General features: G+C 44.4%; 2 protein-coding genes across 2 annotated transcripts in view; one reads left to right on the top strand and one right to left on the bottom strand.

Moving 5' to 3' along the window:
* The window catches only part of Med17 (mediator complex subunit 17), a 26,221-nt gene extending 15,494 nt beyond the window's left edge, over positions 1 to 10,727 (top strand). The window contains exons 9-12 of the mRNA XM_069989505.1: positions 794 to 931; positions 6,041 to 6,158; positions 6,929 to 7,088; positions 10,393 to 10,727. Of these exons, the coding sequence (XP_069845606.1) occupies positions 794 to 931; positions 6,041 to 6,158; positions 6,929 to 7,088; positions 10,393 to 10,604 (628 nt within the window). The 3' untranslated portion in view covers positions 10,605 to 10,727. The remainder of the gene's footprint in view (positions 1 to 793; positions 932 to 6,040; positions 6,159 to 6,928; positions 7,089 to 10,392) is intronic.
* Positions 10,728 to 20,255: 9,528 nt separating this feature from the next.
* Vstm5 (V-set and transmembrane domain containing 5) lies at positions 20,256 to 44,919 on the bottom strand. The gene is made up of 4 exons (XM_069989562.1): positions 44,823 to 44,919; positions 24,612 to 24,938; positions 24,358 to 24,498; positions 20,256 to 23,123 (listed from the first exon to the last, which is right to left on the bottom strand). The coding sequence occupies exons 1-4, from the start codon at positions 44,917 to 44,919 to the stop codon at positions 23,080 to 23,082; spliced, it is 609 nt and encodes a 202-aa protein (XP_069845663.1). The 3' UTR covers positions 20,256 to 23,079.
* Between the last annotated feature and the right edge of the window lie 26,500 nt (positions 44,920 to 71,419).

Genomic DNA, 71,419 nt, shown 5'->3' with positions numbered 1-71,419 from the left:
TACCACTGGATCCATAGCACCACTTCTGGTTTTCTGGTGGTTAATTGGAGATAAGAGTCTCACAGATTTTCCTGCCCAGACTGGCTTTGAACTGCAATCCTCAGATGTCAGCCTCCTGAGTAGGATTACAGGTGTGAGCTACCAGCACCCAGCTTTCCCTGAACCTTTTTTCTCAAAGCTAGTGCTGTACCACTTGAGCTGTAGCCCCACTTCTGGCTTTTTAAAAAAATTTAATTTTATTGTTATTATTAAGGTATTGTACATATGGGTTTTTACCATTTCATAAGTCAGGTAATGAGTACATTTCTTTTTGGGAAATGTCATCCCTTTGCTCTTTCCCTGTTTTCCCTCTTTTGTCCCTGCCCATAAGTTACATAGCTATATCCACATAGTGTATACTGAATAGCATGATTGCATTTATTTACCCTTCCTCCTTCCCTTTCTGGGTCCCTGCTTTGAGAAAGAGAAAAAAAAAAATCTAGAGCAAAAATAACCACCACCAACAGCAACCACTTCTGGCTTTTTGATGGTTAATTGGAGGTAAGAGCCTCACAGACTTTACTGAAATCACTGGCTTTAAACCTTGATCCTCAGAGCCCAGTCTCCTAGTTGTAGACATGAGCCACAGGCCCCCCCGCTCAGCTATTTCTTTAAAATCTTCACTTTTCAAATGTTGGGATTATAAGAAAACAGTAACTTGATTTGCAAATTTTCATATACTTGATGAGTGATTCAAACCCTGTCATGGGATATGGTGACTTTTTATAAACATTTAACTTCTTTTCTTTTAAAGAACAGCTGTAACCATTGACAGCTTGTCAAGCCGCATTGAGGATCCCCAGATACAGGCTCACTGGTCCAATATCAACGATGTTTACGAATCCAGTGTGAAGGTGTTGATCACATCACAGGGCTATGAACAAATATGCAAGTAAGTATCACAAATTGAAGTTAGGAATTTTATTGAGTTGCTTGGTTTTTGTTGTTATTGTTGTTGTTTGTTGGACATGGGGCCTGAACTCTGGGCCTTGACACTGTCCCTCAGCTCTTCAGCTCAAGGCTAGTGTTCTACCACTTGAGCCACAGTGCTACTTCATGCTTTTTCTGCTTATGTGGTGCTGAGGAATTGAACCCAGGGCCTCATGCATGCAAGGCAAGCACTCTACCACTGAGCCACCTTCCCAGCCCTTGAGTTGTTATTCATGGGTGTTTGCTAGAGAATTCCTTTATGTTTTTGGTTTGCTAGAGTGATACACATTTCAGTCAATTATCTAACTGTTAGGTGTTAGCAAGACCAAGGAGTCAGGATGTCTAGAATAGTCTATTAGGTAAATTAGGTCCACACATTTGTGTTACAGGGAGCATTGAGCATAAGGCCCTGCCTCCATATATATATATATATATATATATATATATATATATATATATATATATATATGGAGCTACTTCAAATTTTGCCTAGAAGTGTGCAAGTAGCACGCTGGAAATAAGGGTGGTCATTTATGTTACAGCATGTGCTCTGCATGTTGCAACTACAATGACCAAATTTTGTAGCTCTTTATTTACCTTGTGTTGGTGCAGCATCTAGTGTAGTTCATGATTATGCGTTTTTGTTGTTTTGGTTTTGGGGCTTGAACTCAGGGCCTGGGCACCTCTGTCCCTGACCTCTTTTGCTCAAGGCTAGTGCCCTACTACTTTGAGCCACAGTGCCAGTTTCCAGTTTTGAGTGGTTAGTTGGAGACAAGAGTCTCGTGGGGATTTTTCTGCCTGGGCTGACTTTGAATCACGATTCTCAGCCTCCTGAATAGCTAGGATTTCAGGCCTGAGTCACCAGTGCCTGGCTTCGATTATACCTATTAAACCAGGCTGATATCAGTGGGTCTGTGAAGTAGCAACATAATTTGTCCCACTGTTCTCAGAGATGCTTGATTTATACTCACAAGCCAGAAGTTAGTAAAATTGTCTCAGAGCCATGAAAAGATATTGAGGCTTCCCTTTGAGCCTCTAGCCAATAAGTAATTGACAAGATACAGCCAAGTCTCCTCCCTGAGTTAGTGTGTCTGTTTTCCAAGTGGCAGCTGTTATATTTCAGACCTATCTAGTATGTGAACAAACACTTTGAGACACAAAATCATCACCCTTTGAAGCAGGAACAGAATGTGCATTTATAATGCTATTTTCAGTGTGGCAGTTTAACTTTACTATTTGCTAATGAAAAGTGGTGCATAAGTGTAGGATCATACATGAACACACGGTGAAACTTTTGAATCTTCTAGGGAAGGAAGTGGAGTGAAACTAAATCATAGCTTTCTTCTCTATCTAATGAAGTAAGGCTATTGGGTGATTTGGCAGTGGGATGGGAGAAATGGGTGTTGAATATAGATGAAACAAATTCCAAGTGAGTTTTTAACCTGTTAAGACTAGGTAAAAGAATCACAAACTATAGTTGTATGGTCATATACTTTTGTGTTTAAAATTTTCCATAACCGGAGAACAAATGAGCATAAAAGATATTTACTAGCATTCAACAGTTTATGTCTAGACTCAACACCAAAACAACTAGGATTCTGGTTATAGTATCCAGTGTATGTAAGTTCTGTGAAGAAAGTTTAGTAATGATATAGCCTTGACAGAATTAGTAGAAGAGAGCTGAGAACAGTATTTCCTTCCTATAATCCCAGCATTTGGGAAGCTAAGACAGGAGGATTTCAAGCTTGAGGCCAGCCCAGACTACATAGCAAAATTCTCTCACCAAAACCAAAAAAAGAAAAAGCAATAAAATGGAAAAAAGAATCAGAGGAGAGAAAGGAGATAGAGGGAAAAACTGAATGCCTTTTTCCTCTTTTTTTTTTTGGGGGGGGGGTTCCGATCATGGGGCCTGAACTCTGGGCCTGGGCGCTGTCCCTCAGCCCTTCAGCTCATGGCTAGCGCTCTACCACTTGAGCCACAGCGCCACTTCCGGCTTTTTTCTTTTTGCTTAATGTGGTGCTGAGGAATCGAACCCAAGGCCTCATGCATGCAAGGCAAGCGCTCTACCTCTAAGCCACCTTCCCAGCCCTGTTTTTTCCTCATTTTTTTATAGCTTGGATCATCTTACTCCCTTTAGAAGCAGTTCTCAGAATTCAAGAGCAATCAAGAGAGAGTGAGTGAGTGTGTGTGTGCGCGTGCATGTGTGCGTGCATGTGCACGTGCATGTGCACGCGCGCACGCACAGTTCTGCCTGGAAGTCCTGACCTGGGTGCTAGCTCAAGACTTAACACTCTTACCACTTGAGTTACAAACATCTTTACTTCCAGCTAGGGTTTGTGTGTGTGCCCATATTTGGGCCTGAACTCAGCATTTACACTGTCACTTTTTTCCTCATAGCTGGTATTATAACACTTGAGCCCCGGCCGGGCGCTGGTGGCTCACGCCTGTAATCCTAGCTACTCAGGAGGCTGAGATCTGAGGATCGCGGTTCAAAGCCAGCCCGGGCAGGAGCGACCGTGAAACTCCTATCTCCAATAAACCACCAGAAAACCGGAAGTGGCGCTGTAGCTCAAGTGGTAGGGCACTCGCCTTGAGCTGAAGAGCTGAGGGACAGCGCCCAGGCCCAGAGTTCAAGCCCCACGACCGACCAAAAAAAAAAAAAAAAAAAAAAAAAACACTTGAGCCCCAACTTTACTTCTGGCTTTTGGTAGTTAATTGGACGTAAGAGTCTCACATACTTTTCTGCCTGTATGGCTTTGAACCACAATCCTCAGATCTCAGCCTTCTGAGTAGCTAGGATTACAGGTGTGAGACACCAGTGCCTGACAAGCTAAAAAAAAATTTCTTTTTGGTTGGTCATAGGGTTTGAACTCTGGGCTGGGGTGCTGTCCCTCAGCTCTTCAGCTCAAGGCAAGCACTGTACTGCTTGAGCCACAGCACCACTCCAGTTTTCTAGTGGTTAATTGGAGATAAGAGTCTTACAGACTTTCCTGCCCAGGCTCTCTTTGAACCGGGATCCTCACATCTCAGCCTCCTGAGTAGCTAGGATTTTAGGGTGAGCCACCAGTGCCTGGCCAAGTTAAAATTTTTTAATCTTTCTAGTAAAGTCTGGGTAACTAAGCAAACGTGTGTGCACACGCGCACGCACACACACACACACACACACACACCCTCCTAACTTACACACACACACACACACACACACACACCCTCCTAACTTGCACCTGCACACACACACACACACACACACACACACACACACACACACACACACACACACACACACACACACACACACACACACACACACACACACACACACACACACACACACACACACACACACACACACACACCCTCCTAACTTGCACCTGACTTCCTTTACAAAGCATGTGCTTTTTTTGAAAAAATTGAACTCTTTCATACAATTTTTAGTTCTCCTATGTTGTATAATACTGTAATTATCTAGTTTAAGAATATTTCCATTACCCTCAAAAGAAAATGCACATTAGCAGTCATCAGTTTGTGGTGTTTTGTTTCCCTTGTTGAGATGGGCTCACTCGGTAGTGAGACCAAGCTGGCCTTGAAATCACAATTCTCTAGCCTCTGCTTCCCAAGGGCTGGGGTCATAGGCTTGTATGTGCCTTCACACCTGGCTGTAAAGTCTTACCGTCTTTCATTATAGGCATTGAGACTTCTCTTCTACTGGTGAACATTTTCATTGTGTATCAGCAAATATTTATGTCTAAGTGTATGTATAGAAGAAAATTTTGTTTGTTTGTTTTTTGTCAGTCATGGGTCTTGAACTCTGGGTTTGGGCGCTGTCCCTGCGCTCTCAGCTCAAGGTGAGCGCTCTACCACTTGAGCCATAGTGCCACTTCTGGTTTTCTGGTGGTTTATTGGAGATAAGAGTCTCACAGATTTTTCTGCCCAGTCTGGCTTTGAACTGCTATCCTCAGATCTCAGCCTCCTCAGTAGCTAGGATTACAGGCGTGAGCGTGAGCCACCGGCGCCCAGATTAGAAGAAAGTTTTTATAAATATTATTGCCAGGTTAAAAGATAAGGACATGGGGCTGGGAAGGTAGCTTAGCGGTAGAGTGCATGCCTTGCAAGCATGAGGCCCTGGGTTCGATTCCTCAGCACCACATAAACAGAAAAAGCCGGAAGTGGTGCTGTGGCTCCAGTGGTAGAGCGCTAGCCTTGAGCAGAAGAGCTGAGGGACAGCGCCCAGGCCCAGAGTTCAGGCCCCATGACTGGCAAAAAAAAAAAAAAAAAAAAGATAAGGACATTTACTAGGGCATAAACTCAGGGCCTGGGCACTCTCCCTTAATTTTTCACTCAAGGCTGGTACTCTACTACTTCAGCCACACCTCCACTTTGGGCTTTTGGGTGGTTAATTGGAGATAGTCTCACATATTTTTCTGCCCAGGCTGGCTTTGAACTACCATCCTCAGATCTCAGCCTCCTGAGTAGCTAGGATTATAGGCATGAGCATTGGTGTCTGGCAGAACTTTTCAATTTCTGTTAAATACCAAATTTGTTCTTCATAATGATTGTAATGAGTATGCCTCTCCTAGTAATGAGAATTTCTATTCCTTCATAGCTTCAATATTTTTATAGTTCATTTATTTTTGTGTATTTTCCTTTAAAGCTTTCTCAAATATACTTTCTTTGAAAAACTTTAATTGGTTAAAATTGCAATTTTATGCTGGGTGCCAGTGGCTCACACCTGTAATCCTAGCTACTCAGGATCTGAGGATCATGATTTGAAGCCAGCCTGGACAGGAAAGTCCATGAGACTCCAATTAACCAACAGAAAATTAGAAGTAGCATTGTGGCTCAAAGTGGTAGAGCTCTAACTTTGAGCGAAAAACCTCAGGGAAGTGCCTAGACCCTGAGTTTAAGCCCCACAACCAAAAAAATGATGTAGGCAATTGTTAAAATAATTTACTCCTGGCCTTGCACTGGTGGCTCATGCCTAAGATGATGTTGAAATCTTTACCTTTCTCTGTAATACTAAGATTGTGTTGCTATGCATTGCGTAAGGTAATTTTGACTTCTGTGTCTGGAGGTCCATTCAACTGCAATTGAACGTGGGAGTTGAGCAGATCCGAGTTGTGCACAGAGATGGAAGAGTGATCACACTGTCTCATCAGGAGCAGGAGCTACAGGATTTTCTTCTGTCTCAGGTAACAGCTGCACACAGTCTTTAACCTTTTCTTCTCATAACTGCTTAAAAAAACTAGTTAAAATATACTGAACCATTAAAATATAGTGAGCTATATAAGGAGAAAAGCACTGGGTTTTTGTTTGCCATTTTAATTTCTACTGCATTTTGCAGGCTGCTGCATAATTGAAAGTGTCAGCTATTTTAGATTTGTTTACACTTGCTTTGGTTTTATCTCAGCCATGAGACAAGGGTCTTGGCTGTGTAGCCCAAGTTAGCCTTGAACTTAGACTTTTTATTTAAGTTTCAGGGCCAGCCTCTTTCTGCCAGGATTGAGCCATTTAGATGATGTCACAGGGCAAATGCCAAAGGAATAACTACTCAAGCCTTGATGTGCCTTGTCATCCTACTACCTCCCATAGGAGGCATACTTAATGCATGACCTGAAACCACAGAGCTTAGGAAACAGTTACCATGGCTAACAGTTCAGCCTCAGCCCATGGGGAAGAGCCCAGCCTTGAAGGGCAAATGGAAGACATTGAGCCTATTTGCTGCTTCTAGTGTGCTCCATACCTGGTGGTCCCAGGGGTAGACTCTGCGTGTCATGTTCAGGTCATGTGGCTCTGCTAGAGCTGCCCAGTGGCTGTAAAGCGAGAGAATCAGCTGTCAGCTTTTGAGTGTAGATGAGGCCCAGCTCCCTCATACACAGAATACTGCTAGACATCGATAGTCCCAACAAGCACTTACAGTGGCCACGTTGGGTCACTGCAGTGTTTGCTTTTCCATTTGCAGATGTCCCAGCACCAGGTGCATGCAGTTCAGCAGCTGGCAAAGGTCATGGGCTGGCAGGTCCTGAGCTTCAGCAACCACGTGGGCCTGGGGCCAGTGGAGAGCATTGGCAATGCCTCCGCCATCACTGTGGCCTCCCCCAGCGGGGACTACGCCATCTCAGGTATTGTCTGTTGCTGTGTGTGCGTGTGCTGGCTCTGGGGCTTGACCTCAGGCTTGAGTGCTTTCTCTGAGCTTTTTTGTTCAAGGCTAGGGCTCTACCACTTGAGCCACAGCCCAAGTGGCATTTTGTTGATTAATTGGAGATGAGAGTCTTCTGGACTTTGTCCTCCCAGGCTGGCTTCAAACCGCAATTCTTGGATCTCAGCCTCCTGAGAAGCTGGGATTACAGGCGTGAGCCACTGGTACTCGCCCGTCTGCCACTTTTAGGAAGGGCTTTTGAGAGTGACTCAACATTTAGCTGTTGTATTAAGTATGTGTAAACTGGATTTATCTCTTCAGTGAATTAACCTATATTTCCATTGTTGCTTATCTGACTATACCTGTTATTTAGAGCAAGGCATCATTACTTTTCTTTCTAGTACTTAAAAAAATGTTTAGCTTAAGGCTTTAGATCCATGGTAGAGCACTTGCCTAGATCCCAAGAAACAAAGAGAAAAAAAGAACACTTCAGTTCATGTTCCATCCTAGCAAATCTCTGAAGAGCTGACATTGATTGTCACATCTACTTCCTAAATCTTTAATGGATGAAGTATTTTTATTTTATTTTTTATTTTTATTTTTTGTGTACCGGGGCTTGAATTTAGGGCCTAGGTGCTGTCCCTTAGCTTTTTCTCCAGATGTTGATGCTCTACCACTTTAGCCACATCTCCATCCATTCTGACTTTTTGGTGGGAAATCTCACAAACTTCTGCCTAGGATGGCTTAGAATTGGAATCCTGTGATCTCAGCTTACCTTTACAGAAGACTGGCTTATGTATTTTTATTTTTTATTTTTTGTCGGTCGTGGGGCTTGAACTCTGGGCCTGGGCGTTGTCCCTCAGCTCTTCAACTCAAGGCGAGCGCTCTACCACTTGAGCTACAGCGCCACTTCCTGGCTTATGTATTTTTAAAAAGCTTCAGCTTGCTGGGCACCAGTGGCTCAGGCCCATAATCCTACCTACTCAGGAGGCTTAAGATCCTAGGATCACAGGTTTGAAGCCAGCCTGACTAGACAGATCCAAGATTGTGTGTGTGTGTGTGTGTGTGTGTGTGTGTGTGTACTTTTTAATTTCGGTGTTTTTTGTTTGTTTGTTTGTTTGTTTGGGCCAGTCCTGGGGATTGAACTCAGGGCCTGGGCACTGTCCCTGAGCTTCTTTTGCTCACACTAATTCTCCACCACTTGAGCCATAGTGCTACTTCTGCATTTTTGTTTATGTGGTACTGAGGAATCAAACCCAGGGCTTCAAGCATGCCTGGCAAGCACTCTACCACTAAAGCCACATTCCCAGCTTCAAAATATTCCTAGCTTCATTTAACCAGCAAAAGCCAGAAGTGGAGGTGTAGCTCAAGTGGTAGAGTGCGAGTCTTGAGCAGAAAAGGCTAAGGAAAAGTAGGGCCCTAAATTCAAATACCAGTACCAGCAATTAGTCAATAAACTAAAATGAAGTAAATAAGCAGCTGTAAACTTGAAAAGGACAGTATCTGGCCCTAAAGGCCCCAAAAGCAGTAGTAATAGGATAGAGCAGAGAACATTTTATTGAGCACCTACTTTGAGTACTTTTCTTTTTTACTATATTGAGGTTTGAATTTGGATCCCATGCTTGTTCACTTGATTCATTCCTCTAGCTATACCTTAGTTTTGCTCTAGATGTTTTTCAGATCTTTCTCCTTTTTCATCAAGCCAACCTTAGGTTATGGGTATCTGGGTATCTATGCATTACCACACTGGTTAAAATAGGGCTCTTGTAACTTTTTACCCAGCTGGCCTCAAACCCCAGTCTTTCTGATTTCTGCCTGTCAGTAGCTGGGATTATAGGAGTTGTCTCCCCCAGTGAGCATGTGTTTCAGTAGTAACTTACAAATACATTATCTAGATTAAATTACTTTTTAAAACGTTTATTTTATTTTTTTGCCAGTCCTGGGGCTTGAGCTCAGAGCCTGAGCACTGTCCCTGAGCTTCTTTAACTCAACGCTAGCACTCTACCACTTGAGCCACAAGCACCACTCTGACTTTTTCTATTTAGGTGGTACTGAGAAATTGAGCCCAGCCAGGGCTTCATGCATGCTAGACAAGCACTCTACCACTAAGCCACATTCCTAGTCCCAGAACGTTTAAATATGAACTTCTTTTCTGCGATCTTCTCTAATACTTTTAATTTGAAAGATTGGATAGTTAAAAAATATTTCCCCATAGGAACCCAGCTTGAGACTGCAAGTTTGACTCTTTATTGCTAGGAATTTCTCTTTTTTTGATCATAGGGATTGAACTCAGGGCCTCAAAATTGCCAAGCATACATTCCACTGCATCCTCTGTTCCCTGTTGCTAGGGATTTTTATTGTGCTGAGCCATATTTATACCCTGAAGTTCTGCCTTGGGAAGTGGAGATTGAGAGGATTTTGGTTTGAGACCAGCCCTGGCAAAAACTTACTGAGACTATTATCTAACAAGGTAGATGTGATGTTTTATATCTGTAATCCCAATTGCTTTCAAGGTATAGGGGGATCAAAGTCCCAAGTCCTGGGTACAAGACCTTGTCCAAAATATAGCTAAAGCAAAAACCAGCTGAAGGTGTAGTTCAATTGATAAGAATGCTTGAGGCCCTGGGGTTCAAATTCTAAAGCCACTGCTGGGCCCAGTGGTTCATGCCTGTAATGCTATCTATTCATGACTCAGCTTGAGTAGCAAAGGCTCTGTCTGATCTGGAGACTTTGGCTGGCTGGAGTCTGGAGTCAGAGTCTAGAAACTGATCTCCCAGCTAACCACTAAGAAAGCCAGAAGTGGAGCTGTGGTTCAAGTGTTAGAATGCTAGCTTTGAGCAGAAAGCTTAAAGGACAACACCCCAGCCCTCAGTTCAAGTCCCAGGACCAACACCAAAAAAGAAAAAAGATTGCATTTGGAACTGAAAAACACTTAAGTTGTTCAACAGTTAGGTGTTTTTTTTTTTTTTTGTTTGTTTTGTTTTTTTTTTTTGTCGATCATGGGGCTTGAATTCTACCAGCACTCTACCTCTTGAGCCACAGCGATACTTCTGGTTTTCTAGTTGTTTATTGGAGATAAGAGTCTCATGGACTTTCCTGCCTGGGTTGGCTTTGAACCGTGATCCTCAGATCTCAGCCTCCTGAGTAGCTAGGATTACAGGTATGAGCCACCGGCGCCCGGCAACAGTTAGTTTTTGTATTCACAGCACATGACATTGTTGGATTTATTCCCCTTGCTATTTTCTGAATGCAGAATGCGTTACTGGTATTTGGGTTTTCCTCCCTAGTTCGAAATGGGCCTGAGAGTGGCAGCAAAGTCCTGGTGCAGTTTCCCCGGATCCAGTGCAAAGATCTTCCCAAAAGCGATGTGCTGCAGGACAGCAAGTGGAGCCATCTCCGCGGGCCCTTCAGAGAAGTTCAGTGGAACAAAATGGAAGGTCGAAATTTTGTTTATAAAATGGAGCTGCTCATGTCTGCACTCAGCCCTTGCCTGCTCTGATTCTTCCAGAGAGTGGACTCTAGACGTTTCGAGGACAATTATAAGCACAAGGAAGAAAGACCTTCTAAAGGAGTTTCTTCTTAAAGCAATGTAATAAACATTTATCTGTCAGTTTGAAACCTTTCACTTTGTAAGTGACAAGTACTTTAAAATGTGGTACAGTTGTAGATAAACAGTATGGGAAAATATATTTTTATGCAGTTAAACTGAAAATTATTTAAAATTTGCTTTAAAATAGCCTTTCTTTGATGGTAATGTCAGTTAAAGTGTGTGGTTAAAAATCTCAAGTCAGGGGCTGGGAAGGTGGCTCAGTGGTAGAGCACTTGCCTGCATGCAGGAGGCCCTGGGTTCAATTCCTCAGCACCACATAAGCAAAAAGAAAAAAAAGCCGGAAGTGGCGCTGTGGCTCAAGTGATAGAGTGCTAGCCTTGAGCTGAAGAGCTGAGGGACAGCGCCCAGGCCCAGAGTTCAGGCCCCATGACCGGACCCCCCCCCCCCCCCCAAAAAAAAAATCTCAAGTCAGGCACCAATGGCTAATACCTGTTACCCTAGCTCCTCAAGAGGCTGAGATCTGAGGATCCCAGTTCAAAGGCATTCTGGGCAGAAAGTTCAGAGGCTCTTTTTTTTTTTTTTTTTTGGTGCATCCTGTCGTTGACCTGGGCCTGAACACTGTCTCTGAGCTTCTTTTGCTCAAGGCTAGCACTCTACCACTTGAGCCACAGCGCCACTTTCATCTTTTTCTGTTTATGTGGTACTGAGGAATCAAACCCAAGGCTTCATGCGTACTAGGAAACACTTTACCACTAAGCCACATTCACAGCCCCCAGAAAGCTCTTTATCTCCAGTTACTCACCAAAAAAAACAGAAGTGGAGCTGTGGCTCAAGTGGTAGAACAGTTGCCTTGAGTAAAAAAGCTAAGAACACATCTAGCCTCAAGTTGAAGCCCCAGGACCAGCACTAAATACATAAATACATAAATGTTTGAAAAATCTCCAAGTATCTGGACACTTGTGTTTCACACTTGTAATCCTAGTTACCCAGGAGTCTAAGATCTAAGGATTGCAGTTCAAAGCCAGCCAGGGCGAGAAAGTCCATGAGACTCCTTATCTCTAACCATCAAAAAAGCCTGAAGTGGAGCTGTAGCTCAAGTGGTAGAGCACCAACCTTGAGTTAAGAAGCTCAGGTATGGTACCCAGGCCCCATGTCCAGCATACACACACAGACACAAAAAAATCTCCCAAGTATTTTCCTAACAACAACTCAGATAAATTATGTCTCAAATCAACTATTCATTCTACATTTGTTTGTGTCATTATTGGAGATTGAATGTAAACCCTTGACTACCTGGGCCATTTCTCAAGCCCTCATTCCACTGTTTGTCTTTTGCTGACTTTCACAGGAACATGCACTTACACTGAGTCAGCCAGGCCCTTTCCCTTCCTGTAGAAGCGATGGTGCTCCCCTAGTGTAAGTGAACAGTCCCTTAAGCCTCTTTCCTGCTTGCCTCAGTGTCACAGCTCAGGAATTTCCCTGCAAGGGACCGCTGAGGGCAGCAGGCACACTCTTCCCCCCCCAACTTCCTGTCTTTACCTAGGCAGCAACCCACACTGGGAGCACAGCCTTCTGTGCTCAGCTCCCCTGCCAATCTCAAACCTTCCCGTGGCTCGGTGTTGCCTCTGCCATTAGCTCTCTTTTCTATGAGGTTAAGGGGTGGCTGCTTTCTTTATAGTTGTGAGGTTTGAACTCTAGGTCTAGGTGCTGTCCTTGAGCTTTTCAGCTCAAGGATAGTGCTCTACCACTTGAGCCATGGTGCCACTTTTGGCTTTTTCTGTTTAAGTGGTACTTAGGAATCAAACCCAAGTGTTAAGCAAGCACTCTACCACTGAGCCACCTTCCCAGCCTAAGGGGTGGCTTCTAAGTAACATGTTTGCATTCCTTGGAAATAGAGCTTAAGTTCTAAAGTGTACCTAAAGAATTCTTTTTGGTACAACTGAAAAGAGTTAAGTTTCCTTATAAGTTTTCAAATCTTAAAATATTCTGCTTTAATAATTTATAAGAGAACTGTGATACTAAAAAAAATCCATTATGGGGCTGGGAAGGTGGCTCAGTGGTAGTGCTTGCCCTCACACGCATGGGACCCTGTGTTTGATTCCTCAGCAAAGGCTGGAAGTTGTGCTGTGATGCTCAAGTTGTAGAGTGCTAGCCTTGAGCTGAAGAGCTGAGGGACAGCGCCCAGGCCCAGAGTTCAAGACCCACACTTGACAAAAAAAAAATTATATTTTTCCATCTTTTTATTATTAAATGACACTTGCAGGCCATAAGGCAGTATCTTGTTACATTGGCTTGCTTTTTTCCCATTAGCAAAATTCTACATTTTGAACCTGGAGCTTGTGGCACACACCTGTAATGCTAGCTACTCAGGAGGCTGAGGTCTTAAGGATCCCAGTTCAAAGCCAACCCTGGGCAAGAGAGCCCATGAAAGTCTTCTTCAATTAACCACTAGAAAACCAGAAGTGGATCTGTAGCTCCAAGTAGGAGAGCACCAGTGTTTAGCAAAAGAGCTTAGAGATAGTGCCCAGGGCTAGAGTTCAAGCCCCAGGACTGTCAAAAAAATTCTGATGGTCCACGATATTTACTTTGGCTAGAAGCCTAATGTGTACCCCTTTCACATGAAGACTCACATTGAATTTGGGAGGCTCATGGTTAGTACAGTGAATATCCAACTTTTGCTGAAAAATCAAGTTTTGGTTTGTGTGTGCACATATACACTCTGGTCCTGGAGCTTGAACTCAGGTCCTGGACACTGTCCTTGAGTTTTGTTTTTTCTTTTTGCAATCCTGGGGCTTGAACTCAGGACCTGGACACTGTCCCCAAGCTGCTTTTGCTCAAGGCTAGCACTCTACCACTGAGCCACAGCACCACTTCTGGCTTTTTCTGTTTATGTGGTAGTAAGGAATTGAACCCAGGGCCGGGGCTTCATGCATGCTAGGCAAGCACTCTACTACTAAGCCACATTCCCAGCCTCCCCACCTTTCTCCCCCCGCCCCCCCCCCCCCCGAGCTTTTTTGCTCAAGCTAGAGCTCTGCCACTTGGGAAGTGGAAAGTTCTACTTAAGGCTTTCTGATGGTTAATTGGAGATAAGAGTCTCATGGACTTTGCTGCTTGGGCTGGCTTCAAATCATGATCTTCAGATCTCTGCCTCCCGAGTAGCTAGGATTACAGGTATGAGCCATGGGCACCCAGCTTGGTTTGGTTTCTTTAAATTTCCATTGATTGAATAGTTTGGTAAGTTATAAAATGAATTTCTAGAAAATTGATATTTTAGAAGGATAAAAGCTGTTTACTTACGACACATCAAATTGTGAAATATAAAAATTCTGAATGGTGGGTACTTGTGGTTCACACCTGTAATCCTATTCAGAGGCTGAGATTTGAGGATCCCATTCTGAAGCTAACCAGGGTAGGAAAGTCTTTGAGATTCCTTATCCAACTGAGCAAAAAAGCCAGAGGTAAAGCTGTGCCCAAGTGGTAGAGTACCAGCCTTGACTGAAAAAGCTAAGGGATAGCATCCAGGCACTGAGTTCAAGCCCCAGTACTTGAGCGCGCGCGCACACACACACATTTTAAAAAACAAAAACTAGAAAGTGTGGATGTGGGGAAATGACAGTTTCAGTACTGTGCAGCCTCTTGCCTGAGTTTACATCTTCCAGCCTGATGTATGCATTTGGAAGGATGTTTGTGCTGTAAGCACTTGGGAGATAGGGCATAGAAAACCAGTTAGTCATTCAACAACTAGCAAGTTAGCAAAAGAGCTACCTACTATTGGCTAACTTGTATAAGCCTGGCAGATTCCCTTTGAACTTGTTCTTTTCCATATACACGGGGAGGACACAGCCTCTACTAACCTCATAGCTTTCCATAAGGTTGGTACTGTATTTTAAATTCTAAAGGTAATTTAAATTCTAAGTTCTATGCAAATATAAAGCATTAAACAGCTGTGATGCCAAAGCCCAGCTAGGCTAGTAATGTACTTTGGTGATAGAGCTTTTACCAGGTATGGCAAAGCCTTAGGCTCCATCCTCAATAACACCAAAAAACAAAAACAAATCCAGACAAAACATTTTAGAATGTGATAGTCTGATTTGTAAATACATTTTATGTGGTGAAGACTACGTGTGTTTTTTGTGGGTGAGAGGATTTGAGGGTTTTCCAATTTTGAAGTCAGGCTCTGTGTCATGCTTTTCCAGACTTCTTGTCCTTTGTCCTTAATTTGTTCATGGACATTTTGTCAATCCTGTTCTTTGTTGATATCTGATGGCTGAATCTTTGGATCTCATTTAGGATGGTAACTATTTCTCATCTTATTGTAAAGGCCATTCACAACTTAAAAACAGTGTCCCAGTTCCAGCTGGTCAGTACCCAGAGCCCTTTCCTTCTCTTTTTTCTCCCTTCTCTTCCCATCTTTTTGTGCCAGTACTGAGGCTTGAATTCAGTCTTCACTCTTACTTAGTTTTTTCTCTTAAGGCTGGTGCTGCAGCCACAGCTCCACTGAAGATTTTTGCCGTTTAAAGCCTTGCATTTGCATGCCTAGGCTGTCTTTCTCAGATCTCAGCCTCCTAAGGAGCTAGCACCTAGCAATCCTTCAAGCTTTCTAAAGTTTGCTATCTCCTAGCCTGGTGTTCTCATTTAGAAATCTGTCCTGTAGTACTACTTCACAAAACACAGATATAGGGATTACTGAGAGGTCTAAAAAAATAGGAAATGGAGACTCATTTGAATGCCCTTGTACAAGGTAAACGGTAAGGAGATAATGCTGGAGGAGCCTTCGAATTTACTTCTCTGCAAGTGGAGCCTGCATATTACAGGAGGTTTTTTGCCTGCTGTTTTCTGATTGCCCTTGCCCACTTGGACTTTGCACACTTCATTTTCCTGCTCACTGCTGCGCATGTCTTACTGTATAGAAACATGCTCTGTAGAAAGACACTATATTGACTTGCAGGTTGACATGAAGAACAAGGTTGAGGTGCGAAGGTGACATGCAAGCTGAAAAGCTGCCTTAGGATGCTTTAGTTACTATGCCAAGTCAGGCCAGTGACAGAATCTCCTTCAACATAACTTTTCTTCCAGCTTATAACAACTTTATAATTTGAGCCTCCTGGGACCCACAGAAACAGTAATACCTAAGGCCTGATGGAAATCAGACCTTACCTTCTCAGTTTAACTTTTTTTTTTTGGTGGCAGTTCTAGGCCTTGTGCTCTCATTTGGTTTTTTTCACTCATGACTGTTGCTCTTCCATTTGAGCCACACCTGCAGTGCCAGCTTTTTACTGGTTAATTGGAGGTCAGAAGTTTTGAGGGCTGACCACAAGCTACACTCCTCAGATCTCAGACCCAGAGTATCTAGGGTTATACACCCGAGCCATTGATGTCCAGCTTGCCACATGTCTTTGCTAGAACACCCTCAAGCAAAGTGGGGCCGATATGAGTAGAAGTTCTCATCGAAACCTGCTGTCAATGAGTAGAAACAAAACACTGGGAGAGAATGAGGAACAGAAGGCATTTTGGAAAGGAAATGTACTCATTACCTGACTCATGTAAATTGTAATCCCTCTGTACATCACCTTTATAACAACAAGTAAGTTAATTTTTAAAAAAAAACAAGAAATGGAATTATTTACTAAGTTCACTTAGTTTTGGTGGGGAAAAAAATCCTACTAAAGTTCAAAGGTTCCTAAAGGAAATTTTTTTTTTCAGGCATACAATTTCCTGAGCAATCACTGGTTTATTACCTCTAAAGAATTTGCCATACCTACACATGCATTTTACAAAATTAAACCTAAAGCTAAAACTTTTGACTTACTTTACAATAGCTACTGCTAATGTACAAATATTTCTTTTTACTACCAACTATTCATCTCTGATAAATTTCGCTTAAGATTCTGTTCCTATTATAAAATATTGAATTCAGCCCAAAGCCAGTGGTCCATGTCTGTAATCCTAGCTACTTGTGGAAGCTGAGATCTGAAGATCACAGCTGAAAGCCAACCAGTGCAGGAGAAAGTCCATGAGAATCTTACTGCCAATTAACTACCAATAAAAAAAGCTGAAAGTGGTGCTGTGGCTCAATTGGCAGAGCACTAGCCTTGAGCACAAAAGTTCAGGGACTGTGCCCAGGTCCTGAGTTCAATCCCCAGGACTGGCACAACAAAAGAACATTGAATTTCCTGAAGGAGAAAAGAGATGCACTTGGTAATGAGAGGAAGCCATTTTGGTTGGAGGAACTAGTCTGATGTAATAGAAAATTTATCTAAATTTTTTTGTTTGTTTTTTTGCCAGTCCTGGGGCTTGAATTCAAGGCCTGGGCACTGTCCCTGAGCTTTTGTTCAAAGCTAACATGCAACACTCGAGCCACAGCACCACTTCCAGCTTTTTCTGTTTATGTGGTATTCAGGAATCGAAACCAGGGCTTCATGAATGATAGGCAACCACTCTACCACTAAGCGACATTCCCAGCCCTTATCGAATATTTTTATTTCATATTTATCATTAGAAAATAAAGAGGTTCTCTGTTTTTTACTGTACAGGCAAAAAAAAATGGTAAATCTAGCAATACTAGAGACTCAATGTCCAAGACACATTTAGTAAGAGCAGACAAATTGTAGGGTAATACATGGTCGAATCTAATTTGACTAAAAAGTAAAATGGTTGATCCTGGCACCACTGGCTTTTTACCTATAATCCTAGCTCTCCAGGAGGCTGAGATCTGAGGATCATGGTTCCAAGACAGCCTAAGCAGAAAGGTCAGTGAAACTCTTAGCTGCAGTTAACTACTAAAAAGCCAGAAGTGAGGTGTGGCTCAAGTTGTAGAGCACCAGCCTTAAACAAAAAAGCCAAGCAAAAGAGAGAGGCCCTGAGCTCAAATCCTAGTACTGGCACACAAAAGAAAAAGGAAAAGAGAAGAAAAGAAATGGTTGAGTGTGTTTGACAGATACATTCATAAATGCATTTATTACTTAGAAGGATATACACCAAATTTAACTTTTCTTTGTGTGAAGTTGAGTTAAAGGAAGAACTTTTAGTATGCATAGATTTAAGTATCACTTGGCTTGTTGAGTAAGATTTACAGTCTTTGTATTGAAATTAAATGGAACACACATACCTGTTTTTTGAAAGGTCAGTGGGAACAGCGGCCTCAGCAGCCAGCGTGTAAAGGGGGGAGGTGCCAACAGCTGGAGGCACATGCCTTGACAGCTCACATGGCTTGGTAGTGGGGATTTTGAGTCACCCATTCTCCTGCAGGTTCACTCCTCACATTTGGTGGCTTGATAGTTCTTGGCACTCCACCACTTCTCGCCCATGGTTGCACTTAGCCCCATGAGTTAAGTGGTATCCTCTCTCAGATTGTGGCAGTGGGCAATCTCCTGATTGTATGCTCACCTCTGCTTCTGCCCCTCACCTTGGTATGGCTTTACTTCAGATCAGAGGAAGCCTCAAGTGCACTCTCCCATGGACTCGAGAGGACATGATTCTGGTTCAGCTCTCTGCATGCCAGAACACTATGAAATGAGAAAGAACAGCTCTTCTGTGCCAATCCTTGGGTTTACATTCCACAGCCAGGCCACTGACTTAGCTGGTGCTCTATCACAGATCCACTTTGGGCTTTTTGCTGATTCACTGGAGATAGGCATCTCTTGATTTGTCTGCCCACGCTGGCTTTGAATCTCGACCCTCAGATCTCAGCCTCCTGAGTAGCTAGGAGTGCAAACATGAATCACAGGCATCTGGCTAGAAACCATCTTTTTGTTGTTCACTCTTAACCAGGGACACTTGACAAAGTTTGTATGTTCCAGAGAACTTGTGGTACACTTGTTACTGGTTCCAGATGAGGTTTTGGGAAGTTCCCTCTAGACCCTACTGGGTTTTAGTCCCAGGTCCTTGACTTGGATTACAGAATAAGAATTTTCAGACAAGTCACAATGCTAAGAAAATGTAGCAGAGATTTATTGAGTAAGCAAGCAAAGAAGTAGGAAAGCAGAAAGGCAGAGGCATACTCTTGTTACAGAGAGCAGATGCTCAGAGCCAGCCAAGCTCTTTGACACCAGGGCTATACATGATCAAAGCAAGGTTTGAGTTAAAAGTTATCTTAGGATGTGTGTGTGTGTGTGTGTGTTTTCTCATTGCTTGTGCACTTAATCACCCTTGGTGGTAAACTTTTATCCCTTGGGCTCAGGGTCTCTAAGACTGCCCTGCTCATTAAACTTTGATTGTTTGGGCATTCCTTCAAAGAATGCATTCTGCCATTTTTTTCTTTTTCTTTCAAGACAGATGCCCATCCTTGAAATAAGTACTTGGTGCCTGGAGGAGTCATTTTTCTCCGGTATTTGCTCTTCCAGGATACATGTCTTTTTTTTTTTTTTTCTTATGGTGCCCTTGCTGTTTTTTCAGAGCACACTAGTTATTCTGGACCATCAGGAAGCCAGATGGAGAATGCTGCTCTTGCCTTTTTCTTTATCCTGTACTAATACTGCAATTTATGAAGTTATAAATTTATAAGGGTTTATAAGTTTGTAAGGGTTACAGCAAAGAAGATAGGGTTTCTATGTTTCTAAATACAGTGGTTGTTTCTCAATTCCTGGCTGCTGTTTACCATGCCTCCTTTCCCCTAATCTATCCTGCCTCATACTTATATAGGCAGTAGTCATGTAGTCATCACATTCTACTTATGGCAGTTCACAGAAGCAGAAGGGATGCTGCAAAATTACAAAGGGGGTCTTCAGGCTACAATACAGAGAACCAATGTGATTACTTCCATTGTTATTTAAAATGTGCCAGATGTCAGGGGATGTGCATATTTGAGTCTTCTGTGTGTTCAGTGCTGACCAAAAACCTTATCCTGCACCTTTGAGTTCTTGGTAGGAGTGGGCTCACACAAAGGACCAGGACTTTATTTTCAGCTTTTATTTAATTCATTGATTTTTCACAGCTTGAAATGTAAACAACATTAAACTAAACGATGTCTATTATTTAGTATTTTCCTTAATAATGAGCAAACACTTTAGGCTCTGTAATTTTAAAATGGGAAAGTTTTAAAGTGCACAAACATTCCCTTTTCAAAGAAATAGTAAGCTGAGAAAATAACCTTTCTCTTTACATATGAGTTTGCCCATAAAGGCTTCCACTGGAGACACTTGCCCTTAATTATGAGGCTTCCCATACCTGAATCCCAAGGAGCTCACCACTCTGGAAAGCAGTATGGAGGTTCCTCAAAAGACAACAGAGCTTCCCTATGACCCAACAATTCCACTCCTGGGCATTTACCCAAATGACCACAACCACACTAAAGCTATCACCATGTTCATTGCAGCACTATTTACCATAGCCAAGATAGGGAATCAACCCAGTTGCCCCTCAGTGGATCAAGAAGATGTGGTATATGTACACAATGGAATTCTGTACTTCCATCAGAAAGAATGATATTGTACCATTCATAAGGAAATGGAAAGACTTGGAAAAAATTATGTTAAGCGAAGTAACCCAGACCCAAAGAAACAGAAACACAGGTTGGGGGCTGGGAAGGTGGCTCAGTGGTAGAGCGCTTGCCTTGCATGCATGAGGCCCTGAGTTCGATTCCCCAGCACCACATAAGCAAAAAGAAAAAAAGCCGGAAGTGTTGCTGTGGCTCAAGTGGTAGAGCGCTAGCCTTGAGCTGAAGAGCTGAGGGACAGCGCCCAGGCCCAGAATTCAGACCCCACGACCGGACCCAAAAAGAAAAAAGAAACACAGGTTGCATGGTTTCCCTCATTTGTTGTAACTAATTTGTGCCTATAAATCTACATGTAAACACACTGGATGGTAGAATACAAAAAAAAAAAAAAAACAACACTTGGACATGATAAATTATACAAGACTCTAGACGTTCACAGTGAGACCAAAGGACATTCTCAGGATCATAAGGGCTCAATACCTATATGGATATAATCATATAAAATGTTTATCAAAATGAACTCCAAAAAATTTAAGTGAGGTGTTTTAATTTTGCTTTTCTTTTTTCTCCTTTGCCACTGGTTTTCCGTACCTTTTGTCTGGTAAGTTTATCTGTTTTGAGGAGGGTAAGGGGGAACATAGAAAGGGTGGAACAAAGGGTGAACAAATGCAGTAGTGATACTCACTAGACACTGTTGGAAATGAACTATACACCTTGTGAAGGAAGGAGGCCAGGAGGGGAAAAACTGGGAGAAAACGAGGAACGAGGTGACCCTATTCAAAAAGAAATGTACTCATTACCTGACTTATGTAACTACAGTTACAGTCAGTTGTGGGACCTGAACTCAGCCTGGGCACTGTCCCTCAGCTCTTCAGCTCAAGGCTAGAGCTCTACCACTTGAGCCACAGTGCCATGTGCTAATGTGGTACTGAGGAATCGAACCCAGGGCCTCATGCATTCAAGGCAAGCACTCTACTATTGAGCCACCTTCCTAGCCCCTATACATCACCTTTACAGTAACAATAAAATACATTTTTTTAAAAAGTGATGCTCCTGCAGTTCCAAGCTCCATCCTACTGGTAGTGCTCTGAGGAAGGAGAGATTATCTTTGATCTCTTCTAAAGCATTTCTTCATTGTGTGCACAGAAACTGTCCTGGAAGTGGTCTGGTTTCTGACTACAATAATGTGAGGAGGAGACCCAGGATGTGGCCTGAGGTGTCAGGTACAGAGCTACATGTAAGGTGTGCAGCCCCATTGCTTTCATGTCTTTGGGGAAAGTGCACTGGAATATTTGGAGCCTTTCTCAAGATCACTGCCAGCTCCTGTCTGGTCCCTTCCTGTAGCTCTGGACTCACTGTTTAGGGAAAGGCCTGTAAATGACTTCTCCAGGTAACTCCTTACCTGCCACATGGACAGTAGAAAAAGTAGGGACATGGAGGATCTTTTTTTTTTTTTGGTCCGGTCATGGGCCTGAACTCTGGGCCTGGGCACTGTCCCTCAGCTCTTCAGGTCAAGGCTAGTGCTCTACCACTTGAGCCACAGTGCCACTTCCGGCTTTTTTCTTTTTGCTTATGTGGTGCTGAGGAATCGAACTCAGGGCCTCAGGCATGCAAGGCAAGCGCTCTACCACTGAGCCACCTTCCCAGCCCCCACATGGAGGATCTTAAAGAAGAAAAGGAATGTTCTAGCAACACTCCATTTTTGTATGCATGGTTTTTCGGCTGTGTTGTAGAAACATAGCTAAGGACCTCAGCCTTCCATCATGACTAAGGTGGTGACTTTGGTCCAGTTAGGAACAGTAGAGAGAAAGGAGTGGAAAATAAATTCTTGCCTGCTTTTAGAGCTTTTTCAGTGGAAGCTGGCATGGTAAACACTGTGACCACCAACCTGAGAAAATAAGGCCCAAGGCCAACTGATCTGACCTCTAAGCTCAATGGGCCCAGTACCCCAGGATGTTGTCATTCCCAATACTCAGATAAGACAGCACTTGGCAATACAGCTTTCCAGATCTTTGACGAATTCTCATGCTTCTCTTGCATTGCTCAGATGCAGTATGCAATCTGTGGCCTCTCTTCATATCCTAACTATGAGGTAGGTGAAGGCCAAGTGCTTCTCAGCCCACATGAGGAGAGCAGGGACCTTGACTGGATGCGTAAAGTATTAGCGACTGCCCAAGAAAACTGAGTTCCAGTTGTTCCATCCACTAGGAAGGCTTCAGTCTCACACATTGGCCTTACCTAGCTGCAGGTGCTGCCCCCGGTGGAGGTGAGCTGCACTTTCCTCACATTGACCTAAGCTGGGCCTAAGGAGGAGACAGCTGATTTTGGAATGAAGGAGAAAGAGAACAATGTTTTTCTTTCTTTTCTTTGTATCCAAAGAAGCACCCTGAGCTTTTCTAATACTCCAAGCCACAGGCCCTCAAATCTTAGCAACTTGTTACAGCACAACAGCACCTCTCAGGCTTGCTCTTTTTGGAGGAAGTATTGGAGTTTGGACTCATGGTCTTGCATTCACTGGGCAGACACTATCCCATGAACCCCTCCTGGAAGGTGCAGCTATTTTCAGAGCAGACAGGAGCATAAAGTCACAGAGTGTTTTCCAGTGCTGGCTGCAGACCAGGCCCTCTGGAGACACTGGCCCCTGAGACAGAAGCTCCCCAAGGCCATCCAAGTCCATTTGAGAGTCATGAGCAGCATCCGATGGTTATGGGTTATAGACAAGGCCTTGAAGCTGCAGCCAAGCAAAGTTCCTGGTTCAAAGCTTCTCTGTGAACTTCATGCAAGTCCTAAAGTTGAATTTGTTTAATCTGCAGTCTTCAACTCCATGTTGTCAATTTTCTTTCCCTTCCAGCTGTCTCACTGGGAATGGCTTGTGTGACAAGACCACAGGAGATTGAAGAACAGATTGGCTCTGGCTCTGTTCGTTTCATTGGAAAATAAAGCTTTCCTCTTGAGGTATTGAGGTAGCAAAGTAATTGGGCCCAGCTGTGACTAACACTCAACATCCTGTAGCTCAATTTCTTCAGTTGTGCTTTCTGTGAAGCAAAAGACAAGCCAATAAAATGAAAGTCAACCATACAATGATTACAGTGATGCTTCTCCCTCCCCGCCCTCCAGTCCTAGGGCTTGGACTCAGAGCCTGGGCCCTGTCCCTGAGCTTCTTTTGCTCAAGGTTAGCACTCTACCACTTGAGCCACAGCGCCACTTCTGGCTTTTTCTATTTAGGTGGTACTGAAGAATTGAACCCAGGGCTTCATGCATGCCAGCCAAGCACTCTACCACTAACCCACATTCTAGTCACCCCTAATCTTCCTTTTTGTGGGTGCCGGTCCTGGGGCTTGAATTCAGGGCAGGGCTTGGGCACAGTCCATGGCTTTTGTGCTCAAGGCTGATGCTTTACTATTGGAGTCACAGTGCCTCTTCCAGCTTTTCTTTTCTTTCTTTCGTTTTTTTGGTGGTTAATTAAAATAGGATTCTCAGGATTGGAGGTGTGGCTCAGTTGTAAGAACTCTAGCCAATGAGTGAAAGCAGCCACAGATACTGAGTTCAAATCCCAGTCTCAGGCCTAGAAAAAAATTAAAAGGAAAGAGTCTCATGGACTTTCCTTGCTCTGGCTGGCTTCAAACTGCAATCCTTAGATCTCAGCATCCTGAGTAACTAGGACTATAGGCATGAGCCACTGGTACCCTGACACACAGGATGAACAACACAATGCCCAAGGCGGTGGCTGACGCCTGTAATCCTAGCTACTCAGAAAGCTGAGATCTAGGGACTGTGTTTTAAAAAACAACCTAAGTTTAAAAGTCTGTGAGATTCTTATCTCCAACAAAAAGCTAGAAGGAGTGGCCTTGAATGAAAAAGCTAAAGGAAGAGGAAGAGACACTAACTTTAAACCCCAATACTATCAAAGACAACTTATACCAGCTGGGCAAAAGAGGCTTACTCCTCTACTCCTAGCTACTCAGAAGGCTGAGATTGAGGATGGAGGTTTGAAGCCACCTCGGGCAGAAAAGTCCACAAGATTCTTATCTCCAAATTAAATACCAAAAAACAAATGAAAAAATGGGCAGTGGATCTGTGTCTCAAGTGATAAGAGTGCTAGCTCTGCACGACAAAGCCCAAAGACAGTGCTTGCCCAGTCCCTGAGTTCAAAACCTAGGACTGGCACCAAAAAATGAACAACAACAACAAAAAGACAACACAGACCATCTCTGGCCTGGCTAAAGCCATGAGTGGATTGTCCTTGCTTTCCTAGGCTCAGAGCATTACCTTTGAGTTTGTGTCTTCTCTTCCTCTGGAATTTGTATGCACATCTGTTGCACACCCACATGAGGCTGATCAACACTGCAGCCACGGCAGCGAGCAAGGCAAGGAAGACAGCGACAAAGTGAAGGTCTTCATAAAGAATCTCTAGGGGGAAGGGAGAGGGGGGAGACATAGGCCTTTAATATCACTACGTCTGCTGTTCCCCCGCCCCTCTCCCCCACCTCGCCTGCAGCTCTGAGGGCCCACGGGGCGCTCACCGGACACATGCAGGACAATGGTGCCGAACTGGCTGCTCCCCAGGCGCTCTGTCACCGTGATGACATAGTAGCCGGAGTCCCGCACGCCCACACCGAACAACTGGATGGAGCCATTGTCAAAAGTGCAGACTCTGTCCTTGTGGCTCTGGGAAACGTTGGCTGGAGTCCCTGGTTTCCACTCCACAATCTTCTGCCTGCCCCAGGTGGATGTGTACCTCCACTCGATGGTGGGCACCCCATGGCAGGAGTAGTCCACCGACAGCAGAATGTCTTCGTCAACGGTGGCATTGATGGCCGACTGGGGAATGTACAGTGACACACCCTGGCCTGCGGGATGAAATGCTAGATGTTATAGAATTGTAACCTATGTCACAGGACTTAATGCACTGGTACATTTCACAAGCATTTACCAAGTGCCGACTATAGGCCAGGAATGGTTGGAGATTCTGCTGTTGTTTCCTTTTGGTTGTGATACTAGGGCTTTAACTTGAGGCCTCGTGCTCTCCCTCAGCTTTTTCACTCACAGCTGGAACTGTATCACTTGAGCCACAGATTCACTTCTAGCTTAGCTGATTATTTGGAGATAAGTATCTCATGCACTGCTCTGCCTGGGCTGGCTTCCAATTGGAATCCTCAGATCTCAGTCTCCTGATTAGTTAGGATGACAAGCATGTGCCACTGGTGCTCAGCACAAGGTTCTGGTGTTGACAGTGTATTTGTGGACAAGACACACAAGGTTCACTATCTAGACTACATTCTTTTTTTTTTTTTTTTTTTTGGGTCCGGTCATGGGGCTTGAACTCTGGGCTGGGGCGCTGTCCCTCAGCTCTTCAGCTCAAGGCTAGCACTCTACCACTTGAGCCACAGCACCACTTCCGGGCTTTTTTCTTTTCGCTTATGTGGTGCTGAGGAATCGAACCCAGGGCCTCAGGCATGCAAGGCAAGCGCTCTACCACTGAGCCACCTTCCCAGCCCCTAGACTACATTCTAAATGGAGAGATATGAGGGCTGGAAAAATAAATTAGATAATTTTAGATAACAATAACTACTTTAAAGGCAATAAGCTAGGTGATATTGGTAGGTGGAGGCAATTTGCAACATTAGATGGTCAGGGAAGACCTCACTGAGGAAATGACATTTCAACTGGGACCTAAAGAACAGGAAAAGGCTGGGAGTCTGTGGCTCACACCTGCAATCCTAGCTACTCAGGAGGCTGAGATCTGAGGATCTCAGTTTGAAGCCAGTCTGGCAGGAAAACCTTTTTTTTTTTTTTGCCAATCCTGGGGCTTGAACTCAGGGTCTGGACACTGTCCCTGAGCTTCTTTTGCTCAAGGCTAGCACTCTACCACTTGAGCCAGAGCACCACCTCCTGCATTTTCTGTTTATGTGGTACTGAGGACTAGAACACAGGGATTCATGCATGGTAGGCAAGCACTCTACCACTAAGCCACATTCCCAGCCCCCATGAAACTCTTATCTCCAATAAACTACTCAGAAAAAGCCAGAAGTGGTACTGTGACTCCAGTGGTAGAGCACTAGCCTTGAGCACAGAGAGGCTCAGGGACAGGGTGCGGGCCCTGAGTTCAAGCCTCAGGACCAGAAATAAAAAAGAGCAAGGAAGAGGAAGAAGAGAAGGAAGCAGCTTCAGGCAGAGTTTCCAGAAACGGGACAAAGCCTGGCTGTGTTTCTGTGTGCTGGAATGCAGCGAGCATGGGGAGGGTTAAGAGAAGAGGATAGAGAGCCAGGCAGGAGACTTGTCTTGATGTCAGTTCCTAAGGGTAAAAAACTACAAGATGGCTCCCACAGGAGGGTGATGGTCCCCAAGAAACTCACAACGTCTGCCATGGAGGATATTCTGGGGCCAGGGAGTCAAGAGTAGAAGGAAAAGGAGCAGTAAGAACGTTACTGCAAGAAGTAAGAAAGACGGGATTGGTGGAGGCATGGCTCATAGGTAAAGTGCTGAAGCCCTGAGTTCAAAACCGAACATCCTGCCAAAACAAGCCTTGTCACCTGAGAATATGAACTACTATGAATAAAAGAGAGTAAGTGCTGTACCTGTGCACAGCTCACTGGAATTTGTGATATGTTAAAACTAAACATAATACATACCGGGACAGGAGGTGACTATGGAGTGGCTGGTTGAGAACATGCATTTGGAATAATGAGGCAGAACATGCTGAGCTACTGAATGCAGACATGGGGGTGGGGATGGGCTGGGCAACGAGACATCTACTGAGTATATGGAGGGATAGTACTGCCACTGGCTGAGTGTGTGTGTGTGTGTGTGTGTGTGTGTGTGTGTACGTGCATGCACGCACACATATGCATGTGCTGTTATACTAAGTGGGTACCCATGTAAGTGCTTTACATTTGCCATCTCATTAAAGCATCATACAATGCTAAAAGCAGGATAGCTGAGACAGAGAAACTGAGGTTTATCAACATTATGTGTTAATATTTACTGTCAAATACTTTTCCAAGTTAAATATTAAATAATAGTTCCAACATATTAAAAAGAACAAAGGAGATAGCTCCCCTCTCACCACAACAACTTTTAGATGTTAAATTACAAGAACAGGAGACAGGAAAGAGCTATCTGCATCTGCCTTCTCCTTTGAGAGGTTAAAAAGCAGTAGACATTGCCAGGAGCCTAGTGGTTCCTGCCTGTAATCCTAGGTCAGGATGCTGAGATCTGAGGAGAGTGGTGAAGGCAGCCTGTACAGAAAAGTCTAGGAGATTAGTGGCTCAAGTGGTAGAATGCCATGCTTGAGCAAAAAAAAAATAGCCCAAATGAAGGCTGGGCACTGATGGCTCAAGCCTGTAATCCTAGCTACTCAGGAGGCTGAGATCTGAGGATCATGGTTCAAAGCCAGCCCCAGCAGGAAAGTCTGTGAGACTCTTACTTCCAATAAACCACCAGAAAACTGGAAGTGGCACTGTGGCTCAAGTGGTAGAGCCTTGCGCTGAAGAGCTGAGGGACTGCGCCCAGGCCCAGAGTTCAAGCCCCATGACTGACAAAAAAAAAAAAAATCCTAAATGAGAGTCTGAAGCTCTGAGTTCAAGCTCCAACACTGTCATATGTCTATTTCTCTCTCCCCCCCCCCATGTTTTTGTTTTGCTTTATTATTTGTGTGTGTGTGTGTGTGTGTGTGTGTGCGCGCGCGCGCGCGCCAGTTTTGGGACTTGGTTTTTAAATCTTGTAGACTCTTCAACTTCATAGTGTTAAAAAATAAGTCAAAGAAAAGCTGAAATACAATACAATGAACATCTATATTCTTATCCTCTCCTAGACTCATCAATAGTCAGCACTTTCTTACATTTGCTTCTACTACTGGAAAAAAAATTGACTTGTCATGGTGGCTCATCCCTGTAATCCTAACTACTAAGGCTGTGGAGGCTAAGACTGGGGAGATTACAGTTTGAGGGCAGTCAAGGCAGAAGGTTCAGGAGATCCCATTATAACAAGCTGGGCATGGTGGTGCCCAGTCACCCCATCTCTGGGGGAAATACTGATAGGAGGACTTCAGTCCAGGCTGGCACAGCAAATACATAAGACCTTTACCTAAAAAAATAACTAAAGAAAAAGACCTGGAGCTTCCAATGGCAGAGTACCAGCACCAGCTTGAGTACCAATCCCAATAGCCCTAAATTTTTTACTTTAAAAGCTGCAGAATCCTGACATGCTGGTACACACTGATTACCCCAGCATATGGGGTGCTGGGGCAGGAGGGTCGCATTGCACAGCTACCAGCAGCTACCAGGGCTGGGCAAGACTGTCTAAAAAAAAAAATGAAGCCGATATCCTGACATTTCATCCAGGACAAAGTACCTGTCTACATTATCCAACTCTGAAATTTAATATTGGTGTAATGCTACTCTTTCTCTCTTTATGTCTCTGTCTGTCTCTCTCTTTCTCTCCTACTCTTTCTTTTTCAGTGATACTATGGTTTGACTTTAGGGCCTCTGCTTGCTAGGTAGGTGCTTTACCACTTGAACCATATCCCTAGACCAAGACTTGATATATGTTTATATTATTTTGTTTCATTTCATCTTTTTATTCCAGTATATTAGTTGTACAAACAACAGATTTGTGTGTGCAAGTCCTGGTGCTTGAACTCAGAGCCTGGGAGCTGTCTTTGAGCTTTTGTTGCTTAAGGCTAGCACTCTACCACATGAATCACAGCTCCACTGCTGGCTTTTTGGTGGTTAACAGGAGACAAAAGTCCCACGGACTTTCCTGCCCAAGCTAGCATCAGACAGTGATCCTCAGATCTCAGCTTCCTGAGTAGGTAGGATTACAGCCATTAGCCACTGACCTCTGGCTATGTTGTTAGCTTTCTTATGCTGGAACTCAGGCTTGAACTCATCTTAGGAACTGTCCCTTAGTTTTTTTCCACTTAAGGCTGGTGCTCTGCCACTTGGCTATACCTCTACTTCTGGTTTTTTGCTTGTTAAGTAGAGATAATGTCCATAGATCTGTCTGCCCAGGCTGGCTTCTAATCTTCATCCTCAAATCTCAGCTTCCTGAATAGCTAGGATTACAGGTGTGAGCCATGAGTGCCTGGCCAAACCAGGTTTCACTGTGGTATTTCCCCACATATAAACATGTATCCCAACCAACCTCACTTACTTTATCACTCTCCCTTTCCCTCCCCACTCCTTTTTTTTTTTTTGGTGGGGGGCGAGGGGGGGAGGTTCAGTTGTGGGGCTTGAACTCTGTGCCTGGGTGCTGTCCCTCAGCTCTTCAGTTCAAGGCTAGCACTCTACCACTTGAGCCACAGAACCACTTCCATTTTCTGGTAGTTTATTGGAGATAAGACTTTCATGGAAGGGCTGGGAAGGTGGCTCAGTGGTAGAGCGTTTGCCTTGTATGCATGAGGCCCTGGGTTCGATTCCTCAGCAGCATATAAGCAAAAAGAAAAAAGCCTGAAGTGGTGTTGTGGCTCAAGTGGTAGAGTGCTAGCCTTGAGCTGAAGAGCTGAGGGACAGCGCCCAGGCCCAGAGTTCAGGCCCCAAGACCGGACCCCCCCCCCCCAAAAAGGAAAAGACTTTCATGGACATTCCTTCCCAGGATAGCTTTGAACCACAATCCTCAGATCTCAGCCTCCTTAGTACTAGGATTACAGGCATGAGCTACCAGTGCCTGGCCCTACTCCTTAAAACAGGTCTCATTGTTTTATTTTCATACATGCAAACAAACTACTTTAACTATACCCAGCTCTCACCCTCTTTCTGACCCCTCCTCACTTCCCTAGCAGTCTGTTTAGGTTGTCAGACTGCTCTTGTCATCAGGTTTGAGAAATTGTATTCCAACTAGAAAAAGTACTTCAGAACAACACCATTTCCTATCAGGAATACGGACCAGTATCACAGTCCAATTAGCCAAGAGAGGGAAAGTTGAATAGCCTGGCTATTATCAGTGGGGCAAAGATGAAGTGTGTTTCAGGAGTATACAGAGTTACAATCAAACACTACTACGGTGATTATAAATGGGATTGTGAATGGGTGTAACCTTGGAAGGGGACAGGACAAAATCTATACAGATATTTACCCAGCAACTTTTGACCCATGAACTTATCCTAGGAGTGATAAGGGCGCAGAGTGGCAACCATGAATGCAAGTGCAGTACAAACCGGGACTTCCCAGGTGCACTATCCTGTGTGGTCACTGCTAGTTCAATGACCAGTACTCATTCCGTAACCATTCCATCAGTCCAAGTCAGAAAAAGACATACTTAATCTCTAACTTCCCAGCCAACACACCAAATACGTTACCAGAAAGTTTACAGTAGTTAAACAACCTTAGTCTCAGTGCCTGGCAAAAGAAGAATTTAGGCAAGATGTGAACATAGGAAAGGTGATAAGAAAGTTTGTTAGAAGAGAAATAGGGCTGAGAAAGCAAGTGTGTGGCACAAACATGACAAAAGGTAGTTCACCCCATCAGCCATCTTGTGCCATATTCTCCATACAGAGCTTGGCTCTGGGATAAATAGAGTTGGGATTCTTTTTTTTTTTTTGGTCCTGTCGTGGGGCCTGAACTCTGGGCCTGGGCACTGTCCCTCAGCTCTTCAGCTCAAGGATAGCGCTCTACCACTTGAGCCACAACGCCACTTCCCGCTTTTTTCTTTTTGCTTATACGGTGCTGAGGAATCAAACCCAGGGCCTCATGCTTGCAAGGCAAGCACTCTACCACTGAGCCACCTTCCCAGCCCCAGAGCTGGGATTCTTGAAGATAGATTGGCAGGTCTCTTTTCTGTTCCCTGTAAGGCTGGGATGCCAGTCCTTATTTCCTCATTCTTTTGTCCTCTCATTTACTTGTCAGGCAGGTGTTAGATGATCAGCTTATCCTGCCATCTGTAAGCTACATAGGTCTACTTTCCCTCAACTCTATCAATACTTTGGAATACTACCAAGGCTTTCAAAAGTCGGAGGTAGATCCGTACGTGTTGCTATTAGATGATCTCACAAGAAATGAGAAAAGCACAGGGTGAACAATGTACTTCAATTTGAATGAAGTAAGTATATATGTATAAACACACTCATCTGAACATATGCAGACTAACTCTTACCCATATAAATTCATTAAATTTATTATTTTTTCTTTCTGAAACATCTCTATCTCCTTTTCTGTACATTCTCTGCTGAGTGCGTATACCACATTTTCTCTACCCATGTATCAGTTGATTGGCACCTACGTTAATTCCATTCCTTAGGAACTATGAATGACATAGCAATAATCATGGCTCTACTGGCATCTCTCTTTTATGCTGACTTAACATTCCTTTGGATATATACCCAATCGTAAGGGAGTTCTGTTTTTAGTTTGTTTGTTTGTTTGTTTTGTTGGTTGTAGGGCCTGAACTCTGGGCCTGGGCATGGTCCCTCAGCTCTTCAACTCAAGGCTAGCACTCTACCATTTGAGCCACAGCGCCACTTCCGCTTTTTCTGCATATATGGTGCTGAGGAATTGAACCCAGGGCCTCGTGCATGCAAGGCAAGCACTCTAGCACTGAGCCACCTTCCTAGCCCCCATTTTTAGTTTTTTATTGAACCTAGTGATTTACATCCCTGTCAACACAGTGTCTGTGCTAATTTAGATTTCCACTGTAGTTTGTGAGAGTTTGTAAGAGTTCCATAGAAGGTTGTTTTAAAAATAGGTCCTACAGTTGTTTTAGAAAGGAGACTAAAAGTTCCACTATCTAGCCCAAGCTGGCCTTGAAAGATAATCACCTGCCCTCAACCTCCTACTGCTAGGATTGCAGGCATGCGACCTGCTTCCTTTTGAACACTTGAAACAATTTAGGAAGTTTGTGAATTACTCAACAAAGGAAAACACTGGTCCTAAAAATAAAAGGTGTCCAAGACTAAGTCTGAGTCCTAGATTGTTTATATTTGAAAATGGCACAGTTCCTCACAAGTACTGACAAGTTGACATACACCTCAAAATCAACATCTCCAAAGAAAAATATGTGCAGCTTGGTGCTAGTGGTTCATGCCTCTAATTCTAGCAGGCTGAGATCTAAGGATAGTGATCCAAGGCCAGCCAGTGCAGGGAAAGTCTGCGAGACACTTATCTCCAATTAAGCACCAGAAGCTAAAAGTGAAATTGTGGTTTAAGTGGTAGAGAATCAGCCATGGCAAAAAGCTAGAGTGAGCCTAGGGTCTGAGGTCAAACCCAAGTACTGACACGCATGCACACACACATGAAGAAACAAAAACTGAAAAAAGCGCATGCACAATTGTGTCACAATATGTAAATTGTCTTGGAAGGTAAGAAGACATGAGTGACAGGCAGCAGGGGGAACATCCAGAGTGCTAGAGAAAGACTTTTAAGTACAGATGTTTGGAATTTAGGACTGAGTACAAATACTACATACGAAACATCAGCAAAATTAAAAAGAATCAAACATTCAAAATCTCCTCTCTCCCCAACGTGGTCTTCTGGTGCCCACAGCCTCAGGGAAAGGCTCTCAGAACCACAAGGCTCAGGACTCCATCACCACACCTCCTCTTCCTCACCCTCACGGTCACTGGTTCCCACTAACTTTCCCTGTGTGTTCTCTCTCCCTTCTCTGTCACCCTGTCTAGGCTGCTTCCTCACATACAATAGCAGTGGCTCCAGGTACCTCGCTGTGTTTGCTTCGTCTCTTCTAGCCGCTGCACACAACATTCTTTTCTGCTTTTTCTTTTGTGCTGGTCATTATTTATTAATGAGGCTACTGTCCCAGCTCATCTCATCTGTTCTTTGAGACTGCACAGGAAGCTGGGGACACGCACCTCAGTGGCTAGGTTATTGGACCAGGTGGGTAACTCGACTGGGATGGGTCAATCAGATTTCTCCTGAGCATCCCAACTTGGACACAGGGTGTTCTGCATGTCCCGTGGGGCCTCTGAGAGATGCGGTGTGGTAGTAAGGCCATCATGGAGAAAGCTTCTGGGCACCTAAAGCTGTGAGGCAGTGTGCAGGGAAAGGCTTATGTTGCCCACGAACTGCTGGAGAGAGGCCAGAGAGCTTCTGGGATCCTTGCCCAGTCCAGGGTTTGAACTTTTCTGTCCTTGGCAGACATGGTCTGTGTTTCCCTTGTAACCTACTTTGCTCTTGATTATTTCCTGAGCCTTCAAGTCCTTAGTCTCTCTGGATTTGTTTCTTCCTCTCACTTTGCATGACGGTTGTGAAGTCAGTATCTGACGCTAAGGTACATTAAAAATAATACATATGTATTTCCAGATTCTATCAAAGCTAGTTTGAGGATATGGCACAGTGGCGTGATCAGGGGATCAGGAAGCCTCCGTGAGAGCCACAGGCTCTTCAAGGTTCCTACCTTTTTGCTGCCTGTTGTGTTTAAAATCCTACTCCTACCTTCATCCTCAAACCCCTCCAATAACATCTTATTTGGAGCTAGGGAGGTTTGCCCAATGCTATGCTCTACCACTTGAGCCACAGGTCCACTTCTGGCTTTTTTTTTTTTTTTTTTTTTTTGGTAGTTCAGAGTTTCTCAGAGCCCTGGAAGGAAGTAGCTTTGCCAATTCAATGATCTCAGGTTTCCTTCAGAATTGTTAGACAGAAAGTTACCCCTGTCGGGCACTGGTGGCTCATGCCTGTAATCCTAGCTACTCAGGAGGCTGAGATCTGAGGATCATGGCTCAAAGCCAGCCTGGGCAGGAAAGACCGTGAGACTCCTCTCTCCAATAAAACCACTAGAAAACCAGAAGTGGCACTGTAGCTCAAGAGGTAGAGTGCTCCCCTTATGCTGAAGAGCTGAGGGACAGCGCTCAGGCCCAGAGTTCAAGCCCCATGACTGACAAAAACAAAGAAAAAGAAAAAAGAAAAAAAAGAAAGTTACCCGTGTAAGTGATCAGTTTGGTAGTTTGTTATGGCTACTACAGCAGCCTCAATGTATTGTTTTCCAATTACAAATGACTGAATCAGTACACCTGATTGAACATTAAACTATCTGAGGAAGCTATTTCAAAATACTACCCTGCACTAATGAAATCAGAATTTCTGCCAGGTGCTGGTGGCTCCCTCTTGTAATCCCAGCTGCTGGTGCTGGTCTACCAAGTGTGAGGCTTTCTGTTCCAACACCAGCATGATGAACACAAAACACAAAAGCCAACAACAAACAGCCCCCCACCCCCAATGGATGGAATAGTTCCTTCTTTATCTGTTAGTTCTTAGTTTTACCAGGTTTCCATTGGTCCCTTTTCCTTAGGGCCCACACACTTCCCCCACTCTGCTGTGATTTTCTTAGTTAATGGTTCTTTCATCAGCTGTTGGCTCTGAGATCACACGGAATCTGGCCCATGTGTTCACTGTATTGTCAAAGCCTCATGCTCAGACACCTCAGGAACACCTGCTGAGTAAATGTTTTAACCAAGTCCCTTAACAACTCAGAGTCTCAGTTTGTATGTAATATGGGGACTCACATCACCTTTTTTGCAGGATTACTGTGAAGGTGACTCAAAAGCAGCACTTACTCATGTCAGAGGTTTGTGGCTCATGCCTGCAATCCTAACTACTTAGGAGGCTGAGAGCTGAGGCTCATGGTTCAAAGCCAGTCTGGGCAGAACAATTCCCAGGAGACTCATCTCCAATTAACCACTCAAAAACTGGAAGTGGGGGCTGGGAAGGTGGCTCAGCAGTAAAACGCTTGCCTTGCATGCATGAGTCCCTGGGTTCAAGTCCTCAGCACCACATAAGCAGAAAAAGCCATAAGTGGCTCTGTGGCTCAAGTGGTACAGCACTAGCCTTGAGCTGAAGAGCTGAGGGACAGCGTGCAGGCCCAGAGTTCAGGCCCCACAACCGACCAAAAATCAAACATGCACGCACACGCACACGCGCGCGCGCGCGCACACACACACACACACACACACACACACACACACAAAACTGGAAGTAGCGCTATGGCTCAAGTGGTAGAATGCTAGCCTCAAACACAAAGAAGCTCAGGGATAGCAACCAGAGGTTGCTTATGAGGTTCAAGCCCCACAACTGAAGGGAAAAAAAAAAAAAAAAAAGAACCAGTACCAATACACATACAGCAGTTAAGAGTGTCTGCCACCAAGTAAGTGCTCAATAAAGTCAGTTATTATTCTTTTCCCATTGTTTTCAATGGTTATACATACTCAGGAGATACAGACATCTCTTTAAGGTTGGCTAGAAGTTATTATTAGTGGTTTTACTAAACCATACCCTATTTCTAAAAGATCCAATAATCTAGTTCCAAGTTTTTTTTAACCCCATCTCTTAGGACTTTCCTATTCCAATAGCATTGTAGATCTGACCTTGTCTCCTCTGCCAGGCTCCAAGTCTTCTGTAGCTCCATTCCTGCCTTTAGTCCTGTGTAGCAAGTGGCTGCTTGTCTCCCAAGCTGGCTGGGCATCACCAGCACCAGGGAGGAACTGTGGGCTTTAGCTGACCACCCATCTGGTTCAAGAATCCCTGAAATCTCATCCTCAAAGTGTGTAAAGGTTGATTGGTAGGGAGAAGTCTGGTATTCTACTTTTAGGCATCTTTTTTTTTTTTTTTTTTTGTCGGTCATGGGGCCTGAACTCTGGGCCTGGGCACTGTCCCTCAGCTCTTAAGGTCAAGGCGAGCACTCTACCACTTGAGCTACAGCCCCACTTCTGGCTTTTTCTGCTTATGTGATGCTGAGGAATCGAACCCAGGGCCTCATGCATGCAAGCCACTAAGCCACCTTCCCAGCCCCTTCTTTTTCTTTTTTGCTGGTCCTAGACTTTGAACTCTCAGCATAGGCACTATCCCTAAGCTCCTTTTGCTTAAGGCTAGCACTCTAACACTAGAGCTACAAGCACCATTTCTAGCTTTTGATGAAATTAATTGGAGATAAGTGTCTCATGGACTTACCTGCTAGGGCTGGCTTTGAGCTGGGATCCTTCCATCTCAGCCTCCTGAGTGGCTAAGATAGCCACCAGACCAGCACCTGACTTAGGCATCAGTTTCTAAAAGGCATCTATGTACTTAGCTACACAGTGAGCCTAGGGCAGGGATCTCACGCGCTGTGTGTGTGTGTGTGTGTGTGTGTGTGTGTGTGTGTGTGTGTGTGTGTGTGTGTGTGTGTGTGTGTGTGTGTTGGTAATGGGGCTTGAAACTCAAGTGTGTGTGTGTGTGTGTGTGTGTGTGTGTTGGTAATGGGGCTTGAAACTCAAGTGTGTGTGTGTGTGTGTGTGTGTGTGTGTGTGTGTGTGTGTGTGTGTGTGTTGGTAATGGGGCTTGAAACTCAGGGCCTGAAGATCTCACTTGGTTTTCTGCTCAAGATAGGTGCTCTTCCACTTGAGCCACAACTCCACTTTTGGCTTCATGATGCTTAATTGAAGATGAGAATCTTGTAAGGGCCCGAAAACCTAGCTGTTAGACCCAAAAGGATGGGGAATTTGGAATTCCTCCTCCCACCATGAACTCTTAGAATGCTGAGAGATTCCAGGAAAGGTCAATCAGTCCTGGCTTTACAGAAATTCAAATTTCTAACCTGGGTGTGGGCTAATTCGACCTCAAACTTTCCCAGAGCTTGGGGATAGACAAAGCAAGTGGTTTTCTGCTTACCTCTACTTCCTAAGATACAGAAGTCATATATCACTTGAATAAGATTGTATCACATGTTGGTGCATGTGACTTCAAGAATCTTGATACCTCACTTTTTGCAAGTATGTCCTTATACCCAACTCAATAAATATCTTGTAAAATGGACCCAGGAAACCTGAAGTTGGTGGAAGGCTTCAGGCCCCTCAATTCTATGGCCCAGTCTGCATTACTGCCTTGTCCCAGTGGAGGGTTGCAAACAGAACCCCATGGAGTTTTTTGCCCAGGTTGATTTTGAATCACTATTCTTCAATCTCAGCCTCCCGAGTATCTAGGATTACAGGCAAGAGCTACTGGCGTCCAGCTAAGCATCTCACATTAGTACAGAAAGACAGAGAGGCAGAGGAGCTTCATGTGTGTCCCTTATCAGATTCTCTGGTACCCAGAGAATCTCTCTCCTCCACCCCAACCCCTTGTATTAGTGTAAGGAGCTATCAGAAGTCATTCCAGCACCTCCCACCCTAGAGCTAAGGCTTTCCCAAGAGCTATTCTCTTGCCAGCCAGACAACTCCTTAGCTGAATAGGAAGAAACTGACATGAGTTGAAAAACCTCTCTGGAGGCCTGACAGGGTCTGGATGTGCCTAGCATATCCACAAGTCCTGACCGTGACATCACTCTTCTTTTCTGAGTGTACCAGGCAAACAGAGTAGGACAGGGGGCTTTGTGGCTCTCAGTCAAGGCTGCACATTAGAACCCGAGAAACTTGTCAAGATGGCAGGTGCCCATGCCCTAGCTTAGACCTGTGACATGGGCATCTCTGAGGTCAGTACCAAGCAGCAGCTTGGTCTGCTTGTAAGCTATGCAAGTGATTATGACAGGCAGAAGGCTACTCTGGTTTTTTCTGATTCTCAGGAATACCTTCTCAAAAAGTATGCACATGGCTTCCGCCTTCTGTTCTCAGAATACTTACCATTGTGTCACAGAGTATCATTTATCTTACTTGCAGTTTTATCTCAATTAGCCTCTAAAGACTTTCTCACCAAGCTTAGGGCAGAAGACGAGGCTGCCTCTCTCTCTTTCTCACTTTGTCTTTTTGTGCTGGTACTAGGACTTGAACTCAGGGCCAGTCCCTTAGCTTAGGTCTCTTAGCTTTTTTCTGCTCAAGGCTAGTGCTCTAATACTTGAGCCACAGCTTCACTTCTAGCTTTTCAGTGGTTAATTGGAGATAACAATCTCAAGGACTTTCCTGCCTGGGCTATCTTTGAATCATGGTTCTCAGATTACAGGCTCTGGAGTAGCTGGGATGATAGGTATGAACCACTCACGGTCAGGCTAACTGCCAACCTTTTTTGCTGGTTAAACTGGAGATAAGAGTCTAGCTGACTTTGAACCCTGGGATCCTCAGATCTCAGCCTTCTGAGTAGCTAGGATTACAGATGTAAGGCGCCGGCACCAGACAACAAGGCTGTTTGCTTTGAAGTTTTTCACTGACTGTGCACTGGGCAGCATAGCAGAAGCTGGGAGTGTACAGCAGGTTCCTGTCACAAAAGACTGGGGAGTCAGCCCCAGGGGAAGGCAGACCCCTTGCAGATAACTGGACATCAGGAACCCCAAGCACTGAGAAAAGTGGGGGCTCCTTTGGGCTCAAGAAGAACTTCCTGAAGAGGAAAGCTAAGGCAAAGTAGGACATGGTTAGGTGAGCAGGAACAGAAAGGTCTGAACTACCAGAATCACGTGGAGCCCATCTGCTAGGAGAAAGGTGATCGTTTTCTAGTTAAACAGGACTTTACGGTCCACTGTGCCATTCTCCATTTGCCTATAGGGCTGGCTAGTACCTACTGAGTCCAACAAATTAGTTATGCACCAGGTCCCCAGGCCTTGCCCTCTGCCAGCTATGGTCTATGGTTTCTCTCCTGGAGTCAGCATGCTGCAGGTTTGAGCAGCCCCCTAGGGTGTGCCTCACAAGGGGAAAGGTCAGCATGTTTCCTTAACTGGCTGGACACTTGGACAAGGAATGTCCTGTGCTCCCTTTTTGACTCAGTCATTTCTTCTCTGCCCATAGGACTGACTGGGGCCTACTTAACCTAGCAAATAAGTTACAGGAGAGTCATTTTCCAACTGTGAGTTTACCAATCCTTTCTCTTCTACTTCTCTGTCCCTCTGGGCCCTCCCCCGACCCAATCCCTGGTCCTGGAGCTTGAACTCAAGGCCTGGATGCTGTCCCTGAGCTTCTCTATGCTCAAAGCTAGTGCTCCACCCCTTGAGCCACCCAGGTGGCTGAGATCTGAGATTCACTGTCTCTAAAACAGCAGGCTGGAAACTCCATGAGATTCTTATCTCCAATCAAAACTATCCAAAAGCTGGAAGTAGAGCTCAAGTGGTAATATGTAGCCTTAGGCAAAAAAGCTAAGAAACAGCTCCTAGAATTCAAGCCCCAGGCATAAAACAAAATGAAACTAGCTGATTATCCATTTCTCAGGATGTACGGTCATCTTCATCATGTGACCATACATTCCTACCTCTCTCATGTTCCAGGGAAATCCTGGGTGCAGGGAATCTGAGTGTTCAAGCTGTGAAAGGCTATGCTAGTGGCCACATTGGTGGCCAGCCAAGCACCAGCTGTGTTCCCAGAGAATGTTTGCTGGGTCCACACCCTTTTCTCTTGCTTATCCAGACCCTGCTAGATTCAAGACAAATATTTCACCTGCTTTTTGAGTACTTTTTGTGTAACTGTACTTCTCTTCTCCATTCTGTCTTGTTCTATACCCAGGATGTGTAATGTAGGTACTGGGCTTTACTGACTCAACCTCCTTTTCACTATAAAGCCCCTTTGGACTTGCCAGGTAGGGAAGATTCACATGGTTTTGGGCAGGACTTAATTTCAGTACAGTTCAACAATGCTTACAGCAGAGTTATCTGTAACGTGCATGCTAGCTTTGCTAAGTAAGAGCTTTACTACTTGAGCTATATTCTCAGTTGATATATGAAAATGTTTTAAACATTTTAAACATTTTACAAGTTTTGTAGAATACTCTAGACTCAGACCCAGACTCAGCCCCATTCCACTGTTCTCCTTGGGACTGATACCAAGGTGAGTGACTCAATGTGGCTGACTCCTCTATCCCTGATTCCACCTTGTTAAAGAATGTCCAAACATGTGCATGCATGTGTATGTGTGTTGATATATACACATGTATGACTGGGATGTGTATATATGCGTGCTTGTGCATGTGCATATGCATGCATGGGTTAGTTGTGATGTGTGTATGTCTATGCATCTGTATATACATGTGTGCATGTATAAGTGGTATATATATGTATGTTCATACACACATGCATGCATGAGTGGTATGTGTATGTGTGTGCATGTGTATCTGCATGTGACTGTGTGGTATATGTATGTGTGCATACATGTTTGCATGCATGTATGAGTGTGTGCTGTGTGTATGTATGTGTGTTTTGGAGAAATAAACTGCTTTTCAGAAACTGGCATTGGAACAAAGGAAGAATGTTAGCTGCATCTGTTCCCAAGCCCCAGTCCTGGATCATAGGCTTCTGAGAGAGACAGCACTGAGACTCAGTTCTCATAGCTACTTTGCAGTGTGCAGAGTTGCTGACTGCTAATTCCCGGCAGCTTTGGAAGGGCAAACCTTTCGGTCCCTGTCTTAGTCAGCTGGGCTGTGGCATACACTGGAGACAGAATGGGGGTGGGGAGGGTGTCATGCAAAGAGTGTTTTCTCTCATTATTCAGGAGGCCAGAAAGTACAAGACGTAGAAGCCTGTAGATTTGGTTCTTGACAAGATAAGGCCTCTCTACCTAGTTTGCAGACTGTCATCTTGCTATGTACACACATGACAAGGAAAAGGCAATTTTTAGTCTTCATCCTTTATCTAGTCCCCTCACCTAACCCCCCCCCCCCAACACAACTGGGAAGTGAACTAAGGGCTTCATGTTTTCCAGGCAGGTGTCCACTATTTGAAACATGTTCCCAGTCATTTTGTTTTTATTTTTATTTTATTTATTTTCTAGATAGGCTATCAGGCTAATTTTGCCCAACTAGTATCTTCCCTCCCCCACTTCCCAAGTAGCAGGGAGTACAGGTATGTCTCCGCCACACTCTTCTTTAAGGATACTCATCTTTTTATTTTTTTGACTGGGGCTTGAAGTCAGGGCCTAGGTGCTGTCCCTTAGCTTTTTCACTCAAGGCTGGCGCTATATCACTTGAGCCGCAGCCCTACTTCCAGCTTTTCTGTGGTTAATTGGAGCTAATAGCCTCATGGACCTTCCTGCCTGCTGGCTTTGAACTGTGATCCTCAGATCTCATCTTCTTGAGTAGCTGGAACTGTAGACACGTAAGCGAGGCCACCAGAGCCTAGCTTAAGGACTCTATTCTTATCCTGGAACTCCTACCTCAGGATCCTCTCTAAATGTAATCACTCTCAAAAGTCCCGACCTCCAAATTATATATCACACTGGAGAGTATCACTTCAAATTATGAATTTTGTAGGGACCCAAAATTTAGATACAATCTTCTCTCTTTTGTTTCTGGACTCCCAAAATTCAAATCCTCTTGCATGGAAAATACATATTCCACCCCAAATAGCTCCCAAAGTCTTCACACATTCTAGCATTAACTCTTACGTCTACAGTCTCATTTTTAAATCATCTAAGCCAGATATAGGTGAGATGCCATGTTCAGTTCATCCTGAGGCAAATTATTCTCCAGCTATGAACTTGTCAAACTCCAAAAGATATGTTTCCAAAATACAATGGTGGGACAGGCATGGGATAAAGACTTTTCTTCCAAAAGTGAAAAGCTGAAGGGAGAAAATGATGGTAGGTTCCAAGCAAGTCCAAAACCTAGTAAGAGGATAGCCAGTAGATGATAAAACTACGGGATACCCAGGCAGAGAAGTTAGTGAGACTCTTATCTCTAATTAACCACCAGAAAACCGGAAGGGGTGATATGGCTCAAAGTAGTAGAGCACTGCCCTTGAACTGAAGAGCTCAGGGACATAACCCAGGCCCAGCATTCAAGCCCATGACTGACAAAAAACAAACAAACAACAACAAAAAAAACCTACAGGATAATCTTTGGTTGTGTGTCCCTTGATGGTCTGCTGGGTGACTCTGCCTCCTGGGGCTCTAGGTAGCCATAGTCACTGCAACTACATCCCCTCCCCTTTGGATACAGGACCATCCCTGGTAACTCTGAAGGACTTCTGGTTATTCATCTCTTGTAGAATTGTGCATGTTTACAGCTGAATAGCTCTGTGGTTCAGACTCAAAGCATCTAAGGTGTTCACATTCCTCCTTCATCTTGTTCTATCTCTCTGCCCTTCAGTTCAAACTACGAGTGTTTCATCTGGGGTAGCTGATTGGTACCTAGGCTCATACCTGCATTAATATTCTCTTTTTTGCGGGGAGGGTGGAGGGTCCGGTCATGGGGCCTGGGCGCTGTTCCTCAGCTCTTCACTCAAGGCTAGCACTCTACCACTTGAGCCACAGCGCCACTTCTGGCTTTTTTCTTTTTGCTTATGTGGTGCTGAGGAATCGAACCCAGAGCCTCAGGCATGCAAGGCAAGTGCTCAACCACTGAGCCACCTTCGCAGCCCCTTGCATTAATATTAAATGGCCGTTCACCCCAACCTTACTCTTTTCCAAACATGCTCTTCTATTTTCTTGGAAAAAAAAATTTGCTTCCTTATTCTTTAATTCATTGCCTCCCTTCCCCAAATTCTGCTATACTCATATGAGAGGAACCAAACCTTTCTTTCAACACTTTGCTTAAATTTCTCAGCTACTCTGGATGCTTGTGGTTTATGTCTATAATCCTAGCTATTTAGAAGGCTGAGAACTGAGGATTGTGATTCAAAGCCAGTCAGTCTAGGCAGAAAAGTCCACCAGACTCTCCGAAATGGAGCTGTGGCTCAAATGGTAAAGACCAGCTTTGAGCAAAAAAGATCAGGGACAGTACCTAGGCCCCGAGTTCAAGCCTTAGTATTGGCATTAAAAAAAAAAAAGCCAGCCTACGCATACAAATCTTAGAGGTGTTTATCTTCAGTTAGGAAAAAGCTAGAAGAGGAGGTATGGTTCAAGTGGTAAAGTGTCAGCCTTGTGTAGAAAAGCTAATCAACAGCATAAGAATGTGTACATTCACCCCCCAAGTACTGCCACACACATAATTTTTTTTCTTAAGGCAAATATCTAATACTTTTCACAAAACACTAGAATAAAGTTAATTTTTGACATTTTATAAGCATCCTCCCTTCTCCATTATCTAATACCACACTTCTGCTTTCTCTGTGGGACCTCAGCAAAACTGACCTTAGCACCTATACTTTTAGCAGGCACCTTAAAAATCCTCCAGCCTCTACACCGATCCACAACCACTTCCACAGTTTTACCTATTTATTACAATCTCACTAACTCCTTCCTGCTAATTTTTGTCTTAGCTTGGGCAGCTCTCACAAAATCCACAAAACAACGTCTCCACATCTCTCCTTTGGACTGAGGAAGCAGTGCAGATGATCTTGAGCCACTTTTGTCTATTCCTCCCCCTTGAAGACACCTACAAAACCAACATTCATTTCCTCACTGTTCAAGATGCTGGGAGGGACCTCTGCCTAACTTGTTAAACTGTGACTGCTTGATTCTCTCAGGGCCAACGAAGACAGCTAGATCCATCGATCGATCGGACCTCTCTCTCTCTTATCTAAAGTGAATTTGTCTTACAAAAGCCCATCTTCCGGTAATACCACAAGAGGTTATGAGATTTGGGTGGACACAAACCTTTAGTCCATAACATCCTCATTTAGAGAGGAAAGTCTCCAAGTGTAGGATGTTTGAGGAATACTTTTAACACAGACTTTTCTGAACTAAAGCTATCTCCCTCATCCCCCAAATCAAACTCAGGGCCTGTGCTTGGTAGACAAAAATTCTGCTACAGTTATCAACTTGGTCCTAGACTGAAGTGTGTGTGTCTGTTCTGGGACTTGAACCCAGGGCATGCGTGCGTGCGTGCGTGCGTGTGTGTGTGTGTGTGTCTGTACTGGGACTTGAACCCAAGGCCTGGCTCTTGCTTGGCTCGTTGCTGGCACAGCTCCACTGTGGCTTTTGCAGGTTATTGGAGACAAGAGTCTTGAATTAGCCTGCAGGGGATGAGTTTGAACAAGGATCTCAGGCTTCAGAATGGCTAGAATTACACAGGTATGAGGCCCCAGTGTGAACCAGAGGAAGCTCTTGATAGGTGCCCTGGAGGGAGAGCCTGGAGGTCGGCCAACTACAGCTTTGGGCCTAGCCTAAGGCACAGGTCTCATTCTAGCAGAAGGACAGTTCACCCTTTGCAAATTAGCATTTGGGCAATGCCAGAGCCTCGGAGCTGGTCGGGGGCTTGCCCTGCCGCGTGTGCACAGTGCTCCGCAGACCAGGGACGGCGGTGAACTTTGGCCTGCTCTCCAGGTTTTGCACCGGCTCTCGGGTCTCCACACCCAGTGTTCCCAGTCTAACTCCCCCGCCACGCCCATCCAGTGAGTCCTTTGGACTCAGTCTGGGACTGCGGAAGCCGTCCGGGTGATCTGGAGCCTCTCCTGGCGAGGGGTGTGCGCTGAGCCCCCAGCGCTCCGAGCGCGCGGCGCGCGTCTCCCATCACGGCTTGGCGCTCCGCTCCGCGCAGGGCAGCGGGCGGGCTGGTCCCACCCGGGACAAACACGCGATGGCCGTCTCAGGCCTCGGGAGCGGAGGCCCTACATCTACCCAAACCTCCAGAACCTCCTTTTTCGCTGGACCTGGCTGCTGTGGGTTCCTCGGAACGGCCAGGGAGGTCGGGAGCAGCCTCCGGTGCCCCGGAAGCGCCGTGGCAGGGCCGGGTGCGCGCGCCCAAGGGGCAGCCGTCCGCTTGCTCCAGAAAAGGGAAACAACGCGTTGCGGGGAGGCTCCTCGCCGGCTTCCCATCCGGTGGCTGCTCCCAGGCGAAGCCGGCGCCCTGAAGTGGCCAGGGGAGCGGGGCCGACGACGCCCTCGCTCCGCCCGGCCGCACCCGCCGCGCCGGCGCCGGGAACCGCGCCGCCCCGAGCCCCGCGAGGATTTCCGAGCCGCCCGGAGCCCGAGAGATGAGCCGGCAAGAGCCAGGGCCCCGCGCCCCCGCCCGCTCCGCCCCGCCCCGGCTTACTTTGAAGACCGCGGGCTGCGGCCACGCAGACGGCTAGGAGCCCCAGGAAGACGCCGCGGCTCGTCCTCCGCCGCGCCGGGCGCGCCCGGGGCCTCATGGGCGCGGGGCGGCTGGGCCGGGCGGGGCTCCCTGGGCCGCCGCCCCCCAGGCTCCCGCCGCGCCGGCCCCGCGCTCTGACTCGGGCCCCGGCCCCTGCTCCGGCCCCTCCTCCGGCTCGGGCTAGGGCTCGCGCTCCGGCTTCGGCTCCGCCCCAGGCTCCGGCTCCGGCTCCGGCTTCGGCTCCGGCTCCGCTCCGGGCCGTCCCGCAGGCCACTGGCAGAGGAGCTGCACCTTGGGGAGGAACAACTGGCTCCCCAGAGAGCGCGAGGGAGGGAAACCGAGGATGGGTGGGAGGAGGGAGGAGGGAGGACGGGCCGGGAGAGGAGGGGAGGAACGAGAGCGCACACACTCCGAGCGAACACCGGCAAGCCGCGAGCCTCTCCGGGGCCACCCGACCTGACTGGCCTCGATCGAGCGCTCACTCCACTACCCGAGCGCGGGCGGGGACGGGCGGGGGCGGGCGGGGAAGCGCGCGGACAGCGTGGGATGACCGGAGTGGCCTGCTCCGAGGCGACGCGGGCACTGCGATGCCACCCACCCGCATCCACTCAGTACCCACCCCGCACCCACCCCGTACCCACCCTCATCCACTCAGTACCCACGCTGCACGCAACCCGCACCCACCCAGCACCCACTCAGCACCCACCCCGTACCCACCCGCATCCACTCAGTACCCCCCGCATCCACTCAGCACCCACCCGCATCCACTCTGCACCCACCCCGCATCCACCCCACACCCACCCCGCATCCATTCTGCACTCACTCAGGAAGTGTGTGCTGAGCACTGCGCACGTCCGCAGGGCCCCGCACATGTGGCCTTCTACTCACGCAGAAGACCTCCGTGGAACGAAGTTGGGCACTGGGCACGGAGACACTACCGAGGCAGGATAGCCTAGGGAAAATGAGGCATGGTAAATGGCTGCCGGGAACTTGGGAATCAAGGCTAGAGCCTGTCCATATACCTTCCTTGAGATTAAGGGAACAAAGTCATTTTAGGGGAAATGAAGCCGGATAGACTAGGGGAAAACGAGGTACGGTCAGCTCACAGCAAAGATAGTAGATATTCCTTCATATACTTCCCTTAAAATGAAAGGACCAAAAGGACCGAAGGGGGAATGAGCTCCACCTCCAGCATTGTCCCCCAGCTCTTCAGCTAGCGCTCTAGCACTTGAGCCTCAGCACCACTTCCCATTTTCTGATGGTTAATTGGAGATAAGCGTCTCACCGACTCTCCTGCCTGGGCTGGCTTTGAACCATGATCCTCAGATCTCAGCCTCCTGAGTAGCTAGGATTATAGGCTTGAGCCACGGGTGCCCGGCTCACTTGCAGCTTTTTGTTCATTGGAGATGAGAGTTCATAGACTTTCCTGCCCCAGCTGGCTTCAAACTGTGCTCCTTAGATACCAGACTCCTGAGCAACCAGGATGACAGGCATGAGCCATCAGTGCTTGGCTTTCTCTAAGGCTGGCACTACCCCTGTCTTGAAGGCATTCCTTCTTTACTTGCTCCACGAAGTTACACTGGTGAGAACAAATCTGTCATGCTAAGTGAGATGTGGGGTCCTAGGAGATCATGGGACTGCATACACTTTCCTATATCTTTCTGGTTTCTAACAGTAGTGGCACTCTGCTGACTACCTTGGGTCAATGGCGTGTGGCATGCTGCATTATACCATCTTACATTTATTATGGCGACATCTCAGTGTTGTGAGTTTAAGACTTCATTACAAGTACTTTGAAGTACATAATTAAGTGAGTTAATTTGATACCACGTTTTTCAGTGAGTTGATTGTGAATACTTGCTTATCCTCAAGTCCCAGAAGGGGAATTCTGTGCCCTTCCCTAGCTTTGTAAACAACTCACAGCAACCTCAAGGGGCCAATGATGTCTAAGGCTCTGGGTGGGTAGGGTGCCAACCCTCAATTCTGATTGGACCCTAAAGCGCCCAGTTAAAAATAACTGTTTGGGAATATTCTTTGAACGACAGACCTGTCTGTATCTGCGTGGCCAATCCAGGAGAGGCCCTTCCATCCAGGGGGTGGACTGGAATGAGAGGAAAACTGGCTGACATTGTACACAGCAACAAAGCTCTGCCTCAAAGAGGCACGGATGGAGTGGAGGAAGGCGTTGCCATTGGTGACACCTGGTGGCAGAAATGACAAAGGACTTGGTCCTTTGATCCTTTGGCTGGTTCCGGATCCATAGTAGAAGCATAGCAGGGTCCCAGCACAATACCTGCCCCCCCCCATACACCCCTCCCAGAGGCTCAGGAAGGGATAAGTAATGGGCACTGAAGGTAGATTCTTGGACTGGGTAAGTCTTGATTTTTGACTAATCTGTGCCTGGGCTGACTTCATAGCTGTAAGGATTGTCATATTTGGGGGTCTCATGTGCCTGAGTTAATGCTTTGCCTTTGCCACCTTGAAATTCTAAATTGCTTTTGAACAAAAGGCCCTTAACTTTCCTTTTGTAATGGGCTTCACAAATCATGTCTTGATCATCCTAAAAGGTCACTTTCATCCCTGCATATCAAGCACTTTTGTTCCTCTTTTATTTCCCAACTCAGCTAAAAATGTATATTTCCTCTTCTGTATTTAAGTCTTCAAGGTGGCTGGAGAGGATACACAGAAAAGGAACCTTTTATACTGCTGGTGGGAATGTAAATTAACACAGCCACTACAGAAATCAGTATGGAGGTTCCTCAGAAGACTAAAAATAGAGCTACCATATGATTCTGCCATACCATTCCAAGGCATGTGTCTGAAAGAGTAGAAGAATGCAATAGATAAGAGATACCTCAACTGAATGCCCATATGTATAGCAGTACCACTCATAACAGTCAAACTGAGTATCCATCATCTCATGAATAGTTGATGTATGCCACAAAGAAAGACCTAGCCACAAAGAAAGATGAAATTATGTCATTTGCAGGTATATGGCTGGAACTGGAGATAATCATTTTAAATGGAGCCAGACTGAGAAAGACAATGATTGCACTGTCTCTTTCACATGCAGGATCTACACCTAAAACAAACAAACCCAAAAGTTTAAAATAAAGGAAAAAAAATTTAAAAAAGGAGACTATTTAAGAGTGGGAGCAAGGGAGAGGGTGAAGTGAGGGGTGGATATGGTTGAAGTGCTTCATATGCAAGTATGACAATAAAATAATGAAACTCAGTAAAATTGTTTTAAAAGGGGCAGGTGATAAGATAGTAATAAAAGAGATTAATTTGATTAAAGTATGTTATATGTATGTATGGAAATACCATAGTGAAAACCATCCGTGTAATTAATGTATGCCAAAAAAAGAGGGAAATTGAAAAAAACTCTGCCACTCATCAGCCTGGTTCTCCAGGAGAAATAATTCTAGTCCTGAGGATCATTCCTTTAAATGGTATATCTTCTTCTTCTCTTCATTTCCAGAGCCCACACTCAGCTTAGGCTTCCTTGTGTGAGCTTCAGGGATCAGCCCATGACTTACCGTGGGAACTTGTTAGAAATGCCAAACTTTAGGCCTTCCTCTCCATTTGCATTTGGTTAAAATGCTTTGAGGTTAAGCTGGGTGCTCAGGCCTGTGATCCTACTCAGGAGGCTGAGATCTGAGAATTACAGTTCAAAGACAGCCCAGGCAGGAAAGTCCATGATTTATCTCCAATTAAATGGAGACAAATGGAGCTGTGTGGCTCCAGTGGTAGAGTGCTAGACTTGAAGAAAAAAAAAACAGAAAAAAAAAATGCTCAGACTGTGTCCAAGCCCTGAGTTCAAGCCCTAACTAGCAATAAATAAATAAATATGCTTTGAAGTTGATAGAAAGTCAATTGCAGAATGTGTTCTATCTTTAGGGAGAGTTTTATATCATTCATTAGCATTAGCTTTTTAAAATTGTTTTTGGTATGTGCATGTGTTGGTTTCAGGGCTTGATTTTTTTTTTTTTTTGGTTGTGGGACTTGAACTCAGGGTCCAGGCTCAGGGCCCAGGCTCTGTCCCTAAGCTTTTCTGTTCAAGGCTAGTACTCTACCACTTTTTTTTTTTTTGGCCAGTCCTGGGGCTTGAACTCAGGGCCTGAGCACTGTCCCAGAGTTTCTTTCTTTTTCTTTTTTTTTTTTTTGGGTCCGGTCATGGGGCCTGAACTCTGGGCCTGGGCGCTGTCCCTCAGCTCTTCAGCTCAAGGCTAGCACTCTACCATTTGAGCCACAGCACCACTTCCGGCTTTTTTCTTTTGGCTTATGTGGTGCTGAGGAATCGAATCCAGGGCCTCATGCATGCAAGGCAAGTGCTCTACCACTGAGCCACCTTCCCAGCCCTGTCCCAGAGTTTCTTTTGCTTAAGGCTAGCACTCTACCACTTGAGCCACAGTGCCATTTCTGGCATTTTCTGTTTATGTGGTGAGGAATCGAACCCAGGGCTTCGTGCATGCTAGGCAAGCCCTCTATCATTGAGCCACCTTCCCAGCCTACTCTATCACTTTGAGTCACAGCTCCTCTTCTTCTGGTTTTCCGGTGGTTAAGTGGAGATAAAGTTCTCAAGAACTTTCTTGCCTGGGCTGGCTTCGAACCACTATCCTCAGATCTTAGCCTCCTGAGTAGGTAGGATTACAGCTGTAAGCCACTGTCACTGGCTGTTATTTGTTTTAAATACTATGGGGAGGGGTTGCTGGGGAGGGTCTGGTCGTGGGGCTTGAACTCCAAGGTCTCCCTTGGAGTTCAGGCTATCCCTGAGGTTATTTTGCTCAAGGCTAGTGCTCTACCAATTTGAACCACACATCGTTTTTGGCCTTTTCTGTAGTTAATTGGAGTTAGAGTCTCACTGTATTTCCTGTCTGGGCTGGCTTCAAACCACTATCCTTAGATCTCAGCAGGTGTGAGGATTGCAGGTGTGAGCCACTGGCGCCTGGCCTTTATAATCTTTAAGTAGTTGTATGAAGGAGTTTCAATTCAATATGTCAATTTATGAGTTACAATGAACCTTGACCAATGTTACCTTTTACCTATGGCTATGTAACAAATTGCTCTGATACTTACTGGCTTGAAACAACACATTATTATTTCAGTATTTCTGTGGTTGAGGAACTTAGTTCAGCTGAGTCCTTTACTTTAGGGCTTCTTGCAAGAGCACAATCTGATGATTACACAAGGCCACAGTCCAAATTCAAGTTCACTTGCACTTAGTGGCAGCCAGCAGGACTGCTCCTCCCAGCCTGCTAGAATGGAAGTCTCAGTTCTGTATGTATGTATATAGATGTATGTACGTATGTATATATGTATAGTCTGTCTGTATGTATGTATATATGTATGTATGTATGTATATGTATAGATGTATGTATGTATGTGTATATGTATATGTATGTATGTATGTCCTGAGCACTGTCCCTTAGCAATTTTGCTCAAAGCTAGCACTCTACCACTTGAGACAGCTTCACTTCTGGCTTTTTTTTTCCCCTGCTTGTCCTGAGGCTTCAACTCAGGGTCTAGGTGTTGTCCCTGAGCTTTTGTGGGCAAGGCTAATGCTCTATCACTTGAGCCAAAGCTCCACTTCTGGCTTTTTGTAGTTAATTGGAGATAAGAGTCTCATGAACTTTCCTGATCCAGCTGGTTTTGAACCTTGATCCTCAGATCTCAGCCTCCTAAGTAGATAAGATTACAGTGCCTGGCCCACTTCTGGCGTTTTGCTGGTTAATTGGAAATCAGAGCTTCAGGTATTTTCTTGGTCTGGCTTTGAATCTCACTTCTCAGACCTTATGCTCTAAGTAACTAGGATTACAGGAGTGAGCTATCAGCACCTAGCTCAGTTCTGTCCGTTTTTAGCCACATGGGCATCTCCAACCTGAAGCTTTCCTCATCAAAGTCAATGAGAACATTTGCTAGCAAATGGAAGTCATGATCTTCTCATTTCCCGGAGGTGACTTTTTATTACCTTTACTGTGATCTGTTCATTGGAAGCAGGGCACTGTGCCCAGCCCACACTTAGAGGGATTCTACCAGAGCAAAAGCTATGACAACTAGGAAGTGGGATCACTGGGACCATCTGGGGAAGCAGCCCTGCTTCCTGCACAGCTGATTCTCATGGTGGAAAACTGCTCTAAACATGAATGTAAAGAAGCCCATCCTGAGCTGCATGCTGGTAGCTCATGCTGTGATTCTAGCTACTCAGGGAGATAAGATCTAAGCTTTCCAGTTCAAAGCCAGCAAATACATCCTGAAGGCTCTTAATCTCCAATTAACCAACAAATGGAAGTGGAAGTGGATGTGTAGGCCAAGTGGTAGAATACCAGTCTTGAGAGAACAACTAAGTAAGAGCATGAGGACAAGTCAAGCCCCAGTTAACCCTCTCCCCTGACCAAGCACACAGAAACAGAAAGAAGCCCATTCTGTACCTTACCTCAGAGTAGAAACTTGGAGTGATAAGTCAATGTGTGAGTCTGTGTCTGGGGTCCTCGCTAACAATATATAATTGAATGGCACATTCTCTCTAGAATCAAGCCATGTAGATTACATTATCCCTATCCTTTGTCTGTTTCTGCCAAACTAAATAGTCTGATGACTTTCTCCAGTACTTGGTAAGAATAAGGACTTTTTTCTAACTTGTTTGTATCAGTTGTTCTTTTTTTCTTTTTATCTTTTCTTTTCTGCCGATCCTGAGGCTTGAATTCAGGACCTGGGCACTGTCCCCGAGCCTCTCTTTGCTCAAGACTAGCACTCTACCACTTGAGTCACAGCACGCTTCCAACTTTTTCTGTGTATGTGGTAGTGAGGAATCAAACTTGGCTTCATGGATGCTAGGCAAGCACTCTACTACTAAGCCACATTCCCAGCCTAACATCTGTCATTCTCAGCCCAGCCTTATATCCTTTCTTAAATAACATTGCAAGTGACAGTTAGTAGTATTTTTGGAGGCTTGCTGAGTTCTAGTCACTGTGGAAAATGCTTTACACTTATTACTCCATTAACGTCACAGATATTCTTTTTTTTTTTTTTTTTTTGTCTGTTGTGGGGCTTGAACTCTGGGCTTGGGTGCTGTCCCTGTGCTCTTCAGCTCAAGGCAAGTGCTCTACCACTTGAGCCACAATGCCACTTCTGGTTTTCTAGTGGTTTATTGGAGATAAGAATCTCATGGACTTTCCTGTCTAGGCTGGCTCTGAACAGCAATCCTCAGATCTCAGCCTCCCGAGTAGCTAGGATTACAGGTGTGAGCCAGTGGCGTCCGGTACTTCACAGATATTCTGAGAAGCAAGTTTGTACTCTGGTCCCAAGGAGGGACCAGAAGCACTGAATTAATTTGCTTGGATCACGTTCCGAGACAGTAGAGGCTGTTTAACTCATGCTCTGAAATCATTAGCTTTGTACAGAAACATGAATGTTTTTCATTTCTACCTATTTTGTCATTTATATCATTGCCATGCATATTAGAGAAAAACTAGCTGGGTTCCATGGCTTATATGGGTAATTATAGCTACTCAGGTAGCTGAGATAAAAGGATCACATGTCCAAGCCAGCCAAAGCAATACAGTTCATACGCCTCCATCTCAATGGAAGAATCTGGGCATGAGGGCACATACTTGTACACTAAGGGAAGTGGCGATAGGAAGACTAAAACAGGAGGATCAAGTTTTAGAATAACTTCCTTGGCCACCGACCATTAACCAGCCTCCACCTGACCCAGCACTGGAGGACAACGCATTTGCTAGTGGTCTCTCTGTGCTGCCAGTGGGCTGAGGCCTAAGAAGCAGAGGCAGGCTGTGTTGAGAGCGTCCCTTGTTCATATTAGAGAAGCCAGCCAGGACTAATGGGCCCTGGGCCTGTGGGAGAGACAGGACTGGCAGCCACCATGTTTGGAGAGATATCAGGGTATTCTCACAGGGCTAGCATTTTCCCAGGCTAGGCTGGAGTCTGATGCCAGGCGAAGGTCTGGTGGTTGCTGGGTGCCTAGAATAGTTTGTTTAGAGTGGTTGGTCACTCCTGGTAGTTCTGTAGTCCCAGGGTAGGGTTAACGATGATCCAGAATTGAGTATCTATGACAGCTGTTATTTGCAAGTGGTAATTATTTAGATTAATAGGGTTAATGTCAGATGCTGAACTTGTGTGGACCCACTTTCTTCAAAGAGGTCACTGTCTAGTCAGTGGCCAGTGATAGTCAAGCCAATTACTTATAGACTGAACTATAAGACTAAAATATGTCCTTAAAGAGATTTAAAACTGCAACTTATTTCAAATGTCAGGGACTCCATAAAGATGTGTTGAGTAAATAGATGCAGGAATGAACAAATGTTTGTCTCATGTATCTACTGGTTCAGAAGAAGAAGAATTACTTATGAACTGCTATTATTATTATTACTATTATTGTCTCTCAGGATTAGACATATGACAAGGACCCATATAGCTTTTGTTTTGTTTTGGTGTGTGTGTGTGTGTATGTGTGTGTGTGTGTGTGTGTGTGTGTGTGTGTGTGTGTGTGTGTGTGTGTTGGTACTGGAGCTTGAACTCAGGACATGTCCCTTTGCTTTTTGCTCAAGGCTGATGCTCTACCACTTGAACCATAGCTCCACTGCAGACTTTTTGGTGGTTGACTAGAGATAGGAGTCTCATGGATTTTTCTGCCTTGGCTGGCATTGAATCGTGAACCTCAGATCTCAGCCTCCTGAGTAGCTAGGATTACATGTGTGAGCCACTGGCACCCTGCTTTTATCCATATAGTTTTATTAAGCAAATGACTATATGTCACTGTACAGAAAAACTGAAAAATACTCTCTAGGAAAGTAGCCCTCTGGTGACATCTACTGAATCATGTTGATAATTTCCAATCTCATGAGCACACTTAGATCTCTTCTCTCTTCTTTGAGGCGGGCAGTGCTGGAGTTTTTACCTGTACTTATGGATCAAGAGACAAAGAGCCAGGTCAGCTGCGTTTTGTGCTTAAGTTCTGAAGACACACCTGGAAAGCCAGCTTCTGAAGGCAGCTTCATTCTCGTGGTTGCCCTGGAAGTGGGTTGTGGACTGACCACTGAATTGGGTTTTTGGGGAGCAGGATCCAGGCTGGTGGAGGTGAAAACTATGTAGCAATGAAGACTGAGCATCTTTTTTGTAAATTATTTCATATAAATAATTACAACTGCCTTATAAAAAGTGATATTTTTTCTTTCTTTTGGCAGCATTGGGGATAGAACCCGGCCCTTCTGCTTGCTAGACAGTGCCACACTGAGCCCTCACACGAGGGCAACCCCATTCTAGAACAATCAAAACACAATCTTGGCCAGGCGCTGGTGGCTCATGCCTGTAATCCTAGCTATTCAGGAGGCTGAGATCTGAGGATCGCGGTTCAAAGCCAGCCCCGGCAGGAGAGACGGTGAGACTCCTATCTCCAATAAACCACCAGAAAACCGGAAGTGATGCTGTAGCTCAAGTGGTAGAGTGCTCGCCTTGAGCTGAAGAGCTGAGGGACAGCGCCCAGGCCCAGAGTTCAAGCCCCACGGCCGACCAAAAAAAAAAAAAATCTTGGAAAAATCAAGGGAACACGGCAACAGTTGAGAATGAAACCACATGTGTTGGCCTTTGGAGTTCATGCTCTCCCTTTTGCATTATGGTGATCGGAGGTAATTTTTTTTTTTTTTTGTTTCTCTTTCTTTTTTTTTTTTTTAATTTTTTTATTGTAGAGATACTATTCAGAGGGTTACAGTTACATGAGTGAGGTAATGAGTACACTTCCACTTCCTCTTGAACATTGTTACCCCCTCCATTGTTTTCCCCCTACCATCCCCTCCCTCCCTCCCTTCCCCAAGGTTCTTTTTTTTTTTTTTTTTTTTTTGATCGTGATTAAGTGATTACTTAATTTCCGGAAATTCACAGTATTGTGGAATAATGATGTTCATTTAAAGTCACAAGTTCATTCTAACTTTCCTGGAGCAAATTGTCTATCACAGTCTGTAATATATAACGGTGCTCATATGTTATATACCATATATGTGATCAGCAGCATGGGGATATTTAGTAGTGGTTCAACCAGATGAGTGGGAGTTCTTTGTTTCTTAAGTCCTGTTAGTTTTGTCATATCACCTAACATTTTGGATTCATCATCCACTTATCAGGGAGACCATGTACTGTTTGTCTCTTCGTTCTTGGCTTACCTCGCTCAACATGATTCCTTCTAGCTCCATCCATTTCCCTGCAAATGCCATTATTTTGTCATTTCTAATGGCTGCATAATATTCCATTGTGTATAGATACCACAATTTTTGGATCCATTCATCTGTGGTGGGGCATCTAGGTTGTTTCCATATCCTAGCTATTGCGAACAGTGCTGCAATAAACATGGAGGTGCATGTGTCTTTGTATATTGGTTCCTGTTGTTCAGGGTAGATGCCTAGAAGTGGTCGTAAGGAAGGTCAATCTTTAGCTTTCTAAGGACCCTCCAGACTGCTTTCCAAAGTGGTTGTATGAGTGTACATTCCCACCAGCAGTGTAATAGCGTTCCTCGTTCTCCACATCCCCTCCAGCATTTGTCGTTGGCTGATTTGTGGATGTGGGACATTCTGACTGGGGTAAGGTGGTATCTCAGGGTTGTCTTTATTTGCATTTCCTTCACCACCAGGGATGATGAACATTTCCTCATGTGTTTCTTTGCCATTTTTATTTCTTCATTTGAGAAGTCCCTCTTTAGTTCCCTTGCCCATTTAGTAATTGGTTTGTTGGGTTTGGGAGGGATTAGTTTCTTGAGTTCCCTGTATATACAGGATGTTAACCCCTTGTCTGATATATTGCTGGTAAATATTTTTTCCCAATTAGTTGGTTGTCTTTCTAGCTTGGTTGCGATAGCTTTATCTGTGCAGAAGCTTTTTATTTTAAGGTAGTCCCATTTGTCGAGTCTCTCTCCAATTTGTTGTGACCCTGGGACTCTGTTCAGGAAGTTCCTTCCTGTGCCTATTAGTTCAAGTGTCTCTCCTACTCTGTCCTGCAGTAGTTTCAGAGATTCAGGTTTAATGTTAAGGTCTTTAATCCATTTTGAGTTGATGTTGGTGCATGGTGATAGGCTGGGGTCCACTTTTAGTTTTCTGCATGTGGCTGCCCAGTTTTCCCAGCACCAGCGGTTGAAGAGGCTGTGTTTCTTCCATTGTATGTCTTTGGCTCCTTTGTCGAATATCAGCTGGCTGTAGGCCTGTGGATTTATTTCTGGATCTTCTATTCTGTTCCATTGGTCTTCGGGTCTGTTTTTGTGCCAGTACCATGCTGTCTTTGTTATTATAGCTCTGTAGTAGAGTTTGAAGTTCGGCATGGATAGCCCTCCCATATTGTCTTTATCCCCTAGAATTGTTTTGGCTATTCTAGGTCTTTTGTTGTTCCATATGAATTTTTGGACTGTTTTCTGTATTTCAGAGATGTACGTCATTGGGATTTTAATAGGAATTGCGTTGAATTTGTATATTAGTTTTGGAAGTATTACCATCTTTACTATATTAAGTCGGCCTATCCAGGAGCATGGGAGGTCTTTCCATTTCCTAGTGTCTTCTGCAATTTCTTTCTTTAACTTTTTATAGTTCTCATTAAATAGTTCTTTTACATCTTTGGTTAGGTTAATTCCTAAATATTTTATTTTTCGGGAGGTTATTGTGAATGGGGTTGCTCCCTTTATTTCCCTCTCTTCCTGTACATTATCAGTGTATAGGAAGGCAACTGATTTTTGTGGGTTTATTTTGTATCCTGCTATTTTGCCAAAGTGATTTATGATTTCTAAGAGTTTGGGGATGGAGTTTTTGGGATCGTGGAGGTATAGTATCATGTCGTCTGCAAAAAGGGATAGTTTAACTTCTTCTTTTCCTATGCGGGATCGGAGGTAATTTAGAAGGAGAAGAGCACAGTGGTAACTAGTGGTTACCAGTGGCAAACAATCTCACTCTTCGGAGCCTTCCCAAGCAAGCCTCGGTGTTGGGAGTAAATGTTGGGATAGAAAATACTTAGGTAGCCGGGCGCAGGTGGCTCACACCTGTAATCCTAGCTACTCAGGAGGCTGAGATCTGAGGATCATGGTTCAAAGCCAGCCGGGGCAAGGAAAGTCAGTGAGACTCTTATCTCCAATAAACCACTAGAAAACCCGGAAGTGGCGCTGTGGCTCAAACGGTAGAGCACTCTCCTTGAGCTGAAGAGCTGAGGGACAGCGCCCAAGCCCAGAGTTCAAGCCCCATGACCAACCAAAAAAAAAAGAAAGAAAGAAAGAAAAGAAAATATTATGTAACCATGTGGGCTATTCAAAAGAAGAGAGAGGTTATTTACATTTTTAGGGAGCTAGGAATGGCAATTTCTCTCAGCAAACCTTTTTGAAAATTGCTGAAAACATATTATCAGAAACTTTTGGAAGATGGTTTGATGTTGAAAAAAAGAGATTTAATTACTTCTATGCTAAAATTATATTCATAATTTGAAAATAAGACACCAAGAAAAACTGGTTCTTTCTTAAATTGAGATCATCTGTCTTTAAGAGAAAACAAAACAACCATTCTTCAGGATCATTATATTTCTTTGGAGAATGAAATTTATGCTGTTGATATCCCATAAATATGTTAACTGTGCATGGTTGGATGATTTGTATGCAAGTGTAGTCTCAACTGTGAAGAACAAGCATGCTTTCTCTACAGCTTTACATTTTTTTAATTTAAATTTTGTTTATTCATTGTGCTGGTCCTGGTGCTAAAACTCAGGGATTGGGTGCTGTCCTTGAGTTTTTTTGCTGATGCTAGCTCTACTACTTGAGCCACAGCTCCACTTCCAGATTTCTGGTGGTTAATTGGCAAAAGCAGTCTCACAGACTTACCTGTCTGGGCGGCTTTGAACTGCAATTCTCAGATCGCAGCTCTCTGAGTAACTAGGATTACAGATGTGAGCCACCAGGGCTAGATTTTTAATTTAATTTAATTTTTGGTGTACTACTCCTCAGGCTTGAATTCAGGGCCTAGGCACTGTCCTTCAGCTTCTTTTGCTCAGAGTTAGTGTTTCATCACTTGAGTCACAGCCTCACTTTTAGATTTTTTTTGGTAGTTTATTGGAGATAAGAATACCAAGGACTTTCCTTCCTGGGCTGGCTTCTACCCTGGATCCTCAGGTCTCAACTTCCTGAGTAGCTAAGATTATAAGTATGAGACACTGGTTTGGATTTATTTTTAGTTTTGCTTGTACTGGGGTTTAAACTCAGGGCCTCAGGCTTGCTTGCTAATGGCTGGAAATCTACCATCTAAACCACACCTCCAAGCCTGTTTTTTTGCTGGTTATTTTGGAGATGAAGTTTCTCAGACATTTTTGCCCAGGATTAGCTTGAAACTGCAATCTTATGGACCTCTGTCTTTTGAGTAGTTAGGATTACAAGCATGACTCAACAGTGCTCAATTCCCTTTAGCTTTTTAGACTTAAATTGTCATTTTGGATTAAGGAATTTGTGGTGTCAGCTCATTGAGCAGTTACTGCCTTCAGGTCTGGTTTTCAGTGATCAAAACAAGCGTAGTTATTAAGATGAATGATGGTCACTGTAATGACCTGAACCTTGTACATTAGAGCATTTGCTATATGTTTCCTACCTGTGGGTTCTTAGAAAGGCTAAGGATTATACAAACTACATTGAAGTATGAAGCATATATTTTAAAGCTGGTTTACCATCTAAATGAAATAATTTAATTTAATTTTTATAGTTTAACATGTTAAATATTTTAGCATGGAAAGTTCCACTAACCACAAGGTAAATAAAATAAAGCATGACATTGAAAAATAATAATAGTAAGCTAAGCTGGGAACTGGTGGTCCACTCTTTTTTTTCTTTTCCTTCCTTCCTTCCTTCCTCCCTCCCTCCCTCCCTCCCTCTTTCTTCTTTCTCTCTTCCATGAGTCCTGGAGCTTGACCTCTGGGCCTGAGCACTGTTCCTTTTTTGCTCAAGGCTAGCACTCTACCACTTGAGCCACAGTACCACTTCCAGCTTTTTCTGTGTATGTGGTACTGAGGAATCAAATCCAGGGCTTCTTGCATGCTAGACAAGCACTCTACCACTAAGCCACATTCCCAGCCCTGGCCTGCTCTTCTTCTTCTTTTTTTTTTTTTTTTGGGTCCAGTCATGGGGCCTGAACTCTGGGCCTGGACACTGTCCCTCAGCTCTTCAGCTCAAGGCTAGAGCTCTACCACTTGAGCCACAGCACCACTTCCGGCTTTTTTCTTTTTGCTTATGTGGTGCTGAGGAATCGAACCCAGGGCCTCATGCATGCAAGGCAAGCACTCTACCACTGAGCCACCTTCCCAGCCCATGGCCCCCAGTCTTCTTATCCTAGGTACTTAGGAGGTTGAGACCTGGAGAAGATCCTAAGATGAAAAGTTTGCTAGGGCTGGGAAGGTGGCTCAGTGGTAGAGCGCTTGCGTTGCATGCCTGAGGCCCTGGGTTCGATTCCTCAGCACCTCATAAGCCAAAAGAAAAAAGCCGGAAGTGTTGCTGTGGCTCAAGTGGTAGAGCGCTAGCCTTGAGCTGAAGAGCTGAGGGACAGCGCCCAGGCCCAGAGTTCAGGCCCCACAACTGGACCCAAAAAAAAAAAAAAAAAAGAAAAGTTTGCTAGACTCCATTTTCAAAATAGCACAAAACAGGGCTTGAGTTCCTACTCAAGGCGTAGAATGCTATTCTAACAAGTTCAAACTGCTGAGTTCAAACCCTACTACCACAAAAAAAAAAAAAAAAAAAAAAAAAGAAAAGAAAAGAAAAAGAAAGGAAGAGGGAGAAAGCAAGAAAAGCAAGCAAGAAAATCTAATACCATGAAAATCCACACGGTGGTGTTCCAGGACTATGTAGTGAGTTTGTAGTTGCTGGAAAAGAGTTCTGTGCTCAGGGCAAATCTGAAATCTGACTTGTGGTTAAAAAGAAGCAGCCAAAGGAGGAGGAAGAGACAAGGCTTTGTGGCTGGTTTTTGTTGTTGTTGTTGTTTTCAGTTGGGCTGTAGTGTGAGTTTCAGGCCTTGAGGCTTCCCTCATATACAACGTGTTTTCTAGGTCTGCCTGGGCAGGTGCTGTTCTATTTTCCTTTGTTTATCTGAGTTCCATGAATTCTTCCCAGAATTAAGCTTCCTTCTCTTCTGTTCCCTTGCTTGCTTGATCTAATTGGCCTGGCCTGGTATTAGAGTGAAAGCCTTGTGCCTGGTAACTCGTCCATCAATCTCAATAGGTGTCTGGCTTCTTTGGTCACAGGAATTTAGAGTGGGGAAAGAGGAAAATAAGAACAAGTTGGAACTCATAAGGAGCTGGAGCCCACACATACTGCAGTTTGCTAGTATATATGGCCTCTGACCTTGATCTAATGGGTGTTCGGCAGAAGAAGCACACTCCTGTAATCCGATCAGGAGGCTGAGATATGAGGATCATGGTTTGAAACTAGCCTGGACGGGAAATTCTATGAGACACCTTGTCTCCACTTAACCACTAAGAAGTTCAAGTCCAATTATCTACACACACACACACACACACACACACACACACACACACACACACACACACACACACACACACACACACATACACACACACACACACAATACAATTACTATATGATCCCAGAATTCCACTTCTGGTTATATAATCCAAGATATAAGTCTCAAAGATATATTTATTTTTATTTTTTATTGTGAAAATACTGTACAGAGGGGTTACAATTACATGGGCAAGATAGTGAGTACATTTCTTATCAAGCATTGTAGCCTCCTCCTTTGTTTACCCTTCCCATCCCTTCCCAGCCTCCCCCATCCCCCCCACAATCCCCCCCCCCACTTCAAAGATATATTTGTATATCCATGTTCACAACATTTTTATTCACTATGGCCAAAAAGTAGAATTATCCATGGATGAATGGATAAAAGAATATGATATTTGCAAACCATGAGATATTATTCAGCCTTAAGGAAGAAAATTTGACACATACAACAACATAAATAAATCTTAAAGTCATTATGCCAAGTGACATAAATTACTCCTAGGAAGACAAATAGTGTATGATTCCATTTACATGGGGTACCTATGTTTCTGGTTAGAGTGGGTCAAAAATTGAGAGGCAGTTCACAATAGCCAAAGTTTGGAAACAACCCAGACGCCCCACTACTGATGAATGGATTAAAAAATTGTGGTATCTATATACAATTGAATATTATGCAGACATTAGAAAGGACAAAATAATAGCATTTGCAGGGAAATGGATGGAACTAGAGCAAATTATTTTGAGTGAAGTAAGCCAAGAACAAAGAGACAAACGGCACATGGTCTCCCTGATATATGGATGCTAAAGCCAAAATGCAAGAAGATATGACAAAGTGAACAGGACTCAAGAAACAAAGGAGAGGGGCTGGGAAGATGGCTCAGTAGTAGAGTGTTTGCCTCACATGCATGAGGCCCTAAGAAATCAAATCTCAGCACCACATAAACAGAAAAAAAAGCCAGAAGTGGCACTGTGGCTCAAGTGGTAGAGCGCTAGCCTTGAGCTGAATTGCTAAGGGACAGTGCCCAGGCCCAGAGTTCAAGCCCCACGACTGACCAAAAAAAAAGAAACAAAGGACAGCCATCCACTTTGTCATATCATTGCTAAATGACTCCATGGTCTTGACCATATATTGGGTAGATATATGCATGCAACGGAAGGAAGCCCGAAGGAGGAACAGAATAAGTGGGAAACAGAACAACAACACAAAGGGGCCCATCAGGTGCACTGGACATAGATGAAAATGAACTAAGCAACCCAAAGACAGCGATGGGAAGGGAGGAATGAGAGGGAAGGAGGGAACAGCCCACACTAAGCAAAAGGAAAGAAATGTAATCATCACCTGATGTGGAAAAAGTAACTTGTACTGTCAAAGCTCATAGAATTCACAAACTTCATAGACCATGATAATGACAATTTGCCTTGTAAAGGTTAAAATGTGTTTGTGACTCTATCACTATTCCACAATACTGTGAAATATGTGAAATTTATGTTGTCACCTAATCTCAATTTAAAATAAAAGTGAGAGAAGGGATGGGTTAGGCGCGATGGGTGACAATGTTGCCAGACACCTTGTACTCATGTACTGTTCTGTAGATTGGGAACTTCTTTGTACAACTACTTAAAGCTATAATGATTTTAAAAAATGTAAAAAAAATTGAGAGAGGTAGAAAGTTGAATGGTGTTGCCATAGGATAGGGAAAAGAGGAAAATGATGATATTTAATGGTAAAAAGTTTTACTTTTTGTTGTTGTTGTTTTTTGGGTCCGGTCGTGGGGCCTGAACTCTGGGCCTGGGTGCTGTCCCTCAGCTCTTCAGCTCAAGGCTAGCACTCTACCACTTGAGCCACAGCGCCACTTCCGGTTTTTTTTCTTATGTGGTGCTGAGGAATCGAACCCAGGGCCTCAGGCATGCAAGGCAAGCAAGCGCTCTACCACTGAGCCACCTTCCCAGCCCCTAAAGTTTTACTTTTTAATTTATAGAATTGATTTTTTTTGGGTCCGGTCATGGGGGCCTGAACTCTGGGCCTGGGCACTGTCCCTCAGTTCTTCAGCTCAAGACTAGCACTCTACCACTTGAGCCACAGTGCCACTTTCAGTTTTTTTTTCTTTTTGCTCATGTGGTGCTGAGGAATAAAACCCAGGACCTCATGCATCCAAGGCAAGCGCTCTACCACTGAGCCACCTTCCCAGCCCCTAGAATTGATTTTTTTGTTGTTGGTTGTAGGGCTTGAACTTTGGGCCTGGGTGCTATCCCTCAGCTCTTCAGCTCAAGGCGAGCGCTCTACCACTTGAGCTACAGTGCCATTTCTGGTTTTCTGAGTGGTTTATTAGAGCTAAGAGTCTCACAGACTTTCTTTTATTTTTTATTTTTTTTTTATCCGGTTGTAGGGCCTGAACTCTGGGCCTGAGCACTGTCCCTCAGCTCTTCAACTCAAGGCTAGTGCTCTACCACTTGAGCCACAGCACCACTTCCGGCTTTTTTCTTTTTGCTTATGTTGTTCTGAGGAATCGAACCCAGGGCCTCATGCATGCAAGGCAAGCGCTCTACCACTGAGCCAACTTCCCAGCCCCTCTCACAGACTTTCTTGCTGGGTTGGCTTTGAACTGCAATCCTCAGATCTCAGCCTCTTGAGTAGCTAGTTGTGAGCCACCAATGCCCAGCTAAATTTTTCTTTTAATAAAATTAGATTTTAGGGTTTTTTTTGTTGTCTATTTTTTATTAATTTATTTTTTATTTTTTATTATTTATTTTAAGTTCAAAGCCTGAGTGCTGTCCCTTAGTTTTCTACTTCAAGACTGGTGCTCTAACACTTGAGCCAAAATTACACTTTTGACTTTTTTAGTTGATTGGAGATAGGAGTCTCATAAACTTTCCTGCCTGGGCTGGCTTGGAACCTTGCTCCTCAGATCTCAACTACTTAGATCCTGAGTAGCTAAGATTACAGATGTGTTCCACTGGTCCTTGGCTAAGTTATCTTTAACTGATTGTACAAATGGGTTTCAATTCAACATGTCAGATTATTAGTACAATGCATCTTGACCAATGTCATCCATCCATCCCTTCATTCATCCTCTCCTATCTCCCATAATCCCTTTCATCTCATTACCTAGTTCTATTTCCACATATGTGCACTGAATATTATGACTGTTTCATCTGCTTACCCTCCCATCAACTATTCACTTTTATGAGATAAACAGGTTCCAGAGATTTCACACAACCATATGAATGTACTTAACCTTAAATGTATGTATCCATAATTTTTTAGATGCATTTTACCACAATTAAAAAAATAGTTTCAAACTGAAGATAATATTAAAAAATAGTGCAATGAACACTTCCGTGTTCTCCATCTTCATTTATCTCAACTTTTTCCTCTTCCTTTTTCTTTCTTTCTTTCTTTCTTTCTTTCTTTCTTTCTTTCTTTCTTTCTTTCTTTCTTTCCTTTCTTTCTTTCTTTCTTTCTTTCGTTCTTTCTTTCTGTCTTTCTTTCTTTTGTGTGTGTGTGTGTGTGTGTGTGTGTGTGTGTGTGTGTGTGTGTGTGTGTATGTGTGTGTGTGCGCACATGCACACCAGTCCTGGGGCTTGAACTCAGGGCCTAGGTACTGTCTTTGGCCTTTTGTTCAAGGCTAGCACTCTACCACTTGAACCAGTGTCACTCCTGCCTTTTCTGTTTTTGTAGTACTGAAGAATCAAACCCAGGGCTTCATGCATGCTAGGCAAGCACTCTACCAGTAAGCCACATTCCCAGCCCAAATTTTATTTCTTTAGGTCATTGTACAAAGGAATTGCCATTCAACAGAGCAGTTTATGAATACAGTATGTCTTGGTCCACATCACCCCTTTCAACATTCTCCCCACCCCTCCAAACCCACCCCTTCTCTCACTTTTCTTAATTTTAGGTTATGTATTAAATTTTTATTTGCCATTTAACAAAGCATTTGATCTTGGCTATGGTAAATAATACTGCAATAAACATGGTTGTTGTGGCATCTCTAACTATAAAGGAAATGCAAATCAAAACAACACTTAGATTTCATCTCACCCCAGTTAGAATGGCCATTATTAAGAAATCTAACAATAACCAATGCTGGCATCGATACGGCCAAAAGGGAACACTATTACACTGTTGGAGGGAATGTAAACTTGTTCAAACACTCTGGAAAGCAGAGTGATACTACCCCATGATGATACTACCCTATGACCCCGCAACTCCACTTTTGGGCATTTATCCAGTACAACTCAAGTATTTTTATGTTGGAAAGTAAGTTATAGACATCATGATACTTTCCAGTTGAATATTTAAGCCTTGTCTCCTAAGAAAAAGAGCATTTTCCATAACATTACATTCAAGAAATTGAATATATGCTTAGTAGCAGCAATGTTATCAAATGTATATAAATCATTTCTAGGATTTATCAGTTGTACCAATAATTGGAATCTTTAGACTTTTTGGTGGACCAATTTTAGTTGAAACTGAATCCTTTCTATATGTTACATATTGTTTAAGGGAATGAATAGCTCAGGGTAGAAAAATGGTAGACAGTAAACAAAATTGATAAATAATATGTGGTACTGAGACCAGGGTTCTGTCAAGGAGGCTGGGTGAAGGGAAGAGGGAAACCAGTTTATAGCATCAGCCATCTTCTGAAGATTCCCTCCAGAAGAGCAAAGATCATTTGGAGTTGATTGAGTAAAGACGTTAAGGATGTGAGAACGAGAACTGGGAGACTAGTCTGAAGGTGAGCTGCTACGAGCTGGCTGGGGTGTAAGAGCAGAGGTCATGGAGGCAAATCCTAGAGGTATTTTGGATATAGAGCCAATCGGAATTGATGACTTGGATGTGGAAAAGAAAGTGACAGGAAGTACAGAGAGACTCCAGGGCTTTGGAGATGAGCAAGCAGAACAATTGCATTGGCATCTCCTGACATGGAAAAGAACAGAAAAATGAGGTTTATCTTGAATCATGTAATTGCCACCGTTACTTCAAGAGGTAGGCATGATTATTACTTCACCTTACCTCTCAGGGAAATAAAACTGGGAGATTCAATACTTTGCTTAAGACCACATAGCTAGTGAGTGTCAAAGGTGGATTAAATCCAGGTTCTCTTAACCATCACATGACACTGTCTCTTATTAGTTATATATCTGTGTATCTATCTATTTATTTATTTATTTATTGAATTTAGAGCCTCAAGCTCTCACTTGGCTATTTTCTACTCTGGTACTCTACCATTTGAGCCACATTTCCACATCTGGCTTTTTGCTGGTTAATTAGAGATAGAGTCTCACAGTTTTCTTCCCTGGGCTAGCTTCAAACTGCAATCCTCAGATCTCAGCCGCCAAGGTAGTCAGGTTTACAAGTGTGAACCACTAACACTCAGCTTCTCTTGAATTGTTAGCTCTTTCTAAGGAACTTTATGGAAGTTCGTTTGTCCTCTCATTCCATCCCTTCTTCCTTCTATCGTATTCTTCTTCCCTCCTTGTCCTTCTTTCCTTCCTCGAGCATTTTCATACAGACTCGGTGCTAGCCTTTATGCCAAGAACACTGTTTACACAAATGGATAATTAAGGCAATCACTTCTAAACACATCTCCTGTGTGTTGCCCATCCTCAGGATTTTGCCTCAGGCCTCACTTCAGTTCTTCTGCAGCAATCCCATACTTATGGAGGACCACCTAGAGTTAATGCTCCACCTTGACTTCTGGTCTCTGTCTCCGAGGCCTATTAGGTATCTTCACCGCATGCTCTGTGGACACAGGAAAGCGAACAGTCCCATCGAATCTCAGCATCTCTCCACCCTACACCTGTTCTCAAAATACAGACAGTACTGTGATTGTCCACAGCTCCCCTCTTTCCGGTCATGCCCATCTTCCAGGGCCCTGATTTTCGCTCATGCCCTTCCTCACCCTCACACAAGCAGTTTGTCCTTCCCGTTCAGGATCTCACAGCTCTGGGTGCATGCACACTGTTACCTCTGGGTGAAAGTAGAGGACATGTGTTTGCTTTCTCATGGAGAAAATGACTTGTTGATGAATTTTTCCCCAAGTCCCCAGCACCATGGTAGACACGGTGTTACCTACAATTTGGGAACATGACAATTGGGGAACATGAAATCTCTGTCACAAGGGGGCACTACTGGCAGGGGGTTCATCTTACCAAAAACTGACCGCATCTCTCCTAAAGGATGATGGGCAAATCAGTAAGCTAGTTTGCACGTGTGTGTGTGTGTGTGTGTGTGTGTGTGTGTGTGTCTGTTTGTGTGTGTGTGTGTGTGCGTGCGCATGTGCGCACCTGGCACTGTCCCTGAGCTTTTCAAGGTAAACTTGAACCACAATTCCAATTCTGGCTTTTCGTGGTTTATTGGATATAAGAGTCTGGCTTGGCACTGTCATGCTCAGATCTCAGCCTTCTGAGTAGATAGGATTTCAGGTGTGAGCTATTAGCACCCCAGCAAAAAGCTAATTTGCTGTTCTGCCTTTCACAAATAGGTTTCCTTTCGTTTTCCTTCCATTTTTGCTTCCTTCCTACCTTCCTTCCATTCATCCCTTCTCTCGCCCTCCCCCTCCCCCCTTATTTCTCTCTACCTGGGCTAGAAAGATCAGTTCCATTGGTCTTTGGGCATGATATCACAAAAACATCTCTAGTTCAGAGCCTGATCCTTGAGGATGATGAGCGCACAGGGATAGTGAAGCCCCTGCCCTGACCAGAGAGTACCAGCTGCACAAGGAAGCTGAAAAAGACCAAGAGATCCTGAGTTTAAACCCCAGGACCAGCAAGAAAGGGGATGGGGGTGTGGTGGTGGTAGGGGAGAGAGAATTATGGCTGTTGATAGAAAGAACCATTGATATAAATGGAACAACTCATGAGATGTAGGAGTGCCTTGCCCACCCAGCCTGCAGAAAATGATAGCTCTAGTCTGACCACCCACAGTCAAAACTGTCCCTCTCTACTTACAAGGAGCTAATGACATCTCTAGGAGTTAATTATGCATAGTGTAGCTGTTCAGGAATGTCCACCCTCTCCCCCCCCCCCCCCACCAGCTCCAATAAAAGCTGAAGACATCAGGCCCACATGGCAGCCGTCCTTTGCTTCTGGAGACTATACTTTTTCTTTGCCTTGCATTAATAAACCCCCTTTGCATTTAAATCTCCTCTCTGTCCACCCTTGAATTCTTACTCTGATGAAAGTCAGAACCTTCTGGCCCTTGACCTGATGACCCAGGCCCTATAACAATAATGTCTCTCCCAAATCTTCCTTCCTGATCTCTCTGGTTTCTCTTAAGAACAACTCCAACCTCATTTGTGTTCCTATCCTACTTAAAGTATACTAAGTACAAACTGAGCTCCAGGTGTCATAAAATACCGGGTCAAGAAAAAAGAGGAATAAGCATCATCCCTCTTAGCCAAGCATGCCTGTGGCTCACACTTGTAATCCTAGCTACTCCAGAGGATGAGATGGGAGGACTGTAGTTCAAAGCCAGCTCAGGAAGAAAAGTCATGAGATCCCTATCTCCAATTAACCACCAAAAACCCAGAAGTGGCAGAGTGCTGGTGGCTCACACCTGTGATCCTAGCTACTCAGGAGACTGAGCTCTAAGGATTGCAGTTTGAAGCCAGCCTGGACAGGAAAGTCCATGAGACTTTTATCTCCAATTAATCACCTGAAAACCAGAAGCGTCATTGTGGCTCAAAGTGGTAGAGCACTAGGTATGAACAAAAAACTCAGGGACAGGGCTGGGAAGTTGGCTCAGTGGTAGAGCACTTGCCTTGCATGCCTGAGGCGCTAGGTTCGATTCCTCAGCACCACATAAGCAAAAAGAAAAAAGCCGGAAGTGGTGCTGTGGCTCAAGTGGTAGAGCAATAGCCTTGAGCTGAAGAGCTGAGGGACAGTACACAGGCCCAGAGTTCAGGTCCCACGACCGGACCCAAGAACAAAACAAAAACAAAAACAAAAACTCAGGGGCAGTGTCCAGGCCCTGAATTCAAGCAGAGGTCTGGTTCAAGCTTTGAGCAAAAAAGCCAAATGAGAACTTGAGGCCCTGAGTTCAAGCCCCAGTACCAGCACACAAAACACGCACAGACACACATACACACCACACACCACACACACACACACACACACACACACACACACACACACACACACACATACACACAGACACACACACGAAGAAGAATGGCTAGTTAATTAAAGAACATTTTTTCTTATCACACATGTTGAGAAATATTGGATTAAACAGATTGTTTATAATATAAAAGCCTACACTTTTCCAGTCAGTAAATTGAAGGGGCATGTAAAAAGAGTGTGGGGAACCAGATGCAAATCACTTTTAGTAAAGCAGCAGATTTCCAAGGCTTTCCAAGTTTCTTGTGAGCCAGCCTTGAAGCTGGAATATGGCTTGTGTGTGCAGGGGGCAGGGAGTGGGGGTGGACCATGAGGCAGTTCAATAACCTGAGTCAAAAGGGCAGGCTCCAGTGTGTTCAAAAGAAAATGCCATTGATCATAATAATGCTGTGTATTTAAATGGCCTTTGATCTGTGCCACTCCCAGTACTTTGATGCCCATTAATTATGCCTTCCAGTACACCTCTGAGGTAAGTAAAAATTATTATGCCCATTTTACAGGTGAAGACTCCTGGAGGAATAGGAATGAAGTATTGAGGCCACATGAAAACCAATGGCAAAGCAGATTTTCTCAATGGCACAGTCTGTGGCACTGCTTCTAGGGTAAGGCTGACTGTACTTTTGTAAACTTGGAGAACATGAACTTCTGTTTTGCATGTAACACGGTTAAACACGTGAGCATGTGCAGGCTGATCTGCCAAACCCTACACACTAGGGAAGCATGGCAACCTCAAATCCCCTTAGCCAGCCGGGTCCCTGTGAGCAAGAGCCACAGAGATAGTGTGACTACATTACTTATTTTAGTGACCCTTCAGGGTTAGCGACACAGATGTCTTCGTACAGATTTAAGCTGTTTTGCTTTCAGAAGGGTAAATGTTCACATTTAGAAAAAAAATCATTTAAAATAATCTGCTTAAATTGAAGGCCATTTCAGCATTTTTGGAAGAGTGTCTGGTCATAGGAGTTCCTATTTGGAAAACTAGTGTCCTGAGAAATCTAGAGCAAGGGTGTTCATTAGACATAAGGAAGGAGAAAAGGCAGCTGAAGTCCCGGGCGTATCTCTCATGTGGCAGTGCTGGACTTGCTCTTCTTTCAAGCCCAGCGACATCCACTTGAGCACAAATCATGGTCTCTGGAAATCAAATCGCCAGTCCCACCCAGAGAAGCTGCCAGAATTTGTTCTTCTAAGGATATCCTAGGCCATGCAGATGATGTTGACCTGGGAACTGCACGAGGTTGGGCAGGGATGGGGAAGCTGTAGTTCTGTTGTCTTCTCCAGGAACACCATCAGGTAGAAGGGCCTGCTGGACATGCGCACAGGCTACGGAAGGGGATGGCAGGAACTCTTGAAGGTGTGAAGCATATGTGTTGGAGGCTGAGGGAAACAAGTAATCCCGAGACCCAGAGGTGGCCTGGCAGAAAGCATGGTCACCGGCTAGGGCAAGTTGTGGTAGCACATCTGAGAAACTCAGATGGTTTGTTTTATGATGGCTAATTTTATGAGTAAATTTAGCTGGGCTATTAACCCAGCTATTTGTGTATTATAGGTACTTGTATGAAGGTCTGATTTTTAAAGATGAGATTAACATTTAAATTGGTAGACTTACCTTCAATAATGTGAGTGGTTCTCAATCCAATTAGTCATTCTCCCTGGAAGAAGGAATTCTGCCAGTGGACTGACTTTGAATCTGCAACTTTTGCTCTGGTCCCCAGCCTAGGGGCCTGTCTCATCAGATTCTGGGTGCTCTATGCATCCAGAATCGCCTGAGCCAATTCTTTGCAACAGATGTGCTATGGATATACATTGCATTGATTCTGCTATTCTGGAGAACCTGACTAACACAACACTCTGAAAAGTGGCCAGTGGGGTGTTAGGAATTCACATTTTATCTCTTACTATTGGTTAAAACGTGAAAGCATACTTTTATCAGCACCGTTCTTTGATTCCCTCACTGGGCTGGAAGTAGGCGGGCATGTGTTCTTTATTATCTTACTCAGCGTGAATCAGGGAAGGGAGGAGGCTGGTGCTGTAGTATCACAAAAGGGGGGCACCAGTGTGGTGGGGTTTCTTTTTTATGTTCTACTTTGGAATATTTTGTACTTTCAGCTTCAGAGGGCATTTTAATTAACAATGAAACTACTTTCAACCAAGTTAGGGGGCAGTGGGTGTCATTCCCATTTTTTGTCTGGTATGACTGAGCTAGCAAGATTGTGCTATATTTAAAAATGTGGCTAGATTCCTTGACACCCGAGTCTGGACTTGCTGATTTCTGAAGAAATTCGCAGTTGTGGGAGTTGATATTATTCTGATTAAGACTGATGTCTTCTCAATCACGTCTTGGCAGTTATCACATATCGAGTGCCATCAAAAGTACTGTGCACATGCTACCTCATTCAGTTCTTGCAGCACTGTAGCTTGTAAGATCATATGAGTGCTTCTCAATCCAATTAGTCACTCTCCCTGGAGGAAGAAATTCTGCCAGCATACAATTTATATACAAGACCTAAGCTGAAACCTCTGGGAGCTTGTTGCTTCTGCTTCAGGTAGCACATCAGGAAGTGAGTGTGCTGAGATCTGGACTCAGATCTCACTGGCAGTGTGTGTGTGTGTGTGTGTGTGTGTGTGTGTGTGTGTGTGTGTGTGTGTATTACATATATGTAAATTATTATTATTATTAAGGAATTGTACACTGGCTGTATATTTTATACCTCTACCACTACACCCTATTACCATCTGTAAATTACTTTTGAAAGCTTTGAAAATATCTATATTTTAAATTAATTAATTAATTAATTAATTTTTTGATTTTTATAGTGAAAATACCGTACAGAGGGGTTACAATTACATGAGCAAGGTAATGAGTACATTTCTTATCAAGCATTGTTGCCTCCTCCTTTGTTTCCCC

The sequence above is a fragment of the Dipodomys merriami genome, unplaced genomic scaffold, assembly GCF_024711535.1.
Source record: "Dipodomys merriami isolate MVZ:Mamm:240054 unplaced genomic scaffold, mDipMer1.0.p SCAF_38, whole genome shotgun sequence".
In the NCBI taxonomy this organism is placed as follows: Eukaryota; Metazoa; Chordata; class Mammalia; order Rodentia; family Heteromyidae; genus Dipodomys; species Dipodomys merriami.
This window is presented reverse-complemented; position numbering and strand designations above follow the sequence as displayed.

Coding starts and splice junctions, on each gene's coding strand:
- Vstm5 (XM_069989562.1), bottom strand. CDS start 44,919: ATGAGGCCCCGGGCGCGCCCGGCGCGGCGGAGGACGAGCCGCGGCGTC. Junction 24,939..44,822: donor CGCAGCCCGCGGTCTTCAAA/GTAAGCCGGGGC, acceptor TTCATCCCGCAG/GCCAGGGTGTGTCACTGTAC. Junction 24,499..24,611: donor CATTGTCCTGCATGTGTCCG/GTGAGCGCCCCG, acceptor CCTTCCCCCTAG/AGATTCTTTATGAAGACCTT.